The following is a 72,089-nucleotide window of genomic DNA, read 5'->3' as shown; positions in this document are numbered from 1 at the left end:
TGCTGTTGACATATCAGGATTCTTCAAAAGCTTATATTCTAAGTTCTGTCCTCGAAATATCATCTTCCATCATCTTCTTACTTTTCTTCAGCATCTTGGCCTCAATGTATTCTTCTTCTCCTCCAATTCTTGGGATTATTTTCTCAGCAGGTTTTCTCCTTCTGTATCTTCATCCTCATCTTTCCGAACCTCATTCTTCTCTTAGTTTCCAGACATCTCGGTTTTTCTTCCTTCTGGAGTTTTGGATTCATCTACATCTCTGATGCAACAATCACCCTCCTGGATGATCCCTGGAAGCTGAGGATAAACATAGCTCTACTTCCTTCTCATAAGGTGGGTGTCTTACCGCTGAATCCGTATGTGAGAAAGGTATACTGACTTCTGCGCTTAGTTTTTCTGTCGCCTTCTCTATACCGTTGTTTATCTTATCGCTGGAATCTTTTATCAGTTTTTGTTTGAGAATGAAGGGCAACTTTTGTTTCATTTGCCGGATAACCTAGCAATACTTTAGTTAAAGGGTTACCATTTCGTACTATATCAACCGGTGTAATGACTTTTATAGCCTTGATGTCGTTTTCCCCATTATAACAACCCTTTTATATTCCTTTATCGTGAATTATTTTATTTTAGACTATATAGCCTATGGCTTCCCCCCTTTAATTATTAATATAACCTAAACAACCCAAAAAAAAAAAAAAATATGAATATGAAAAAATTCAATTAAAATTTCTATTAAAAACCATTTCTAATTAAAATAAAAAATCAATTAAAAAATCAATTAAAAATTATGAATAATTAAAACCAATTTTTATTTCTATATCCTATCTTACCCATTTATCAATTAGTGGCTATCTTACCACAACCCATCAAATGCAAGTAAATGTAAATTAGTCAACTTCAAAGCAATCCCAAAAACAAAGCCTTCTAACCCTACTATTACTACACTTCCCATAAACCCCCTTGCTCTATAATCACCTAATTATCTTAAATTTACAGAATACTGTCAGTACCTGATTTCCAACCGAACTGTAATCCAGCCCAGTGATGCACAGAGACTCTAAAATGCAAATTTTATTCAAATCAGTATTTGCCAAGCCTATGTGAAATTGTCATAACATCACATATCCTGTTAGGGGAAGATTTTGTGAACTAGCCTGATATCTGATCCTCTGTCGCGTCACATGATGTCACGTCAGCACTTCCTGTATCTCCTCTCTCTCTCCTCTCGCTTATCGTTCCTCTCATATGACAGAAGAACAAAGACACAGAATAACATTTTAGTAGTTAATGCAATTACTGAGTATTTCCAACCATTCAATATTCGTTCGTTCTACATTTGCTCTAAGAATTAACTCAGGAATAATTATCGATCGCTCAAAAACATTTTATTTAATTTTAATCGTCTTCTAATTCAATTTATTATAATCTGTCAATATATCTCTCTCATTTATCAATTCAATAGGTCACAAAACAAGTTTCATCTTTAACCAACCGCCGCTTTACAACTAGAAGACTCGTGTCCAAATATCTCTTTGTCTGTGTGTTTCTCTGTCTTCCTGCAGCCCCCAACAGAAATATGACCCATTAGCAAAAACGTGTTGTAGTTTAGTACCGTCACACGCATGCGCATTACATTCAGAAATACAATTTCACCGTGGACGGGCGATTTTCTACTCTCTCCCCAAACCTAAACAGTTAACAGTCCTGCTGTACCTCCGTTTTCCCCTCATAGTCAAACAACATTTAACAGCGCTCACAAAACATATAACCTGAATTACACACACAGACAAGTTTAAGAGGCTTATCCCATCGCAATGGCCCTCTAAGGATATCCGTTAGCATGTAGCACGCAACACAATTAGCATTTTAGCATTTAGCATTTAGCCTTAGCCTTTGCGTACAATGTAGCCTGAAACACAACCCAGCATTTAGCATTAGCATTAGCATTTAGCCAACCTGTGGCTTACACCACGCAACAGACATCCTGCACTGCCCTTTTTATTTTGACATCTTTTCCTACCGTTTTGTGCTACCGTGGATTAATGACCATTTCACTGAGAAATTAGACCCAATCAAACCCCCCGTCGGACGAAAGTCGAGCCATAATCACAATCAGATAAACCCCATCAAACCGAGTTTCTTTAAAACCCACCGACTGCACATTCTATCGTGCCAGCGGATTTGTCGGCCCATCATTTTCTAAATGGCCCCCCCGGGGTCTTAAGCGGTACAGTGCCCTAATGAATGTGCATATCTGCCTTAATTGTACACCTTCAATACTTAATTCCTACCGTTTTATGCTCTAAAATTCCAATTATCTGCCGTTTACCAATGGAATAACATTTTAGAATATTATTTCAGCCTCCTAGTCGACAGCAATAACGCCACATGAGGCACATTTCTGGTACACCCCTCCAGTGTACACACGCAGTATCCAAACCAAGCTGTGAGGAACATTCACCCTTGTCTGGTCATGACTTCAGACCGAGTTAGCTTGAGTTAGCCTGGCGGCTACGAATGAGCAAAGGAGAGATGCAGACCAGCCCCACGTTGGGCGCCATTTGTCGTATCGGGTGAATGCTGGCAATTATTGCTGTCAATCAAGGAGTCCGCTTAGGCTGCACCGTGTTTAGAGGCTTTTATTAAAATCACGAGGTTACAGCATAAATTACAGACCCGCGGTGTCTGGAGGAGCACCGTCCAAAATAATCTGAATGCTCCTGACTCTTCTTCGTTTTTCCCCCAGTATATATAAACTCCCCAAGATGTGGGTGGCTCCCTCTACTGTCCAATCCCCTGTCTACAACACACTTCCTGTCTGTTGTATGTGGCGTTACACTAAAACATTCCCTCTTGATACTAAAATCAACATTCTTTCAGTTCCACTTAAAAACATTTAACAAAGGCATAATCCTAATACACGACACTAGCAAGAACTTGAACGACTGTTATACAGTTAGCATATCTCTTGCGTTCGCAAATTCACTCTGGCTATCTACTCCGATTTCAGAGTACTCACGTCTGAGTGTGCCAGAGCGCAGAACAACTGATGAATTTAAGAACGCGCAACATCTGCTGAGTATGACTGGTGTCAGTAAACGTAGGCAAAAAATGTAATAGTTTGTAAAGAACGCTCTAGATAACATGTAAACAGCCTAACCAACTCTGCTACGGCGAGTAAAATGGTCAGAGTTAAGACATCAAAACTATGAAATAACACATATGGAATCATGTAGTAACCCAAAAAGTGTTAAACAAATCAAAATATATTTTAAATTCTTTAAAGTAGCCACCCTTTATCTTTATGACCGCTTTGCACACTCTTGGCATTCTCTCAACCAGCTTCATGAGGAACGCATCTCCAACAGTCTTGAAGGAGTTCCCACATGTGCCAAGCACTTGTTGACTGCTTTTCCTTCACTCTGCGGTCCAACTCATCCCAAACCATCTCAATTGGGTTGAGGTCAGGTGATTGTCGATGCCAGGTCATCTGACGCAGCACTCCATCACTCTCCTTCTTGATCAAATAGCCCTTACACAGCCTGGAGGTGTGTTTTGGGTCATTGTCCTGTTGGAAAACAAATGATAGTCCCACAAAGCGCAAACCAGATGGGATGGCGTATCGCTGCAGAATGCTGTGGTAGCCATGCTGGTTAAGTGTGCCTTGAATTCTAAATAAATCCCTGACAGTGTCACCAGCAAAGCACCCACACACCATCACACCTCTTCCTCCATGCTTTACGGTGGGAACCACACATGCGGAGATCATCCGTTCACCTACTCTGCGTCTCACAAAGACACAGCGGTTGGAACCAAAAATCTCAAATTTGGACTCATCAGACCAAAGGACAGATTTCAACAGGTCTAATGTCCATTGCTCGTGTTTCTTGGCCCAAGCAAGTCTCTTATTCTTATTGGTGTCCTTTAGTAGTGGTATCTTTGCAAAATTCGAACATGAAGGCCTGATTCATGCATTCTCCTCTGAACAGTTGATGTTGAGATGTGTCTGGTACTTGAGCTCCGTGAAGCATTTATTTGGGCTGCAATCTGAGGTGAAGTTAACTCTAATGAACTTATCCTCTGCAGCAGAGGTAACTCTGGGTCTTCCTTTCCTGTGGCGGTCCTCATGAGAACCAGTTGATGGTTTTTGCGACTGCACTTGAAGGAACTTTCAAAAGTTCTTCACATTTTCCGGATTGACTGACGTTCATGTCTTAAAGTAATGATGGATTGTCGTTTCTCTTCGCTTATTTGAGCTGTTCTTTTACCAAATAGAGCTATCTTCTGTATACTACCCCTACCTTGTCACAACACAACTGATTGGCTCAAACGCATTAAGAAGGAAAGAAATTCCACAAATTAACTTTAGCCAGTTAGCTTGGGTGCTTGGTTGGGACAAACATGCATTGGCAGGCAAGCTGCAGAAGGACAAGGAGGCTACAATTACCCATCGTTTATCAGTGCAATTTTGACGGGCAACTAGCTGAAAAAGTTTGAGACGGTTTATCTAATGTTCCTTCATTAGATTTTAGCTCATCTTGCTCTGGCTAGCATTAGTTGTTGATCTTGTTGTTGTTGATGTGCATAACTGAGGGAGAGAGAGCCTACCTTTTCATGGTTGTTTGATCAGTAGGACTGTAAAGTTCCCAAATGTAAGAGGACTCCTGTGGTGTTTACATATTTGCAGAAATCCATTCAGGTGTATTTTGTGGCTTTTGGCGAATGCTTTCTAATGATCTAAAGTCGCGCTGTTGCAATATATTTTAATACGATTTCATGTTGCTAAAATGCTGTCAATTACACTTTAAATGCAACAATGTTTCACACACAAGTTATTTTCAAAGAGATGGCTAACAACAGCAAGGCGCTGAAATAAAAAACACAGTTCCACTCACCAGACGATGATCATTTGAAACTTAACTACTTGTTGAAAGTTATTCTTGACAAGGGATAAGCTAACAAATTAGCAACAACATCCTCTTTGATAACACCTACTGCAGCCGCTGAAACAACAAAACCTAGATAGCTAAACCGTGGGAAAACTATTGCTCACTATTGCGCAGTGACCTGTTGGGTTTCAAGAAGTTTCCATATGTCCCACTCATTAAGTCAAAATGTGATTGGTTGATTCTACTGTCACTCCAAAATGTTGCCCTAATACAGTTGAATTGCAGATGCCTTTATCTAGCTCTGATGGCCTAGCCAATGGCTGACTTAGCTAAGTAGCTGTATCTCCCCAGAGACCAGCAAAGAAAAATCCTGATTGGATCCTTTTTTCTGTTCAGTGTTAACCCTTTCTCCGGATATACTGTCCCCGTCCATACAGCAAGCTGGGTTCTCAGTACATTGCGCAGACAGGAATAAAGACCTCTCTGGGAAGAAGAAAGGCAGCGGTGTATGTTTCATGATTAACTACTCATGGTGTGATTGTGATAATGTACAGGAACTTAAGTTGTTTGTTCACCCGGCCTAGAATACCTCACAATCAAATTCCGACCGTATAACCTCCCAAGAGAATTCTCTTCGGTTATAGTCACAGCCGTGTATATTCCCCCTCAAGCCGATACCACGACGGCCCTCAAGGAACTATACTGGACTTTGTGCAAACTGGAAACCACATATCCTGAGGCCGCATTTATTGTAGCTGGGGATTACAATAAAATAACAAAGCAAATATGAGGAAAAATGCTACTGAATTTCTATCAACACATTGCCTGTAGTACTCATGCATCAAAAACTCTTGACCATTGTTACTCTCCCTTCTGGGAAGGCTACGCCCTCCCTTTGGCAAATCAGATCACGACTCCATCCTGCTCCTCTCTTCCTATAGGCAGAAACTCAAACAGGAATTACCTGTGCTAAGGTCTATTCAACGCCGGTCTGACCAATCGGAATCCATGCTTCAAGATTGTTTTGACTGGGATATGTTCCGGATTGCCTCTGAGAATAACATTGGCGTATACATGGACACAGTGACTGAGTTCATCAGGAAGTGTATAGGGGATGTTGTTCCCACTGTGACTATTAAAACATACCCAAACCAAAAACCGTGGATAGATGGCAGCATTCGTGCAAAAATGAAAGCGCAAACCACCGCATTTACAGTGGCTTGCGAAAGTATCCCCCCCCCCCCCCCCCCCCTTGGCATTTTTCGTTTTTTGTTGCCTTACAACCTGGAATTAAAATATATTTTTTTAGGGGTTTGTATCATTTGATTTACACAACATGTCTACCACTTTGAAGATGCAAAATAATTTTTTTTGTGAAACAAACAAGAAATAAGACAAAAAAAACAGAAAACTTGATTGTGCATAACTAACCAGCTCCTTCAAGATGGATGGGTTCCGCTGGTGTACAGCAGTCTTTATGTCATACCACAGACTCTCAATTGGATTGAGGTCTGGGCTTTGACTAGGCCATTCCAATACATTTCAATGTTTCCCCTTAAACCACTCAAGTGTTGCTTTAGCAGTATGCTTAGGGTCATTGTCCTGCTGGAAGGTGAACCTCCGTCCCAGTCTCAAAACTCTGGAAGACTGAAACAGGTTTCCCTCAAGAATTTCCCTGTATTTAGCACCATCCATCATTCCTTCAATGATGCTGCCACCACCATGCTTCACTGTGGGGATGGTGTTCTCGGGGTGATGAGAGGTGTTGGGTTTGCGTCAGACATAGCATTTTCCTTGATGGCCAAAATGCTAAATTTTAGTCTCATCTGACCAGAGTACCTTCTTCCATATGTTTGTGGAGTCGCCCACATGCCTTTTAGCGAACACCAAACGTGTTTGCTTATTTTTTTCTTTAAGCAATGGCTTTTTTCTGGCCACTCTTCCGTAAAGCCCAGCTCTGTGGAGTGTACGGCTTAAAGTGGTCCTATGGACAAATACTCCAATCTCCGCTGTGGAGCTTTGCAGCTCTTTCAGGGTTATCTTTGGTCTCTTTGTTGCCTCTCTGATTAATGCCCTCCTTGCCTGGTCCGTGAGTTTTGGTGGGCGGCCCTCTCTTGGCAGGTTTGTTGCGATGCCATATTCTTTCAATTTTTTAATAATGGATTTAATGGTGCTCCGTGGGATGTTCAAAGTTTCTGATATTTTTTTATAACCCAACCCTGAGATCATGTGACACTTAGATTATGTGACTACTGAAGGTAATTGGTTGCACCAAATCTTATTTAGGGGCTTCATAGCAAAGGGGGTGAATACATATGCACGCACCACTTTTCCGTTATTTATGTTTTAGAATTTTTGAAACAAGTTATTTTTGTTAATTTCACTTCACTAATATGGACTATTTTGTGCATGTCTATTACATGAAATCCAAATAAAAATCCATTTAAATTACAGGTTGTAATGCAACAAAATAGGAAAAACGCCAAGGGGGATGAATACTTTTGCAAGGCACTGTACATACACACATATAAATACATGCATATACACATACATACATACATACATATAAATACATATACATACATGTATATACATATCCTTTAAAAAATATATATTTTCCTTTATTACTTTCTAACCCTACCACCCCTCCCCTAATTGGAGTAAACTAGTGAACAGCAACGCTTAGGCCTCTACTTCCAGCTTATACTATATACATTTTATGGACACAGTCTATTTTACAATAGTTCTATTTTGTTTGTTTTTACTCCTGTCCTTCCTCTACCCTCAACCTCTCCCATCTATTTCTGATGTTCATCCGGTTTGATTTCTATTTGCCATATCTTTCAAACTGTGCTCTTCCACAAAAGTTCTTAACCTATAACCTATTAACGTTTTACGGACACAGTATGTTTTACATTAGTTATCTTGTTGTTATTAGTTGTTATTAGTACCAACCTTCCACAGGAACACCTGCTCTTTCCATGACATAGACTGACCAGGTGAGTCCAGGTGAAAGCTATGATCCCTTATTGATGTCAGTTCAGTCTACTTCAATCAGTGTGTAGGGGAGATGAAGGGGAGGAGACAGGTTAAAGAAGGATTTGTAAGCCTTGAGACAATTGAAACATGGATTGTGTGTGTACTATTCAGAGGGTGAATGGGAAAGACAAAATATTTAAGTGCCTTTGATTGGGTAATGGGATTAAGTGCCAGGTGCTCCGGTTTGAGAGTGTCAAGAACTGCAACGCTGCTGGGTTTTTCACGCTCAAACGTTTCCAGTGTGTATCAAGAATGGTCCACCACCCAAAAGACATCCAGCCAACTTGACACAATTGTGTCCATAACCCGACGAATTGAGTCTGCATGGCAAAAGGGGGTGCAACTCAATTTTAGGAAGGTGTTCCTAATGTTTTGTACACTCAGTGTAATTTCTAAATGTACAAATAAGCTAACTCGTTTGAAAATGTTAGACATATTAGTAAGTAGGCTATTATTACTAAATCATAATTTCTGGTGAACGAAAAATTCTCCATACCAGAGGTGGCCAACCTTGCTCCACTCCCTGATCTACTAGTTGAGCAGACTTCTATTCCAGCCCAGCAATAATACACATTATTATCAACTGGAACGAACTGCAAAAATCTCTGAAGCTGGAGACACTTATCTCCCTCACTAACTTTAAGCATCAGTTGTCAGAGCAGCTTACCGATCACTGCACCTGTAAACAGCCCATCTGTAATTAGCCAACCCAACTACCTCATCCCAATATTGTTATTTCCATTGTTATTTATTTTGCTCATTTGCACCCCAGTATCTCTATTTGCACATCATCTTCTGCACATCTATCACTCCAGTGTTAATACTAAATTGTAATTATTTTGCACTGTGGCCTATTTATTGCCTTACCTCCATAACTTACTACATTTGCACACACTGTATATAGATTTTCTATTGTGTTATTGACTGTACGTTTTGTTTTTGTTTATTCCATATGTAACTCTGTGTTGTTGTTGTTTTTCTTGCACTGCTTTGCTTTATCTTGGCCAGGTCGCAGTTGTAAATGAAAACTTGTTCTCAACTGGCTTACCTGGTTAAATAAAGGTGAAAAAAAAAAAAAAAAAAAGCATGTGGTTTGATAAGTTGAGTGCTGGGCTGGTGTGTTAGTGCTGGGCTGGAACAGAAGCCTGCACATCCAGCATACCTGCAGGAGCAGGATTGGCCTGCTCCAGTTGTAATACGTTTGTATCCTACATTGTGTGACTTTAAACTGTATTGTTGTATACAACATTTGCTAACATAAGTATACATACACCCCATGGTATACAAGGCTGTGCCAACAGTGTCTTGGAACATTCACTGGGACCTCTTCATCTGCAGCCAGGCTTTCACTGCTCTCCATACAGTATGTATGTGTATGTATGGGGGTTCTCCTAAGCTATATGTACTTTTTTAAAGAAGGTCTTACCAAGGATCATTTATCTATTTAATTTTGAATGTTAAGACCCCTTGAAGTATCCCCAAAATATATCAAATAATGATTTGCTGGAAAAATATTTTTGGCCTTATTGCTATTAGCCCATACAAACGCATTGAATAACAGATTGACTACATAGAAAAACAGATAGTCCCCATTTTTTGTTGTTTTACATTTAACCCGTTTTTTGGCACTAAACAGTGTCCACATATACTGTATCTTCCCTGTTGAGTGCTTTCCTTCACCATCTTGGATGAGGTTGTGGCCGTCATGGTACTGTAGGCCTACACTTGTTTTCAGCCAGGATAAGGATGTTATTCCAGTCTTTACTTTCCACGTCTTGAGTGACAGATGCCAGTAGCTTTGAAGTGAACTCTTGCATCGGTGCCCACTCACCAGCATTATCTCCCTCGCCTCCTAACCTGCATTGGCACATTTCTGCACAGTGTTGGTCCTGATGCTGTGGTTTCGGCATATGGTCATTCCTGCTGTCTTGCAAATGCATGGCAACATAGTTCATGCCCATTGGGTCTGCAATGTACAATTGGGTGGAGGTAAAAGGCATGGGCATTCTCTGGGCATTTTGTGAGGTACATGTACTGGTGATTTTCCACTGAACTATCCATTTAAGGTAGCCCAAAAATGCATGATTAGAGGTTGTAGTAATATAATATATGCCATTTAGCAGATGTTTTTATCCAAAGCGAATTACAGTCATGCATGCATACATTTTTTGTATGGATGGCCCCAGCGGGAATCAATCCCATGATCCTGGCATTGCAAGCGCCATGCTCTACCAAGTTTAAATATAGTGTCTTGCATCAGGCACCAATTGAGACGTGTGGGTCATTGATTAACCTGTTGAGCCCAGCCCAGAGCCCAAGGTAGCTGCTCACACTTTGTTACGCACACTGCCATAAAACTCTCGGAGAACAAGGTTTAAATCATCCTTGGTGATGCTTTCGAAGTCGACCGTTTTTAAGTGCAGTCGACTTCAAATGCAGTCGACATCATCATGTAAGTCTTGTTCACCTTGTTGTGACTCCTTTCCAAATTGTCCAGTTCATGTTAGCATTACAACTTTCCTTCCAAATGGAGTAAAACAACCTTAAAATGTGGGTAATATTGTGGGTTAGACAGACACTTGTAAATGCTCTTGAAGCATTTACAAGATATATTCTTCAAGAATCAATTGGTATGTATAATTTTTGTAATGATCATTGAACAGCAGTAACTGTTTAGATTGTTCATTGTTTTGACACCTAAGCTTTTGGAATGAGCCCGCACCTATGCATGGTCCTTGTGAGTGTGGTCAACCCCTGCTACACCACACAATAATCTACATTTAATATAAAACTCACTCTTCACTTGCTAAGCACATGGTTTTAGCCCGCGGAGAGCATCAATTTACAGTGGATGCCTTGTCAGACCCAGCAGCCACTTACTCTGGATATCTACAATGATGATTATTATCAGTATTTCTAACCTCCTCTTTTCTAGATTGTGGTAAATTACAAGAAAACATAGAGAAGCTTCAACATGGAGGGGGCTTAAAGCCCAGAGAAGACTGCCCTTCTCCTTAGGTTTTATTGCAAGGTCTCAAGTAAGCTAAGCAGTCTGCCCTGAACCAGCCAGCTAAAGCTATCTTTAGCCCATGCAAGCAAGTGAATGGAAGAGCCCAACTTATCTTCACTGCTGTCATCAAGGCTGACGGTATTTTTAGGGGACAGCAGCAGCTGCAAAAGCATTTAACGTTCTTCCACGAACAATGACACTCGGGGTGTCTCAGGGCTAAACGCCACAGAGATTGGGGGACCGCTCTGGAGTGTAGAAAGGGCGCTGAGGGGGAAATACTCAAATTCTCTTTACTTTTCTTGGCTGGGTCTGGCACAGGCCCGTCAAGATGTACTGACAGATCACTTGAAAACTGTGAAAACAAAGCTCCACGTTAGTTGATATTTGAGAGAAAGAACCCCAACCGGAATACAGTTGCTGTCGGGGAAGGAATCGACCAGTAAGTGACATTACTCAGCAGTTTGGAGGCGGGGAATATAGCCTCGGTGGCTTGAAGAAGAGTGCCAGTGCGGAATGTATGTTGACGGTCGCTCCTTGGGACCAAAGAGAGGTAGGTCATGTGAGGAATACGTAGTGCAGATTCACTGGGGGCAAGGGTCCTTTCAATTAAACCAGATGAGTATACACAAAAGTTAATCTCCTCTTAAACCCCCGGGGGGAATATTGAGACCACTTTCGATATATTGTCCTCAATAATTTCTGTGGAACATCTGGCTAACAGGGAAATAATTACTAGCACCTGCCATTGGAGGTGATGAAGTGGATATTACGAGTTCTAACTGATTAAAAGGTTTTTCAACATATTGACGTGCCACAGGTTCGGGATGAGAGAAAGGGTTGAAAGGGTGACAGAATAGTGATGGTTTTAGAGGTAAACCAGACTACTACACATTGCCATATTGGTTTCTAGTTATATGATTTCAGATTCAGTACATGTATCACCATTTACTACTCTTATTATATGTGCCTTTGACTGTGTGTGTATGTGTGTGTGCGTGTACTGTGGCCCATGCAGTAAACTGGTGGACGCATGACAAACATGGCTCGGAAGCATTCTAGATTTGGCTCACCTTCCTTGAGATCCTAACCATGCATCAGAGTGGACAGAAAGCAAACATACACATTGAGCTTAAAGTGAATAGTCATAGCCTGACTAATAGATGGCTCCAATGTCCATCAGGGCAAACCTTCAAATGCTTCTACCAAAAGAAGCCAAAAATATATACAATCGAGAGGACCAGGTTGTTCAATGTGCCATGACACTGTGACGATAATGTCTTTATGCTAGGGACTTGTTAATCCCTGCATTTTATTTATTTGGAAAATGACAGAGAAAACGAATTTTAACAACGACGGGTGTGATGAAGGCTTAGCATATATTGACTGTAAGGTCTCTCGGGGTGTGAACACTGTGAGTTAGATCTGTGTTAGTGTGAGCACACGGGTTCCATGGTGTGCTTTGTGATACCTGACACAGGCTCTCTCACAGGTCTTTATTTAGGGCATACTATATTAAGCACTTTCCCATTGAAATACAGCACCAGCTGTGCTGGCTACGTGTTGTGGTGGCTGCTGTTGCAATAGGACTAAAGTAAAGGCCGTTCACCCCTCAACGGATAACTTGTGCTTCTGTCTCACACCCCCCCGTAATTCAATTAGCACTAATAGTAATGACACCCAATCACCCAAAACACATCATGGATACTAAATGGTTGCAATGTTTTAATGACAAAAGTATTTTTACACACACATTTTAGTACTATAAGCTATTATGCAGTCTCCACGCAGTACAATGAGAAAATATACTCTGAACTAGTATAGTTATCCAGGTTCTTACGTTGTATTGTCCTTTTAGTAACATTTTATGCAAATAACAAAATATATAAAACCAATAGGTACAGTGCCTTCGGAAAGTATTCAGACCCCTTGACTTTTTCCACATTTTGTTACGTTACAGCCTTATTCTAAAATGGATTAAATAAATAAAAATAAATATCCTCAGCAATCTACACACAATAACCCATAAAGACAAAGTGTAAACAGTTACTTTTTTATTTTTGCAGATTTATAAAATATAAAAAACATAAATACCTTATTTACACAAGTATTCAGTTGCTATGAGACTCGAAATTGAGCTCAGGTGCATCCTGTTTCCACTGATCATCTTTGAGATGTTTCTACAACTTGATTGGAGTCCACCTGTGGTAAATTCAATTGATTGGACATGATTTGGAAAGGTACATACCTGTCTAAATAAGGTCCCACAGTTGACAGTGCATGTCAGAGTACTGTCAATTGTCCGTAGAGCTCCGAGACAGGATTGTATTGAAGTGGCATCCATCATTCTTAAATGGAAGATGTTTGGAACCACCAAGACTCTTCCTAGAGCTGGCTGCCTGGCCTCACTGAGCAATCGGGGGAGAAGGGACTTGGTCAGGGAGGTGACCAAGAACCTGATGGTCACTCTGACAGAGCTCTAGAGTTCCTCTGTGAAGATGGAAGAACCTTCCAGAAGGACAACCATCTCTGCAGCACTCCACCAATCAGGCCTTTATGGCAGAGTGGCCAGACGGAAGCCACTCCTCAGTAAAAGGCACTTGACAGCCCACTTGGAGTTTGCCAAAAGGGACCTAAAGACTCTCAGACCATGAGAAACAAGATTCTCTGGTCTGATGAAACCAAGATTGAACTCTTTGGCCTGAATGCCAAGCGTCACGTCTGGAGGAAACCTGGCACCATCCCTACGGTGAAGCATGGTGGTGGCAGCATCATGCTGTGGGGATGTTTTTCAGTGGCAGGGACTGGGAGACTAGTCAGGATCGAGGCAAAGATGAACGGAGCAAAGTACAGAGAGATCCTTGATGAAAACCTGCTCCAGAGCGCTCAGGACCTCAGACTGGGGCGAAGGTTCACCTTCCAACAGGACAACGACCCTAAGCACACAGCCAAGACAACGCAGGAGTGGCTTCAGGACAAGTCTCTGAATGTCTTTGAGTGGCCCAGCCAGAGCCCGGACTTGAACCTGATCAAACATCTCTGGAGAGACCTGAAAATAGCTGTGCAGCAACGCTCTCCATCCAAACTGACAGAGTTTGAGAGGATCTGCAGAGAAGAATGGGAGAAACTCCCCAAATACAGGTGTGCCAAGCTTGTGGCGTCATACCCAAGAAGACTCGATGCTGTAATCGCTGCCAAAGGTGCTTCAACAAAGTACTGAGTAAAGGATCTGAATACTTATGTAAATGTTATATTTCAGTTAGGGTTAGGGTTTCATCTAAAAACCTGTTTTTGCTTCGTCATTATGGGGTTTTGTGTGTAGATTGATGTGGGTGAAAAAAACTATTTAATCAATTTTAGAATAAGGATGTGACGTAACACAATGTGGTAAAAGTCAAGGGATCTGAATACTTTCCGAAGGCACTGTATGTATATTGCTTGATTACTTGTTATAACATTGAGCCATTATATTTTCATATTATTTCATTGTCTTACTATGAAATGTATAGTCATGTAGTTGTATAGTCACAATCATATATGAAGTAAGACATAAGTAGTTAATATGCTTATGACACATCTTACAATACATTTTAACTGCAGTATTATGGCAGATAGCTACAGTACTGCCATTCTGTCATATTTGTATATTGCTTAATTACTTGTTATAACCTTGAGCCATTATACTGTCTTATTATTTTATTGTCTTACTATGAAATGTATAGTCATGTAGTAGTATAGTCACAATCACATATGAAGTAAGACATAAGTAGTTCATATGCTTATGACACATCTTACAATGCATTTTAACTGCAGTATTATGGCAGATAGCTACTGTACTGCCATTCTGTCATATTTTGTCACCCACTGAAATGCCATAATACAGATAATTTATTCTACAACGCCTGTGAGCAGCTAAATGGTTACAAATGCATAATTATCAGTGGGCTAGGGTGGTCTAGTGGTCTAAGCCCCTGCCTCTGGAACACATAAATTATGCATGGATTCGAATCAGGCCCACTACTATTTCAGCAACTCTCTCCTCTAAATTTCTTCTCTATTCAATAAACAATATATGTGAGGAATGGGTCTGCCCCACTCCTTATGAAAGCATAATTATCTAAGAATAGCAGAGGCCGCTTAGGTCAATGTGTGAGAATAGTTCAACGTTCCTGATTTAGCCTTCATATTTGAATAAATTCCAAGGCTCGCTTAACATTTTTGAAAATGAAAATGACTTGGGCATATCCAGAGAATGAATCAAAAGACGTTTGAAGAGTCTATATTATTTTTATATGAAGCAATTCTTAGTTATTTATTTGTTCATTCCAGCTCCATTCCATCTTCAAAAGCAAATGATTAGATTGCAGCTCGACAAGTGTTAGCTCTGTTGACAAGCAGCATTTTTTGACAACTTCATCTGAAACCAACACACATAGCCGCATGACGTAGGGGTGCTGAGGGTGCTGCAGCACCCCCTGAAAAATCAGAATAAAAACAAATCTTAATAAATAAAAACATTCTCACAAAAGTGCACTGGTCCTTTACTAGTCCTGTATTAGCGGACTGATATAGCCGTCTGTAACGCGGGCAAAAAACATCTTCCTGCAGCTATGCCATCACATTGTCTGCCAGCTATTGCACAATGTATCTTTCTGTTTGTTTTCTTTTAGAACCTTGCACAGCACAGAAGTGGACAGCCCGACTCCAGTGAGGGAGCAACTGCATGCTGGTGGCCTGCCTAGGGTGAGGTGAGGCTGGCAAACTAGCAGAGATGGATGTGTTTGGCGGTGCACCGCGTTTCCTGGCCTACCCTCGCCCCGTAGTAGTGCAGAGTGGCACTGACGCCGTCCTGAAGTGTCAGATTGGCGGGGACCCCAGGCCAGCGGTCATCTGGGAGCGAAACAACGAACAGATCCACCCAGAGGATCGCTATCGTCTCTTCGAGGATGGAAATGTCTACAATCTCATCATTTCATCGGTGACCACAGAGGATAGCGGCCAGTATACATGCAAGGCCAAGAACAGCATCGGGGAAACGTATGCCGCGGCCACCCTGAAGGTGGAGGGCGAGGCCCAAGAGATGGAGCTCCGGGAGGAGAACAAGCCTCGTTTCCTGATCAAGCCCCTCTCCACCCGGGTGGGCCGCGGCGAAGACGCCGTCTTCTCCTGTAAGCTGTGGGGAAACCCGCGACCAGAGGTGGTCTGGGAAAAGGACGGGAGGAAACTCAACGAGATCTTTGAGAGTACACATTTCAATGTGGGCTACCAGGACGGGGGATGGTTCCAGCTTAAGATCTTCAAGACTCGTGCACCCGACGGCGGAGTGTACACATGCAAGGCCAGAAACGAGTTTGGAGAGGGGCTGGCTGGAGCCGTGTTGCTCGTCGATGCAGGCCCGGGTCACGAGGAAGAGGGAAACCGCAACGGTTACACCAACGGCCACTGGAAAGGCCATCAAGGCAAACAGAGGAGTGGTAGGCAAGTGACCACGCGGCTTAAAGATGACCGAGTGACCAACCAAGCCAAGCAAGTGAAAATGTTTGCCGTGACAGAGGGCAAGCACGCCAAATTCCGCTGCTTTGTGACTGGGAAGCCCAAACCGGAAATAATATGGAGGAAAGACGGCAGGCTGATCATGTCCGGAAGACGGTACCTGTTGTATGAAGACAGAGAGGGTTACTTCACACTTAAAGTGCTGTACTGTAAGCAACAGGACAACGGGGTTTATGTTTGCGCTGCATCCAACACTGCAGGACAAACCCTCAGTGCTGTACATCTCTCTGTGAAAGGTAAGTCAAACTGGTATTTGTCCATTGCTACAGAGTTGGCTGTTAACAGACTTCAGCAGAGAACTAGAATGACTTTCATGGAACAATATAACATGTATAAAACATAACGCCATCCAGGTGTGTACATCTCCCCTTGACTTAATACCATATATAAGCCTTTTAACAGGTAATCAGCATTGCTAAATGAATACGCTAACAAGCCAATTAGCTGCATATGACCAGTGTAATCAGTAGCCAAATCATTTGGCTCCTGCAAAGCAATTCAAACCCTGATTCACCAGAGGATTAAAGATACGTCTTAATTATCTGAAACTTGACCAGAGATATTTCAAAATACCTGACCTGGCCAAGCTCATCGACATGGAGTGGATTCCAACCGGTCCAATGTCTGCAAAGTCACTTAGGTTTTCAAAGATGGGGGGGGGGGGGGGTCCATGTGATCGAAGTCTCTAGAGGTGGGATCATGTTTCGCACATGGCGCAGAGAACAGCACTGGTAGCAACATTGTATTGGAGCTAGGGCAGGCTGGAAAGCAACATTGTGTTAGAGCTATGGCAGGCTAGAAAGAATATAACATGTCTTTATGTTTACACTATGCTATCCTGGTAATGCAGATGAGAGTAGAGGTTTAAATAGGTGAATTTGTTGAAAGTGTTTCCTCAATTATTGGATCATCAAGCTCTTTGTGGGTAGGATAAGTATATAGTCAGCTAAATACACAAAGAGCAGTTCAGATTCTTTCGTTTATAACTGGTACTGTCTGATGGTGTCAGTTACAAACAGTTTATTTCCTGTCCAACGCCCCAATGTGTTAATGGTCTTTCCATACCAACTAAATGAAGCCACTTCTCTCATATGATTCTGCTTAACTTGTTTGCTATATTGGTATTTACTATGAAATATATTTCAATTTCCAAATTATAACATTGTTTTAGACAAAGTGCAGTTATCAGCTATTTTTTGAATTTCACATGGGACAGTATTTACACGACCAGTAGTGAGTGTTATCTGAATTGAACAGGAGTTATTCCTAGTGTAAACTAGCACTGTATAAAGTAGCATCTCTAGCATGTTTTAAAACTGCAATTCAAAGATTTAAAGCAATAGAATAAATACAATAAATACAAATGAACATAATTTCCTATAGTCAAGACAGTTTTGGGGTAACGTCTAAAACACCAAATTATAGTGCAATAAAGTGACATCAAAAAATAACTAGCCTCGCTAGGTCAGTAGACTTTGTTCTGTGTCAGGGCTACCTCTTTAAAATGTTACACTACTGTATGAGCTTTGAGGCCAATTGTTCACAGACATCTCTGATAAAAGGAACATATGAGTTCCTTATATGAGTCATTTTGTCTTTTACCATGTCCTTTGAATGAGTCCTACGTAGGTGGCCATTAACCCCTTTAATGGTATCCCTCCGTCTCCTTAATGTCAGAGCCGCCTGTGCGGTTTAAGCAGCCCCTCATTGATCTGGAGGTGTGGGAACGGGACCTGGCTGTTCTGGAGTGTGAGGTTCCTGAGGACTCTGTTCCCATCACATGGTATTTGGAGGACAGGCGGCTACAGCCAGGGGCCAAATATGGGATGGAAGAGTGGGGAACAAAACGACGACTCACTATTCGTGACATCGGAGTCGACGATGATGGGATTTATCTTTGCGAGATGGCGGATGGGGGGAGGAGCATTGCTGAGGTGGCAGTTAAAGGTAAATACTGTACATCTACTGTGTTTATATGTACCACACACAGTATCTGGACTGATACACACAGAAAGCCATCGTTAGCATGACATGGTTGGGGTGAATTTAGGAAATTAATGTAAGATCAGGTTGAATTGAATGAACAAATATGGCACACCTACAGTTTGACATCACAACACAGTACAACGCGCCCATTTCTCAGCGCAGTTTTTTTTCTCACAGCTATTGATGTCCTTACAATTTACTCTGTCCCCTTGTAGGCACAATCATGCGTAAACTTCCACGTAAGGTGGATGTTTTGGAGGGGGAAAATGCTGCCTTCTGTGTTGAAGTGGAGGAGGAGGAAATGGACATACACTGGTATAAAGAGGGGACGGAGCTGCGTGAGACTCATCAGACAATCCTGAAGTCCTTTGGAAAAACTCACATTCTAGTTTTTGTCAACACAACGCCCCAGGATTCTGGCCTAGTGACCTTCTTTGTGGGAAGATCCAAGACTTCCTCTCAGCTGAGGGTAAAAGGTAAAATACTTGTAGCATCTGTAAGGTCTGAAGTTTGGGATTAGATTTTGTAGGTGGTGAATTTGTCAGACAAATGGGATAGAAATTGTGTTCCTAAAGTGGTCAAGCCTAATTCCACTGAATTTATACCCAAATTTCACCAATATTGATCTATATCCAAAAAAACATGGGCTAGCGTTTCATACATGACTTACTGTATATACAGTTGAAGTCGGAAGTTTACATACACCTTAGCCAAATACATTTAAACTCAGTTTTTCTCAATTCCTGACATTTAATCCTAGTAAAAATTCCTTGTTTTAGGTCAGTTAGGATCACCACTTTATTTTAAGAATGTGAAATGTCAGAATAATAGTAGAGAGAATGATTTATTTCAGCTTTTATTTGTTTCAACACATTTCCAGTGGGTCAGAAGATTACATACACTCAATTAGTATTTGGTAGCATTGCCTTTAAAATGTTTAACTTGAGTCAAACATTTCGGGTAGCCTTCCACAAGCTTCCCACAATAAGTTGGGTGAATTTGTGGCCCATTCCTCCTGACAGGTTTGTAGGCCTCCTTGCTCGCACACGCTTTTTCAGTTCTGCCCACAAATGTTCTATAGGATTGAGGTCAGGGCTTTGTGATGGCACTCCAATACCTTGACTTTGTTGTCCTTAAGCTATTTTGCCACAACTTTGGAAGTATGCTTGGGGTCATTGTCCATTTGGAAGACCCATTTGCGACCAAGCTTTAACTTCCTGACTGATGTCTTGAGATGTTGCTTCAATATATCCACATAATCTTCCTTCCTCATGATGCCATCTACAGTGGGGAAAATAAGTATTTAGTCAGCCACCAATTGTGCAAGTTCTCCCACTTAAAAAGATGAGAGAGGCCTGTAATTTTCATCATAGGTACACGTCAACTATGACAGACAAATTGAGGAAAAAAATCCAGAAAATCACATTGTAGGATTTTTTATGAATTTATTTGCAAATTATGGTGGAAAATAAGTATTTGGTCACTTACAAACAAGCAAGATTTCTGGCTCTCACAGACCTGTAACTTCTTCTTTAAGAGGCTCCTCTGTCCTCCACTCGTTACCTGTATTAATGGCACCTGTTTGAACTTGTTATCAGTATAAAAGACACCTGTCCACAACCTCAAACAGTCACACTCCAAACTCCACTATGGCCAAGACCAAAGAGCTGTCAAAGGACACCAGAAACAAAATTGTAGACCTGCACCAGGCTGGGAAGACTGAATCTGCAATAGGTAAGCAGCTTGGTTTGAAGAAATCAACTGTGGGAGCAATTATTAGGAAATGGACGACATACAAGACCACTGATAATCTCCCTCGATCTGGGGCTCCACGCAAGATCTCACTCCGTTGGGTCAAAATGATCACAAGAACGGTGAGCAAAAATCCCAGAACCACACGGGGGGATCTAGTGAATGACCTGCAGAGAGCTGGGACCAAAGTAACAAAGCCTACCATCAGTAACACACTACGCCGCCAGGGACTCAAATCCTGCAGTGCAAGACGTGTCCCCCTGCTTAAGCCAGTACATGTCCAGGCCCGTCTGAAGTTTGCTAGAGTGCATTTGGATGATCCAGAAGAGGATTGGGAGAATGTCATATGGTCAGATGAAACCAAAATAGAACTTTTTGGTAAAAACTCAACTCGTCGTGTTTGGAGGACAAAGAATGCTGAGTTGCATTCAAAGAACACCATACCTACTGTGAAGCATGGGGGTGGAAACATCATGCTTTGGGGCTGTTCTTCTGCAAAGGGACCAGGACGACTGATCCGTGTAAAGGAAAGAATGAATGGGGCCATGTATCGTGAGATTTTGAGTGAAAACCTCCTTTCATCAGCAAGGGCATTGAAGATGAAACGTGGCTGGGTCTTTCAGCATGACAATGATCCCAAACACACCGCCCGGGCAACGAAGGAGTGGCTTCGTAAGAAGCATTTCAAGGTCCTGGAGTGGCCTAGCCAGTCTCCAGATCTCAACCCCATAGAAAATCTTTGGAGGGAGTTGAAAGTCCGTATTGCCCAGCGACAGCCCCAAAACATCACTGCTCTAGAGGAGATCTGCATGGAGGAATGGGCCAAAATACCAGCAACAGTGTGTGAAAACATTGTGAAGACTTACAGAAAACGTTTGACCTGTGTCATTGCCAACAAAGGGTATATAACAAAGTATTGAGAAACTTTTGTTATTGACCAAATACTTATTTTCCACCATAATTTGCAAATAAATTCATTAAAAATCCTACAATGTTATTTTCTGGATTTTTTTTCCTCATTTTGTCTGTCATAGTTGACGTGTACCTATGATGAAAATTACAGGCCTCTCTCATCTTTTTAAGTGGGAGAACTTGCACAATTGGTGGCTGACTAAATACTTTTTTCCAGTGGACATTTCTCCAAAAGGAGAACATTTCTCCAAAAAGTACGATCTTTGTTCCCATGTGCAGTTGCAAACCGTAGTCTGGCTTTTTTATGGCGGTTTTGGAGCAGTGGCTTCTTCCTTGCTGAGCGGCCTTTCATATTATGTCGATATAGGACTCATTTTACAGTGGATATAGATACTTTTGTACCTGTTTCCTCCAGCATCTTCACAAGGTCCTTTGATGTTGTTCTGGGATTGATTTGCACTTTTCGCACCAAAGTACGTTCATCTCTAGGAGACAGAACGCGTCTCCTTCCTGAGCGGTATGACGGCTGCGTGGTCCCATGGTGTTTATACTTGCGTACTATTGTTTGTACAGATGAACGTGGTACCTTCAGGCGTTTGGAAATTGCTCCCAAGGATGAACCAGACTTGTGGAGGTCTAGCTTTTCTGAGTTCTTGGCTGATTTCTTTTGATTTTCCCATGATGTCAAGCAAAGAGGCACTGAGTTTGAAGTTAGGCCTTGAAATACATCCACAGGTACACCTCCAATTGACTCAAATGATGTCAATTAGCCTATCATAAGCTTTTAATGCCATGACATCATTTTCTGGAAATGTCCAAGTTGTTTAAAGGCACCGTCAACTTAGTGTATGTACATTTCTGACCCACTGGAATTGTGATACGTGAAATAATATGTCTGTAAACAATTGTTGGAAAAATTACTTTTGTCATGCACAAAGTAGATGTCCTAACCGACTTGCCAAAACTATAGTTTGTTAACAAGAAATTTGTGGAGTGGTTGAAAAACGGGTTTTAATGACTCCAACCTAAGTGCATGTAAACTTCCGACTTCAACTGTAGTACATTCTGCTTCCAGCGGCCAGGCATAGCCCACCCAGCTGTCCAGTGGGTGTGCAGATCAACACAGAGCGTGCCAACGCTGCCCTCCTCTCCTGGGTTCCGGCGCAGGACACCCGGAAGAACCCCCCATCAGGTTACGTGTTGGAGAGGCAAGAGGTGGGCACCGGCTCCCAGGAGTGGCTGCAGTGCTTGACAACCGACTCGGCCACCTCAGTGGAAATTCTTGGCGACAGCGTTCCCTGCGAGGCAGATTATCGCTTTCGCATATGCAGTGTCAACAAGTATGGCAGGAGCAACAATGTGGAATTCCCAAGGGCAGTTCACCTGGGTAAGCAGAAGCCCTTCCAACTGTAAATCTGCTACATATACCTTTCGATTGGCACATTAGAGTCAAGCTGGATTCAAGTACTAAGTGTAAAGTGGTTATCCCACTGGCTATAGGGTGAATGCACCAATTTGTAAGTCGCTCTGGATAAGAGCGTCTGCTAAATGACGTAAATGTGCCCTTGAGCAAGGCACTTAACCCTAATTGCTCCTGTAAGTCGCTCTGGATAAGAGCGTCTGCTAAATGACTAAAATGTAAAATGTAAAATGTAAGCCAAACTTGACTAGATGGCAAAACTTGATTTGTATTTCCATTGCTACTAGAATGTTTTTTTTTTTTGCATTGCTAGCTAGCTAATGTAACACTTTAGCTAGCTAGGTATGCTAATGTTGATGGTGTAACTAGATTGCCATTGCTAGACAACTAGCTAGAGCTAGTGTGATGTCTGTCAAAAGAATTCACTGTCGTAACTACTCTCATTCTGCTAGCTAGCCAAATGTTTAGCTAGCTAAACATTGGTTAGCATTATCATCTGCTAGCATAACATTAAGCTAGTATTGTACTAGCTAACTAGCATTCAATTGCCTTAACATGCTAGCCATTCAGCAACTAGCTAATGATCCAAACCTGATCCCTAAAAGCTAGCTAGCTACATTGACTTCAAATGACTGAACTGTGAGCTAGTTTGAATTCTGTGCTCAACAAACACCATTAGAACAAGTGGAGACAATCAGAAATCAAGCCAGCTTGAATGTGGCACAACTCTTAAATGCTAACTGAAACAAAATCATAGAGATACATAACATTATAACTCTTTTGAAACCTGCTTTGCATAAGGTGTTACCGAATTTGAGTTTGAAGGAGAATGCAGAGCGTAATTGAGGTGTAATATTGCTATGTTTTTCAGTCCCTGTGACCAGAATACAAGCCCCCCTACAGGATGCCTTGGTGCCAGAAGGCCAGGATGCCTGCTTCTCAATTGAGCTCACTGCCTCAGTTATTGGCTCATGGTTCTTGAATGGCACTCAGCTTCTGGAGGACGACCGTTACTCCATGCGGCGGTCTCGAACGCACCAATCACTACGCATACGAGGTGTACGAGATACAGACAACGGGGCTGAGATCACATTCATTGCCTATGGAATACGAGATTCAGCAGCACTCTATATTCAAGGTACATACTAATTACTTCCAAAAATTATAGGTGTATGAGAAAAATTTCCTTTCTTACTGTATTATAGTAAGGCAATTGAATTTTGGTCAAAGCACTATAATTGTAAAGAGAAAAATGCTCATGATTTTTCTGAAATTTGCAGCTCCTCTAGTGAAGTTCACACCACTGTCAGAGATGGATCGTAATAAATTTGTTGAACTTGGCAACCCCATTGTACTCTACTGCGAGTTGTCAGATCCCGCAGTCCCAGTACACTGGTACAAGAATGGGGTGGAGGTACACACAGTCGAGGGTCTTCACATTCAGTCAGAAGGCACAATGAGGAGAATTGTCATCCAATCGTCAGAGTTCTCCCATTCCGGAGTGTATTGCTGTGATGCCATTGATGATGTCATAAGGTTCAACGTGGAAGTTGAGGGTGAGTGGCAAGTGGTTTCTGTTAAACTCATTTTTTCTGGCAAGGTTACTAACACATTTTCTTGTGATCTTCTGACCTGATAGACATCTGTTCCACAAGTTTGTATTAAGTTTGATGATTGCACTTGAACATCACAAATCAAACATAATATGAAAGTAACACACAGACATAAAAAACCATCATAACATCTAAACACCCATAGCTCCACCTGTGAGGTTTTCAGCACTTCCAGAAGCTGAGAGGAACAAGTCCATTGAAGCAGGCTGCCCCATTGTACTACAATGTGAGCTCTCAGATCCAACTGCCCAGGTGTACTGGTACAAGGATGGAACAAAGCTCCTACCTCAAAGTGGAATAGAAATCCAGTCAGATGGCATCACAAGGACACTAGTTGTCCAGTTAGCAGAGATATTCCACTCTGGGTCGTACAGCTGCAAGACAAAGGGTGATACCATCAAGTTCAATGTGGACATCAAAGGTGAAAAAGTTTTATTTTGGGCTCTACGGAAAATTAACAAGCTCCCTCTTAGCAAAGCTACTAATGATGGTCTTGTACTGTATGTTTTCTGTCACTCTTTTTCTTGCTGCCTATTAACAATGCAGCTTTATGATCATCCCTTCTTTTATTACAATACAATGCTTAACCTGCTTGATCTTCGATTATAGGTTAAAAAAACTGCCATTTTAAACTGACAAAACCGAATTTGAAGTCATGAAATCATGATTTGTCTAATCAAACCAACAATATCATGATTTCTCTAATCAAACCAACAATGTAATTATGGATTACCATAATCTAAGACTTAAACATATCTTTAGCTCCGCCTGTGAGGTTCTCAGCACTTCCAGAAGCTGAGAGGAACAAGTCCATTGAAGCAGGCTGCCCCATTGTACTGAAATGTGAGCTCTCAGATCCAACTGCCCAGGTCTACTGGTACAAGGATGGAACACAGCTCTTTTCAAACCATGAACTAGACATCCAATCAGAAGGCAACATGAGGATGTTGGTTGTTCAATCAGCAGAACTGACTCACTCTAGCACTTACAGTTGTACCACAGTGGATGATACCATGGAGTTCCATGTGGATATCAAAGGTGATTTTGCCCTTTCTGCCTTTGCTTTACATCCTATAACAGTCGGTCGTGTCTTTTTAAAAATGCGACTAATAATCCCTGCCTTCTTTGTGTTCATGAACAAATAACTTTACAGAACAGTATACTGCATATAGCCTTGCTACCTGTGCTCGATTGATTTGCAATGCTGTGGCTAGCTATTTACACATACTTGATGATCACTTTACTCATTTTACTCTTTCAAATAATTTGAAGCCACATAAAAGTGTATATACTGTATGGCATACATTTAAATATTTATCTCTATAATATGGGTATTTCCTTAATCCTCATTGCTAGCTGTGCCAGTGACGTTCTCAGCTATCTTTGACGTTGAGAAGACCAAGTTGGTTGAAGCAGGCTGCCCTTTTGAACTGCAATGTGAGGTTACAGATCCCACTGCCCAGGTCTACTGGTGCAAGGATGGGGAAAAGCTCCTCCCACAGACTGGAATGGACATCCAATCTAATGGCACCATGAGGAGGCTCATTGTCCAATCAGCAGAGGTCTTTCACTCAGGGCTGTACAACTGTGAAACTTCTGACGACACTCTCCAGTTTACTGTGGATATCAAAGGTGATTTGTGGCTTTTTGGTTCAAATCTCATACAGAGTAACCCTAGACAGTTTTGTGGAGATTAGATGCAACTAACGTTGGTGGCTATTTGTGTTGTCTGTCTCTAAGTGGTGTTTGTGGGGACTTACTTCTTCTTCTTAAGTTAATTGAAACACTTGCTTTTCATCTCATTAAATAAGGAAATATTTGTTGTTTGTTTACTGTTTGAAGTAATAGGTTTGCCTCTTTGAAACTGGTTTGAGAAATGACAGATTAGTCACTTTGGGGAAGCTTTACTGTAAGCCCCCTCCCTCCCCCAAAATATTGTTATCTGCTGTAAATTCCACAATTTTAACATGGATAATCATCTTTAGCTCCACCAGTGAAGTTCTTACCTTCACCAGAGGTTGTGAAGAGCCAGTCGCTTGAAGCAACCTGCCCCATTGAACTACCCTGTGAGATTTCAGACCCCATTGCCCAGGTGTCACGGCAGAAGGACAAAGTAGAGCTCATCTCTGACACTGGACCTCATTTCAAAATGGAGGGCATCAGGAGGAACCTGGTTGTCGAACCGGCACACCCCTCCAACTCTGGGGCGTATTATTGTGCGACAGCGGAAGATGTTGCCCCATTAATTGTACAGAACCAAGGTGATTTCTGTCAAATGTTTGTTTTTCTGTTGTTTCAGTTGCGACTAACTCACTTTCTGTAGCTTTTGGATTAATTGTCTTCTTACATGTTCTGAGCTAATACTTAAAAAGCTAGATGCTTTATTGTTGATATTGCCTCTTTACATTAGCCATTTTATAACCACTCAAAATAATTCACACTGAATTATCCCCTCAATGATTACCTATAGCTCCACCCATGACATACTTGGTTGCTCCTGAAGTTGAGAAGAACAAGTCCATAGAAGCGGGCCTCTCAATTGTACAACAATTTGAGATTTCAGACCCCATTGCCCAGGTCTGCTGGCACAAAGATGGAACACAGATCTACCCACATAGTGGACTTGACAGACAATCAAAGGGCAGCATAAGGACTTTGTTCATCCAACCAGATGACATGTCCTGTGGTGGGAGGTTTGACTGCCAAACAACTGGCAATACCACACAATTTAATGTGGACATCAAAGGTGGTGCTCCACATACACCCTTTTCTACTCCATATCAAAATCTGACAGAAGCATTTACATGGTTGAAGCTATCATCCAGCTTACTGTTTTCTCTGTGGCTTTGTTCAAACAGCAGAGCTGTCTCACCCTGGCAGTGAGAATGGTGAGATATCTGATGAGTCTTCCCAATACACTATGGATATTAAAGGTGATATAATGCTATTTCAAAATTAGCACACTCCATTTTAACCCAGCATATACATGCCACTAATAATAGTGGTGTATTAGCTAGTGTATTCCATCCTTCAAAGCATATAAAGACAGTAGTTTAAATGTTTTTTTTTTTGTGATCCTATCACCCCTCAATCTCATCTGATTCCCTGCTATTTTGGCTTTTAATCAAACATCTGAATGGTCTGTGAGCGGCTGAATTTCTTCATACTAATTCCTGTTAATTGTTAAGTATGTCATATCGTCATTCTTCATTCTTAACAGAGTCAAACAACAATGACGCTTCTAACAAGCAGCTTTGCCGTTCTTGAAGCCCATCTTATGTCTTGCTCATCATCCAATCTTCATGTTCCCTTCGCTGCCCAGAATCTGTCCCTGTTGCAATGAGCTCTTATCACAAAATGTGAAAATGTATGTATGAGTGGCTAAACAGAAATGAGTGATGTCGTGAACCGAGTTCTTACCTGACAGTGTTAGGAAATGTACTGTTAGGTCTTATTTACCTTGTCTTTAGACCAGCTCTTAATCTGGTCGCCTCTCTTAATTGTTAACCTTTGCCATCGGTTTTCTCTTAACTCTTCCATGCTAACACACAATGATGTGTAGTACCTTTAGAAAATGATTTTTAGATAAGAGAAGGCACACAGAACATCAATTGAAAACCTTTCTCTGTGTGCACCACAATGCATATAGCTGCACCTGTGAGGGTCTCAGCTGACCAAGAGATTGAGAAGAACAGGTCCATTGAAGAGGTCTGCCCCGTTGAGGTTCACTGTGAGCCCTTAGACTCTACTTCCCAGATCCTCCACTACAAGGACGGCCAACATCTTCAAACATATGACATATATTCAATGGAGATGCGAAGTCTCCAATCTGTGGAGCACTATTCCATAGAGACACCAACTGTCCAATCAGCAGAACACTATTCAATGGAGACAGCAACTCTCCAGTCACCAGAGCTCTATGGCTCCAAGGAGACAGCAACCTTCCAATCAGCAGAGCAGACACCAACTATCCAATCAGCAGACCTCTATGTCTCTATGTCTACACAAACTCTCCAATCAGCAGAGCTCTATGGCTCCATACAGACACCAACTGTTCAATCAGCAGAGCTGTATGGCTCCATGCAGACACCAACTGTCCAATCAGCAGAGCTCTATGGCACCATGCATACACCAACTCACCAATCAGCAGAGGTCTGTGGCTCCATGCAGACACTAACTCTCCAGTCTGCAGAGCTCTATGGTTCTATGCAGACACCAACTCACCAATCAATAGAGGTCTGTAGTTCCATGCAAACACCAACTTTCCATTCACCAGAGGTGTGTGGCTCAATACAGACACCAACTCTCCAATCAGCAGAGCTCTGTTCCTCAATGAAGACACCAACTCTCCAATCAGCAGAGCGCTATACCTCCATGAAGACACCAACTCTCCAATCAGCAGAGCTCTATCAATTAGGAGAATGTGACAGTCACTTGGATAACGATGACATTGCATTTAAGGTGGATGTTGAAGGTGATTAAATATCGTTAGCTTTATCAAACGAAAAAACTGACGGGCACAATGTTGACATCGTGTAAAAATCAACTGATTGCTATAAGTAATATTTTACATTTGACAATTGCTCATACTAAAATAATACAGAAAATTAGTAATTGTGATAATTTGAGCTTGGGTGGTTTATAACGATTTGTCTTATTATGTATATATATATATATATATATACATTCAAAGTCACATTAACTTGTATGCATAGGTCTCTCAGTCTAACCAAAAATATCCTCCCCTTAAATTGTATATATCAAGTCTAATAAAACAGTTATGTAATACTTATATGGCAAACGTTACAGAATTAGTGATATTTGCTTATTAATTTGAGATTCTTGAGAGGTATTGGCATGACTAATCTCTATAGTGATATTTGCTCTTACGATACTGGAGCCATTTTATTGTAGCAAATATTTCTTAATGGTGATGCTATTCTCTCTTAATACTACTTCACACACCCCCAGCACCTCCTGTGAGGATCACAACACCTTGTGAAGCTGAGAGGAACAAGTCCGTTGCAGCAGGCAGTCCCATTGCGCTGCATTGTGAGATATCAGACCCCAATGCACATGTTTTCTGGTACAAGGACGGAACACTGCTATATGAAGAGAATGGACTACAAATGCAATCGAAAGGTTCCATAAGGACATTGGCTGTGGAATCTGCAAGGCTGTCTGATGCAGGGAGCTACAGCTGTAAGACAACAGATGATGCAATGCAGTTTCATGTGGATGTGAAAGGTGATAATTTTATCAGTTTTTTTGGACTGCTTAATCATTTACTAATGAAAGGATACAGTAATTTGACCTTTAGAGATGCGTTAGGTCCAAAGCTAATGGCTAGGCTTTAGTTTATCCCTGTGGTGTGCAAGAGACCTGGAATCGGTCACTACAGTGACATATGAAATCATCTTCCTCAATTGACTTCACGAAGGCCTTGACATATAAAGTAAATGGACAGAGGTAAACGTATGTAGAGAAGCACCATTTCAGACCTCAAATTGTAACCATGATAGCACCAAAGTGTTAAAGGCATAGTTTTCCGTTTTTACCCCAATATGTCCTTTGTCGACTTCAGAGCAATCCACCAACGGTATGTTATAGTGCTCATGTTAGAATATTGCTACTATTGGTATCCAATTTATTTGCATTGGTTCAAAAAAACATCCTAAAATAGCTCTTACTTTATTCCAATTTATATCAGGATTATCACTCCAGAAGAAATAAAGTTATTGGAACAGAACTGTTTCAAACCAAGATGTTATACTTACATTCCATACCTTCTGTACTTCAAAGCATTTTCTGTAGAGCCTGTAAGGAAGCATAGCATAGAAACGTATGATAATCGTTGGAACCATTTCTATTCCAAAATCTTTCATTCCAAGTCAAATATGGGTCTCGTGGTATAAATTAGATTGAAGTATGTGTGATCTATTTTAAGATTTTTTTTTAGAAGTACAAACCGGTGAAAGCCAATTCAATGCTAGCATTAGCACAACATAGCAATATTCTAAGATAAATTGCATGTACAAATGGTACATTTACATTATCCATGTCAATGGATCAATCAATCAATCAATCAATCAAATTGTATTTTTAGCAGATGTCACAAAGTGCTATACAGAAACCCAGCCTAAAACCCCAAACAGCATCCCATAGGTTTATAAAACCTGTACCCGTAGGCTGCCACAAATGTTTTTAAATAAAATAAGAGATACATACAGCAGGACAACATTTTCCCACCTTGCCGGCTCAGGGATTCAAACAACCAACCTTTCGGTTACTGGCCTAACAATCTTAACCACTAGGCTACCTGCCATTTTTAATTGATTGAGAAATTCAAGGAGCTGTGATTGTTAAGTAAGATAATAGATGCAAAGCATTGAATATTTATATATTCATGCACTTCTAAATTAATTGTGTAACTTTGCCCCAGTAGCGTTTAACTGCAGGGCATTCCCACATCATATGGTTGAATGTCCCTACCTGCTTTAGGGGACACAGTGAACAGTTGGGAGTTGGGGCCAATCTCATCGTGAAATGCTTCCTTGGTGTTAAATACAGTCTGTGAACAAATTTTAAATGTATAAATTGATGATTCAGATTATGGGATGCCAAGGTCATATTTTTCCATATTCTGTTCCAGTTAAAGGATTGTTTAGATTCAATTAGATCTGTAGACCATACTTTTTTAATGGCTAGCTCAGAACATGAGCTTTCCAAAAGTTGTATAGAGATCAGTCCTTTCGGGAGCCCAGGTAATTTATTTATAAATCCCATCATTGGATGGTTTGGTAGTTGGGTTTCCCAAGGGACTCCATAGCCAGCATAGCTGACCTAAGTTGTAAATATAGAAAAAAATATTTGCCATTTTGATTCCCAATTACATCGTTTTTCAATTTTGCGGCAAATATAAATTGTGTGGACAATAATAGGACTAAAGCATAGTTTACATTTTTTAAAGGTTGTATCAGTGAAGAACACCTCTTCCAAGGTAATAGGAGACACCATATATCTCTCTATACTCAGCCAGGGAGCGGAAGAATCATGTCTAAACAAATTTAGGATGGGACTAAATGCAATTTAAGTTTGGTAGGGATAGTCCTCCTACGTCTTTCCTTCTTTGCAAGTTTGTTAATTTGATCCGGGATCGCTTACCTTGCCATATACATGTTTTAACCGCACTATGGATTTGATCCCAATAACCAGAAGGGGGAGACAAGGGAAACATTGAACTACAGAAATGTTGCTGTGGCAATATATTCATTTTGACAATAGATATTAGTCCGTCTACTGAGGATTAATTGAATTGATTTGAGCATTCTGTTAAAGTTTCTGCCAATGGTTTTATTAAAGGAAGGAAATATATTTTTTCTGAAATATTTAAAATGGGAAAACAATTGGGATTCCATAAGTAGAGATGGAGTCCTCCATCGGGGTCTTGAGAGGCAGTAGGGCAGATTTGGTTAGATGTATTTTAAAACTTGAGATAGAACTGAATTTATTGTCTTCAGAGCTTTTGGGAGGCATTGAGATACATTGTCTAGATAAAGTAAGATATTGTTGGCATATAATGAGATGACGTTATCCGTAGAATTGAGAGATGTTGGTGTAATTTCTTTCAATTGTCGAATTGCCTTGGCCAGGGGCTCCATAGACAATAAAAATAGCAGAGGTGAGATGGGATCACCTTGCCTACGACTTTTAGTTATTCTGAACGGAACAGAGCATTTATTGCCTGTTATTACTAGGGCTGAGGGATTGGCATATAGTATTTTTAACATATGAATGAAATTGGAGCCAAGTCCCATATGTTCCAAAACCAACCAAAGATATGACCATTCTAGTTTATCATAATCTTTTTTTGCGTTGAGAGATAGAACTGCCCAAGGAGCTTTCATTTCTGATGAAGCATGTAAGATATGTAATAGACGACGGAGGTTATCTGAGGATAATAGTTTTTTAACAAACCTGTTTCGGTCCAGATGTACCAATTTGGATAAGTACGTTTTGAGACGGGATGAAAGAATTTTAGAAAATAGTTTATTATCTGTGTTTGTCAAAGATAGAGGGTGATAGTGAGAGCACTGGGTGGCGTCCTTACTTTTTTTTTTTATAAAAAATTTGTGCTGTATTTACATACCTTCCAAATGAACCTTTGTGAACAGCTGTGTTAATCATTTAAAGTAACAGTGGACCTAATTGGTTCCAAAATGTTAAATAGACTTCAGGAGGAATACCGTCACAACCAGGTCATTTGCCTGTATTCAGGTTACCCAATGCCATTTTGAGTTCATGGAGAGAGATGTGGGCTTCCAGCAAGCCGGCTTCCTAAATTGAGAGAAGAGGAGTTCTTATATATATTTTTTAAATTACTCAATCTGGCTTGGCGTTGATTTACACTCAGAGGTGTACAATTCTTTATAGAAGCGGGAGAGTCTTTGGTTGATTCATTTTGGTTCTACATTTACATTTTACCTTTTAGTCATTTAGCAGACGCTCTTCTCCAGAGTGACTTACAGTTAGTGCCTTCATCTTAAGATAGCTAGGTGGGACCACCACATATCACAGGCATAGTAAGTACACTTTTCCTCAATAAAGTAGCTATCAGCAAATTCAGAGCTAGAAGGGGGTGGGATGGGGGAGTGATGTGCAAGTGTTGGTTCAGGATAAAACATTTTTTTTGTTTTTTTTGTTCTCATAGTAATTCACCTGATTCAGATTCAATACTTGCAATATCCGCTAATTGGAATTACTGGTTGAGTCTAACTCGATGGATGGCAAATTCTGCTCTCTGTGTTACCAATAGATTTAGTTCTGTCTTGACTTTGAAAAGAGTAGTCGCTACCTGGTCTGAAAGAAGTGTTTGTTGAGAACACTCTAACGTCATTAACAATCTCTCCAATTCAGATATCTTCTTTAATTGTGATTTATTCAGCCCAGATGTGAATGCAGTTGCATTGTTTTTAATAAAACCTTTAATGGTGTCCCATAAAATCGGAGGATCATTGACTGAATTTTTGTTAATCATTATGAATTAATTCAATTCAGTTTCAAATTGTTCACAGAAAGTAGGAATTTGTAGTAAGGAAACATTAAAGTGCCATCTCTTTTAGAAGATTCTGAAATGTGTATCAAGCAGTAATAAGCATGTTAATCAGATTAAAGAAAAAATAGTAGATAATAGTACGAAATCAATTTGGGAGAATGTTTTGTGCCTGTTTGAATAGAAAGTGTACTATTTTGCTTTAGGGTTATGAGCTCGCCAGGCATCAATGAAGTTGTAATCAGAGAGTATAGGTTAGATTTGTCCAGCATGTCCAGAATGGCATTCATGTCTGTCCCAATAACCAGTTGTAATTCAGTTAATTCTAACAATATGCGGCTCAGAGATTTAAAAAACGTAGGATCATGTGAATTTGGAGCAAACACATTAATAAAGGCAATTTTCTTCCATTATGGATATATTTAAGGAAAGTGATTCTGCCTTCTTAGTCTTTGCCTTGACCCAAGATGGTAATTTTGAGTTTCTTATGTATCATTATGATTACACCATTAGTTTTGTTTGGAGCTGATGAAAAAGCAGCCAGGTTGTACCAATGGTTCTCTATTCTATGCGTGTCCTTTTGGAGCAGGTATTTTTCTTGGAACATTGCTATATCAATATGGTTTCTTGCTCGGATATCAAGACAGCTGAAACATTTAATAGGTGAGTTTAGGCCTTTCACATTCCAAGAGAGAATAGCTAGTGTTGCCATTGTTTTTCCCAAAAAACATGTGGTATCAATGATGTATTTATTATCTTTAGTGTTAATAAGTCCTTGGATTTAAAACAAAAAGCAGGACCCACAGGGAAACCCACCCATTGGTCGTTCCCCACCCAGAACCCCCCCCCCACCCCCACCCCACCATTCCCTTCCCTAGCCCCCCCAAATAACTTCTCTTGAGGTTACTTCTCTCCCTTTCAACATAGACAATATTCAGTAGATTATGTTTCAGATGATTTCAGGTGATAAGCCTACATTACCTGTTCAATAACCCAAATGTTCTCCATATTAAACCCTGTAGCTCCACCTCTGAAGTTTTCAGCAATTTCTGAAGCTGACAAGAAAAAGTACATCAAACCAGGCTACCCCATTGAACTGCAATGTGAACTCTCAGATCCAACCGCCGAGGTGTACTGGTACAAGGATGGAACAAAGCTCCTAACCCAAAGTGGAGTAGACATCCAATCAGATGGAACTATGAGAACTCTAGTTATCCAATCAGCAGAGCTGTCTCACTCTGGAGTGTACCGTTGTGAGACAATGGAGGATGGCCTCCAATTCACTGTGGAAGTAAAAGGTGATGTTAAAACTATCTATAATTTAAAAATCAACCAATCATGTTCTGCAGTGGTAACTAACTGATGGCTGGTGGTGTTTGGTGTTGCTTGGCAGAGTATCTAACAGAAAAGATGTCACTTGTCTGTTTCTCTTGTTTCTTGAGCTTATACAGTAGATACTAAGACCTGAGATCTGCACATATAACTCACAAGTAATAATTAATGTGAAAGTTAAGTGCACAGATCTCTAGTCTGTATACTCCCCTAACTGGCCAAAGCCAAACTTAATCATGTTACAGGTAGCCTTGATGATGGGGTACTTATTCCAGCCACACAATTAGTGGATAGTCTTCTTTGAAGGCTAAGCAATCACATAAAAACACAACCATTGCTTAGAAGAAATTGTGCTCTCATTTTGAAGACAAGTTCAAGCAATATGGTGCAGAAATAAATAAGTTAGTGAAGACCCGATGGACAACATTTGAGGAGAATTTGTTTATACCTATTTGGCTATTGAGATTAGTGTACTGGTTCGTATCTTACAATTGGGTGTAAAGGGGATATTGCACATGCCAAACCATTCCATAAGAGCCTTTGATATGCATGTGAATTATGCCCTGGTGCCTACTTAATACATGTTGACTCATCTTTTGTTTAACAAATTACTTTTATCCTCCTTCATTCTTATGAAGACACCTCTTTGTCATTTGTTGCCTCACTTGCCTGTCTCTTGTCCTTCATGTTATTCTGTCTGTAAACCTTTAGCGGCTTTGAGATTGCACAATCCTTGACTCTTGCACTCTCTGCTCTTCTGTTCTTGTTTGTTCCTGCTTTGTGTCTTGTCTTTGTTAACTGTGTCTGGCATCTCTTTTTCATGATTTTCTGTCATTTGAGCCATCTTAATCAGTTTGGTGTGTTTGCAGTTTCTTCCCCCATAAGATAGCCCTTTCATAATGAAATATTGCATATCTTAAAAATCTTTGAATAATGAATTTTTTTTAACGACAATTAAACATTGTGAAAGAGAAATTTATTTATGATCCCCTTTATGATCATTGACACCTATAGCTCCACCTGTGAGGTTCTCAGCACTTCCAGAAGCTGAAAGGAACAAGTTCATTGAAGATGGCTTCCCCATTATACTGCAATGTGAGCTCTCAGATCCAACTGCCCAGGTGTACTGGTACAAGGATGGAACAAAGCTCCTATCTCAAAGTGGAATAGAAATCCAGTCCGATGGCATCAAAAGGACACTACTCATCCAATCAGCTGAAATATCACATGGTGGAACATATGAGTGCTCAACAGCAGACGATACCATCACATTTAAAGTGGAGATCAAAGGTGATTTGCAGCTATGTTATAGCTACACAACAGATAGTAGGAGCTCATGCTTATTTCCTCACTGGTTTAGCCACTGTTCATTTATTGTAATATTTTCCTTAACTCTTACAGTTCCTAATGTGTGATTATATTTGATGGTCTGGGAGGACATTAACTACTACTTTCCTTCCACAACTATTAAAACTTTAGCACCGCTAGATCAATATGTGTTTTTTAATCAATGAAGTAGCCTAACGTCACGTGCACACAGGTTGCATCATTACCTTGCCGTACAGTACATTTTACGTAGTCTTCACAATCCATGCACAGCATCATAACAAAAAGAATCACGCTACACATTAGCAACTTCTTCGGTGGTTTATCTACTTCCGTGTCTGAAACCGCATGGCAAAGCAGGTTGGTAAAATCCAACGCATGCGACAAACTACACGCAGAGCTATGCACCGCAACCTAGTCCGGCATATGAGTCGGAGCGGTTGCGGATTGTCTCCCATTGAAATAAATGGACTTCCGCCAGAATGCATAGTTTGATGCAACCGGTGTGCACAAGACTTAATACAATTTTCTTGCAACACAACTTCATAGCCCTACCATTTTCTCCCCACACACATTCATACCCTTTAGATCCATCACAGAAGATCATGCCACTTTCACCAATGGAGAGGAACAAGTCTGTAGAAATTGGCACTCCCATTGTACTGCAATGTGAGCTCTCAGATCCTCTAGCCCAGGTCTGCTGGTCTAAAGATGAAATGAAACTATTTCCCAAAACTGGCCTCGATATCCAAAGCGAAGCCAATGTGAAGAGACTAGTAATTCACTCTGCTGAGCTCTCTGACTCTGGGCTCTACTGCTGTAGTCTTGCGGACGATGCCATGACATTCAAGGTGGATGTTCAAGGTGATTTTCCTCTCTATGCCTCCTTTATTAACAGTATTTTAGGGGTGTAGCACATGTTCTATATGACTTACAAAGAACCAATAGTAATATCCATTTCATTCCGTTTTTTAAAACCATTCAACCCTTTTGTATTGTAACTAATAGTTGTGATACAATATATATCTTTGTAGTAATGGGTGTATCCCTGAAAAACTGGGATCTACAGTAGGTTTTAAAGGTACCCATAGCTGTTTTAATATTCCAACATAGAACAAGAATCAGCACTTTGAAACAGGTGCATTTCGTGTTTCGTTAAAAATTATTTCTAAATGCTTTGAAAACTCCATAGCTCTTCCCGTGAGGTTTTCAGCACTTCCAGAAGTTGCGAGGAACAAGTTCATTGAAGCAGGATGCCCCATTGTTCTACAATGTGAGCTCTCAGATCCAACTGCCCAGGTGTACTGGTACAAGGATGGAACAAAGCTCCTCCCAGAGAATGGAGTCGACATCCAATCAGAGGGCGCTTTGAGGGCTGTGATCCTCCAATCAGCGGCGCTCAGTCACTCTGGGGTGTACAGCTGTGAGGCTGTAGATGACTGCATAGCATTCAAGGTGGATGTTGCAGGTGATCTAAGAATTTTGAGTTTGGTCAAAATCACTAACTAATATGTCGATTAATGCTTCGTAATGCGTGCAAGCTGTCGGTTTGTATTGAACATCAGTCATTAGTAGGCCTAAGCCTCCTTTGGAAGAGTTAGTTATGTGATATACACAGCAGAAAAGTGGATGCTTGATAGTATTTATAGTAGCAGATTTGATTAAGAGAAATGCTGATTTTGATTGCATGGAATTAAATTAATTAATTTACTTCAAAGGATCTGTAAGATTTACCACTAAATACTCTCGGAAAAGCAACACCTTTTCAGGTACAAATTGGACAGCTATGCTCAAAGTAGTGCAACTAATAGCTTCAGCATTCAAGTGTCTAACCTCCTGTGATGAGTGAAGTACCCCTATCTCCTTCAAATAATCTCATGATATTTACAAAATAGATATTTGTTAAAGCAATAACCTAAACTCTGGTGACTCTAGACACAACAATTATTTAATTGTGCCCTCTTTTTAGTTTCTAGACAACCCTTAACAAGTAGCCAGGTCCGTAGCCACATAATATCATACATCTTCAGATGTACTTCATCAAATTGCTTTTGTATGTACATGTTAATGTTAGCATGATACCTCCATTGAATATATTTCTTTAAATGAATTAAAGCACCTATAGCTCCACCAGTGAGGTTCTCAGCTGCCCCAGAGGTTGAGAGGAACACGTCCATTGAAGCAGGCTGTCCTATTGTACTGCAATGTGAGCTCTCAGACCCCAGTGCAAAGATCTGCTGGTACAAGGATGGAATAAAGCTCCTCCCACAATATGGAATACACATCCAATCAGAGGGCACCATGAGGACCCTGATTATCCAATCAGCCACATTTTCAAGCTCTGGGGTGTACAGTTGTAAAACAGCAGATGATATCAGCGAATTCTATGTGGATGTGAAAGGTGACATGTAAAGTTTTTCCGTTAATGTCAAGTTCGACATGTGACTAATAACTTCATGTTGCAGATTGAAATTTCCTTTTCAGACCACGCAATCTTTGGACATTGGACATGTTCATTGAGTTTTGCTTTTAAGAGCTACTTATGCATTTCCCCTTAAAAACACATAACGTAGTAGCCATTTGTGTTCTTAAACTGAGCTATGGTCATCAAAATAGTTTTTTTTCCTTTTGTCATCTCTTGTTGCCATTCATGAGATATTTTGATACTTTTCATTAAAGGCTAAACACCTGAAGAGGTCATCGGAGGAGAAAAAAAGCATGTACTCTGACCTGTCATTGTCCCCATGACCTAATTGCACTACATCCTTGCACAGCTTGTATTAACAGTTTATCTTTGCTTCAACAGTGGATGCAGACTTCTCTAGAACTATCCAGGCAATCCTCATCAATGCTTGAAGTCAATGCATCATCATCAGTGCTTGACGTCAATGCATGTTTAACCTGCACAAAGCAGGCCTTACATATAATAAGACTTTTCTTGTTATTTCACTCCACTGAACCATTTTTATTTTTTTCTGCAGCACCTCCGGTGACATTTGTTGATATCCCTGAGGAAGACCTCTTCAAAAGTGTTGTGGAACAAGATCGTCTTATTATGTCCTGTGAGGTGTCCAGGGTTGACGCTATTGTCCAGTGGTACAAAGATGGGGTTGAAACGCAGTCTAGTGACAACGTTGCCATACAAGCAGATTGCACTGTTAGGATGCTGACCATCCAGTCAGCTCAGCTGTCAGACTCTGGGACATACACATGTCGTGCCGGAGACAGCGCTTTAATGTTCAAGGTTAACATACGAGGTAATGACTTAGCAAGGACTTTGAATGAAGTACAAAATCAAATCAAGCCTACTGAACATCATTTTTGTGAATGATTCATAATCTAGTGGCATACCGCATTCATAAGCTATGTGATGAACCGTAAAACAAGCATTTGGCAATTGTGAATTGCACTTTGAAGACTATGCTATGAGATGTGATGTTTGCTGTGATGTTCTCACTCACATAACTCTGTGTCATCTACAGAGCCACCAGTGATGATTGTATACCCTAAAGAAGATGTCCACCTTGATCGGCATGTGCCAGAGGAGATCATTCTTAGCTGTGAACTCTCACGTCTAAATGGTGTCGTAAACTGGTTCAAGGATGGGCAAAAGTTGCAAGAAAGTGAAAATATTAAGCTTAAGATTGAGGGCCCTTACAGGCGACTGAAGATTCTCTGTAGTGGAATCGAAGACTCTGGCGAATATGTCTGTGACACGGCTGATGATTCAATATTCTTTCATCTCAGCATAACAGGTAAGGGGAGCAATCAAGAGCACAACATCTTGTTTTCATGAAGGTTCACAATGCTTGCTGTAATAACTGGCTTTCTCTGTCACATGAGATCACTACTTACTCAAACAATAAGTGTTTTGGTCATACTGCATGTCTTGATGTATTGTCGGTGCTGTCTTTTTCTAGAGCCTCCAGTACAAATTGTATCTCCAAGCCAGTCGCAAATGGAGCTCTGCCAGCAAACATCTGAGAGGATGGTGTTGAGCTGTGAGATCTCAAGGCCCAATGCTGTGGTGCGCTGGTATAGGGATGGGCTTGAGGTGGAGGAAAATGACAACCTAATCTTAGAGGTGGATGGGGTCTACAGGAGACTCATTATACCTGAGACCACAGTCAAAGATTCAGCCGAATATGTGTGCGATACGGCTGATGACAACATGACGTTCTTTGTCAACATCGCAGGTACAGATGTCTACTATCATAAACTTTTTTCAATGGCACTTGATATCCAAAGTAGAAACAAACAGATTATTTACAGTACCAGTCAAAAGTTTGGACACACCTTTTCATTCCAGGGTTTTTCTTTATTTGTAACATTTTCTACATTGTAAAATAATAGTGAAGACATCAACATTATGAAATAACACAAATGGAATCATGTAGTAACCAAAAAAGTGTTAAACAAATCAAAATATATTTTATATTTGAGATTCTTCAAATAGTTCCCACATATTCTGAGCTATTGTTGGCTGCTTTTCCTTCACTCTGCGGTCCGGCTCATCCCAAACCATCTCAATTGGGTTGAGGTAGGACGATTGTGGAGACCAGGTCATCTGATGCAGCACTCCATCACTCTCCTTCTTGGTAAAATAGCCCTTACACAGCCTGGCCGTGTGTTGGGTCATTGTCCTGTTGAAAAACAAATGATAGTCCCGCTAAGCCCAAACAAGATGGGATGGCATATCGCTGCAGAATGCTGTGGTAGCCATGATGGTTAAGTGTGCCTTGAATTCTAAATAAATCACAGACAGTGTCACCAGCAAAGCACCCCCACACCATAACACCTCCTCCTCCATGCTTTATGGTGGGAACTACACATCCGGAGATCATCCGTTCATCCACACTGCATCTCACAAAGACACGGCGGTTGGAACCAAAAATCTCCAATTTGGACTCCAGACCAAAGGACAAATTTCCACCCGTCTAATGTCCATTGCTCATGTTTCTTGGGCCAAGCAAGTCTCTTCTTCTTATTGGTGTCCTTTAGTAATGGTTTGTTTGCAGCAATTCGACCATAAAGGCCTGATTCACACAGTCTGCTCTGAACAGTTGATGTTGAGATGTGTCTGTTAATTGAACTCTGTGAAGCATTTATTTGTGCTGCAATTTCTGAGGCTGGTAACTCTGATGATCCTCTGCAGCAGAGATAACTCTGGGTCTTCCATTCCTGTGGCGGTCCTCATGAGAGTCAGTTTCATCATAGCGCTTGATGGGTTTTGCGACTGCACTTGAAGAAACTTTCAAAGTTCTTGAAATGTTCTGTATTGACTGACCTTCATGTCTTAAAGTAATGATGGACTGTCGTTTCTCTTTGCTTATTTGAGCTGTTCTTGCCATAATATGGACTCGGTCTTTTACCAAATAGGGCTATCTTCTGTATACCCCGCTACCTTGTCACAACACAGCTGATTAGCTCAAACGCATTAAGAAGGAAAGAAATTCCACAAATTAACTTTTAAGAAGGCACACCTGTTAATTGAAATGCATTCCAGGTGACTACCTCATGAAGCTGGTTAAGAGAATGCCAAGAGTGTGCAAAGCTGTCATCAAGGCAAAGGGTGGCTATTTGAAGAATCTCAAATATAAAATATATTTTGATTTGTTTAACACTTTTTTGGTTACTACATGATTCTATATGTGTTATTTCATAGTTTTAATGTCTTCACTATTATTCTACAACATACAAAATAGTACAAATAAAATGAAAACCTTGAATGAGTAGGTGTGTCAAAACTTTTGACTGGTACTGTATGAGTGTTGAATGATTATTGGTGCCTTAGTGATCTGTTGCTGGTGCACAGTGCATAATATGTCACAAGAAGAAACCACTTTACTGATGAAGAGATGCTTCATTTTTAAGTGATTATTTTTATGCACAGATCCCCCTGTCCGTTTTGTACGCCCAAGAAAGATGGCAATTGGGGTTGAGAGGTTTGTTGGAGATTCTTTGGTTCTTGACTGTGAGGTGTCCAGATCAAATGCCGCGGTAAGCTGGAAGAAGAATGGGGAGGAAATGGAAGAGAGCAGCAATGTCACCGTTATTGAGGATGGCGTCATGCGGCAATTAACCTTCCACTCCATGACATTGGAGGACGCTGGGAAATATGTCTGTGATGCCAAGGATGATGTGATGGACTTCCAGGTCAAGATCAAAGGTAGATATATAAATTGAATTTCATATTCATGTTAGTCCATACAGCTGCCTGTTACTGTACCTTTCACTTGCTTTGTCACTGTTCATGTTACTCCTATACAGCTGCCCATTAGAGTACCTTGCTCTTTATGTTTCTCCATACAGATGCACATTAAAGTACCTTGCACTTGCTTTCTCGCTGTTTTCATTCTCAGAGACACCTGTAAAGATCCTGGGAAAAAACGATGTGAATACTCAAAAGGAGTTCTTCGCATCAGATGACATTGTCTTAGGGTGTGAGCTTTCGAGAGCCAACTGCATGGTCGTCTGGTACAAAGACAATAAGAAAATCGATGACAATGAGCGCTACTGCAGTGAGGAGCAGGGTGTTTTCCGTTCACTAGTGGTTCTAAATGCTGAGATCGACGACTCTGGAGAGTACACCTGTGATGCCGGGGATGATAAGATGGTGTTCTGTATCACTGTGAAAGGTACACGTTCTTGTTTAGTAGGTTCATGCTATCTTGTTTATGTAACGTCACATTATAAATAATTTCTGAAGCGTCTATATAGTCCTTACGAAAGGTTTATGAAGGCTTCATGAAGCATTGAATGTTGGTGTTAGTTTAAAGAGACATTTAAAAAATGTCAACTTCATATTCATCATCTCCAGCACCACCCCAACGTCAACATATGTGAAAACAGCACATTTCTATGTTTTGTAGTGTTACATTGTAAAGTGGTTATCCCACTGGCTATAAGGTGAATGCACCAATTTGTAAGTCGCTCTGGATAAGAGCGTCTGCTAAATGACGTAAATGTAAATGTAAATGTACATTCTAAATAATCACAGTAAAAAACTTACGGACGACCAGTAAAGCTCAAACCAAGTTTATTCACCCAATGGGTCAGACAGCTGAACAGTCACAAGTATATACACCCCAATTTGGGTGAAGTCTCCTCCTTCCCTCTAATCATTACATCTTTATTGCTAGGCAGGAAGTTAAGTGATGCGGGTAATAAACTATTCCTTCTCCCTTAATGTGACCTGACCTGACCTCAGCCCCCATTCCTCAATGATCCACAGCTATCCACCCTTATCAGTGACCGAAACCCTGTGATTGCCTTATCCTTACTCAGGAACATTCTAAGCCCCAAGCTCATATCCAACCTTAATTGACCCCACCATATACATTCCTCCTACAGATAACCATTAACCTCTGGTGTAGAAACCAGACTGTGGCCCCTTCTCATTTCCATAGGATACTGATGATGAACAATATGTCAAGTTTAGTAGTGAAAACCCATCAGAAGTGAAAAAGAAAGAGGAAAACAAGTGTTTCCGCCAACATCTGGTGTGCATTGTGATTTTTACTAACTATGAGAAGGCAAGGGTTACTTTACTAACCTTCACCTGCTCATGGTGGATTAAAAGAGTAACGTCCCCGATCAGTTTATTTGAATTGTTTTATCAAAGCAATTTGCTTATAAATCAGTCCCTGCCTATTGACTTCCCGACAGTTTTGTCTGACAGCCCAGGTTATTTTTGTATTATTATTGTAGAACAGCTTTAATATTGAAGGTAGATTGTAGCTTCGATCAACGTAATTGTCTGCATCATTTACAATCCCCCATATATATTTGTTGTAAATATGTATGTACAGTGGGGAGAACAAGTATTTGATACACTGCCGATTTTGCAGGTTTTCCTACTTACTAAGCATGTAGAGGTCTGTTATTTTTTTATCATAGGTACACTTCAACTGTGAGAGACGGAATCTAAAACAAAAATCCAGAAAATAACATTGTATGATTTTAAAGCAATTAATTTGCATTTTATTGCATGACATAAGTATTTGATACATCAGAAAAGCAGAACTTAATATTTGGTACAGAAACCTTTGTTTGCAATTACAGAGATCATACGTTTCCTGTAGGTCTTGACCAGGTTTGCAAACACTGCAGCAGGGATTTTGGCCCACTCCTCCATACAGACCTTCTCCAGATCCTTCAGGTTTCGGGGCTGTCGCTGGGCAATACGGACTTCCAGCTCCCTCCAAAAATGTTCTATTGGGTTCAGGTCTGGAGACTGGCTAGGCCACTCCAGGACCTTGAGATGCTTCTTACGGAGCCACTCCTTAGTTGCCCTGGCTGTGTGTTTCGGGTCGTTGTCATGCTGGAAGACCCAGCCACGACCCATCTTCAATGCTTACTGAGGGAAGGAGGTTGTTGGCCAAAATCTCGCGATACATGGCCCCATCCATCCTCCCCTCAATACGGTGCAGTCATCCTGTCCCCTTTGCAGAAAAGCATCCCCAAAGAATGATGTTTCCACCTCCATGCTTCACGGTTGGGATGGTGTTCTTGGGGTTGTACTCATCCTTCTTCTTCCTCCAAACACAGCGAGTGGAGTTTAGACCAAAAAGCTATATTTTTGTCTCATCAGACCACATGACCTTCTCCCATTCCTCCTCTGGATCATCCAGATGGTCATTGGCAAACTTCAGACGGGCCTGGACATGCGCTGGCTTGAGCAGGGGGACCTTGCGTGCGCTGCAGGATTTTAATCCATGATGGCGTAGTGTGTTATTAATGGTTTTGACCAGGTCCTGCCGTGTAGTTCTGGGCTGATCCCTGACCTTCCTCATGATCATTGATGCCCCACGAGGTGAGATCTTGCATGGAGCCCCAGACCGAGGGTGATTGACCGTCATCTTGAACTTCTTCCATTTTCTAATAATTGCGCCAACAGTTGTTGCCTTCTCACCAAGCTGCTTGCCTATTGTCCTGTAGCCCATCCCAGCCTTGTGCAGGTCTACAATTTTATCCCTGATGTCCTTACACAGCTCTCTGGTCTTGGCCATTGTGGAGAGGTTGGAGTCTGTTTGATTGAGTGTGTGGACAGGTGTCATTTTTACAGGTAACGAGTTCAAACAGGTGCAGTTAATACAGGTAATGGAGAACAGGAGGGCTTCTTAAAGAAAAATTAACAGGCCTGTGAGAGCCGGAATTCTTACTGGTTGGTAGGTGATCAAATACTTATGTCATGCAATAAAATGCAAATTAATTATTTAAAAATCATACAATGTGATTTTCTGGATTTTTGTTTTAGATTCCGTCTCTCACAGTTGAAGGGTACCTATGATAAAAAGTACAGACCTCTACATGCTTTGTAAGTAGGTAAACCTGAAAAATCGGCAGTGTATCAAATACTTGTTCTCCCCACTGTATATACATATATACAGGACATTTGGAAAATATTCAGACCCTTCCCTTTTTTCACATTTTGTTATGTTACAGCCTTATTCAAAATTGATTAAATTAATTTGTTTCCTCATCAATCTAGAAACAATACCCCATAATGACAAAGCGAAAACAGGTTTTTAGACATTTTTGTAAATATATAAAAAATAGAAATACCTTCTTTACATAAGTATTACTCTTGCTATGAGACTCGAACTTGAGCTCAGGTGCATCCTGTTTCCATTGATCATCCTTGAGATGTTTCTACAACTTGATTGGAGTTCACCTGTGGTAAATTCAATTGATTGGACATTAATTGGAAAGGCTTCACACCTGTCTACATAAGGTCCTACAGTTGACAGTGCATGTCAGAGCAAAAACCAAGCCATAAGGTAAATGGAATTGTCCATAGAGCTCCGAGACAGGATTGTGTCGAGGCACAGATCTGGGGAACGGTACCAAAAAATGTCTGCAGCATTGAAGGTCCCCAAGAACACAGTGGCCTCCATCATTCTTAAATGGAAGAAGTTTGGAACCACAAAGACTCTTCCTAGAGCTGGCCGCCCGGCCAAACTGAGCAATTGTAGGAGAAGGGCCTTGGTCAGGGATGTGACCAAGAACCCGATGGTCACTCTGACAGAGCTCCAGAGTTCCTGTGTGGAGCTAGGAGAACCTACCAGAATGACAACCATCTCTGCAGCACTCCACCAATCAGGCCTTTGTGGTAGAGTGGCCAGACGGAAGCAACTCCTCAGTAAAAGGCACATGACAGCCAACTTGGAGTTTGCCAAAAGGCACCTAAAGGACTCTCAGACCATGAGAAACAAGATTCCATGGTCTGATGAAACCAAGATGGAACTCTTTGGCCTGAATGCCAAGCGTCACGTCTGGAGGAAACCTGGCATCATCCCTACGGTGAAGCATGTTGGTGGCAGCATCATGCTGTGGGTATGTTTTTCAGCGGCAGGGACTGGGAGACTAGTCAGGATCGAGGGAAAGATGAACGGAGCAAAGTACAGAGAGATCAGGCAGGTAGTTTAGTGGTTAAGAGCGTTGTGCCAATAACCGAAAGGTCGCTGGTTCTAATCCCCGAGCCGACTAGGTGAAAAATCTGTCGATGTGCCCTTGAGCAAGGCACTTAACCCTAATTGCTCCTGTAAGTCGCTCTGGATAAGAGCGTCTGCTAAAATGACTAAAATATAAATAAATGAAAACCTGCTTCAGGACCTCAGACTGGGGTGAAGGTTCACCTTCCAACAGGACAACAACCCTAAGCACACAGCCAAGACAATGCAGGGGTAGCTTCGGGACAAGTCTCTGAATGTCCTTGAGTAGCCCAGATTTGAACCTAATCGAAAATCTCTCCCCAACTATTTTGCAATCTATATGGCACAGCTGTCAATTTTTTGTCCTTTAATGAAACTTGTGTACTTTTTTATTTATCACAATTTTCTTTGACCAATTTTGGTCTTTAATGCAGGGCCGACAGACAAGTTTCTTACGTTTTCCCCCGTCAACTTGTCTCTTCCATTTTTGCGGTAATGCTGCAATTAGTTGGTTGTAATTTTGGGTAGAGCAGACATTTCCATACATTAGTGTTAGCTGCATGTGTGACATAACTCCAACAGTCTTATTTATGATATCATTTACAAAGATGATACCTTTTATTTATTTTTTATTACAAAAATAATGTTTTTTAAAAAATCAATTAGTATATTTGAGTTTAACCATAATATTTGTTGTATTGTTTGTTCTGTCTTTTCCGGTGGATGAAACAAAAATTGCAACCAACTTTCTATGGCTTGTTTTAAAAATAGACATGTTTTGGAGATTATTTCTTTTTCAAATTTCTTACTAATCTGTTTGAGAACCAGTTCAGATTTAAGTATAACTTTTGTATGACTGAAGCCTTTAGTGAGAGGTCTAATGCTTTAATATTTAATCATGTCTGCCATCCGAATTCATATCCAATATATAAATAGGCACGTTTAATTTTGTCTGTCTTGCCGTTACAAATAAAATGGAATATATTTTGCTCATATAATTTAAAAAACAAAACAATTGTTTAAAAAACAAGTTGATTGCAAGGTGATTTTTCACAAATAGACAGGTATTTTCCTTTCCATGATAGCAAGATCTTATACAGTGCCTTGCAAAAGTATTCATCCCCTTGGCATTTTTCCTATTTTGTTGCATTACAACCTGTAATTTAAATTGATTTTTATTTGGATTTCATGTAATTGACATACACAAAATAGTCAAAATTGGTGAAGTGAAATTAAAAAATTAACGTGTTTCAAAAAATTCTACAAAATAAATAACGGAAAAGTGGTGCATGCATATGTTTTCATCCCCTTTGCTATGAAGCCCGTAAATAAGATCTGGTGCAACCAATTACCTTCAGAAGTCACATAATTAGTTAAATAAAGTCCACCTGTGTGCAATCTAAGTGTCACATGATCTGTCACTGTCACGATCGTCGTAATGACTGGACCAAGGCGCAGCGTGAAATGCGTACATCTTTTATTGAGTACTTACACACAGCAACAAAACAACAAAACGAAACGTGAAGTCCTTGGTCATGAACACAAACCTACACGGAACAAGATCCCACAAATGACAAGTGTACAAAAGGCTGCCTAAGTATGGTTCCCAATCAGAGACAACAAGCAACAGCTGATTCACGTTGCCTCTGATTGGAAACCACCCCGGCCAACATAGAAAACACATGAACTAGAAACTGAACATAGAACACAAAACATAGACCCTACACACCCTGGCTCAACATATAAGAGTCCCCAGAGCCAGGGCGTGACAGTACCCCCCACCCAAAGGAGCGGACTGCGACCGCGCCAACTAAACCCTACTGGGGAGGGGCCGTCACGCCCTGGCTCTGGGGACTCTTATATGTTGAGCCAGGGTGTGTAGGGTCTATGTTTTGTGTTCTATGTTCAGTTTCTAGTTCATGTGTTTTCTATGTTGGCCGGGGTGGTTTCCAATCAGAGGCAACGTGAATCAGCTGTTGCTTGTTGTCTCTGATTGGGAACCATACTTAGGCAGCCTTTTGTACACTTGTCATTTGTGGGATCTTGTTCCGTGTAGGTTTGTGTTCATGACCAAGGACTTCACGTTTCGTTTTGTTGTTTTGTTGCTGTGTGTAAGTACTCAATAAAAGATGTACGCATTTCACGGTGGGCATTCCGCCTCGGAGGCGGATCCAGCTCCGGGCGTGACCACCACCCTCTAACTACCCCCCCATAGCGCCCCTGGTCTGGTCTGGCCCCGCTGGCTGGACATGACTGGACATCGGTGGAGCGGATTGCTTAGGCTCCGGTGTGGAGCAGCTGACCGGTACCTGACCAGGCACCGGTGAAACAGGTACGGGCTGTGCCGGACTGACGACGCGCACCACAGGCTTGGTGCGGGGAGCAGGAATGGTCCGGACCGGGCTGACGACGCGCACCACTGGCTTGGTGCGGGGAGCAGGACGGGCCGGACCGGGCTGACGACGTGCACCACTGGCTTGGTGCGGGGAGCAGGAACGGGCCGGACCGGGCTGACGACGCGCACCACAGGCTTGGTGCGGGGAGCAGGAACAGGCCGGACCGGGCTGGCGACGCGCACCACTGGCTTGGTGCGGGGAGCAGGAAATGGCCGGACCGGGCTGGCGACGCGCATCACTGACTTGGTGCGGGGAGCAGGAACAGGCCGGACCGGGCTGGCGACGCGCACCACAGGCTTGGTGTGAGGGACACGAACAGGCCGGACCGGGCTGGCGACGCGCACCACAGGCTTGGTGCGAGGGACACGAACAGGCCGGACCGGGCTGGCGACGCACACCACAGGCTTGGTGCGAGGAGCAGGACAGGCCGGGCCGGGCTGGCGACGCGCACCACAGGCTTGGTGCGAGGGGCAGGAACAGGCCGGGCCGGGCTGGCGACGCGCACCACAGGCTTGGTGCGAGGGGCAGGAACAGGCCGGGCTGGGCTGGCGACGCGCACCACTGGCTTGGTGCGAGGGGCAGGAACAGGCCGGGCCGGGCTGGCGACGCGCACCACAGGTTTGGTGCGAGGGGCAGGAACAGGCCGGGCCGGGCTGGCGACGCGCACCACAGGCTTGGTGCGAGGGGCAGGAACAGGCCGGGCCGTACTGGGAACACGCACCACTAACTTAGTGCGGGGAGCAGGAACGGGTTGGGCCGTACTGGGAACACGCACCACTAACTTAGTGCGGGGAGCAGGAACGGGTTGGGCCGTACTGGGAATACGCACCACTAACTTAGTGCGGGGAGCAGGAACGGGTTGGGCCGTACTGGGAACACGCACCACTAACTTAGTGCGGGGAGCAGGAACGGGTCGGGCCGGACTGGGAACACGCACCACTAACTTAGTGCGGGGATCAGGAACGGGCCGGACCGGACTCGTGACACACACCACTTGTTTGGTGCGAGGAGCGGGACTGGGTTTCCTCGTAAACCTCCGCTCCCTCTGCTGCCTACTCAGTTCCTCTCGCCGTGCCTCTACTCTCTCCTTCTCCCTTATCGCCTCCAGTAGCTCCTCCCTCTGACCAACTAACTCCTGCTCCCTCATGACCAAAAGCCCCCGTAACCTGGTGGCCTCCTCTCCTATTCTGCAGATACGCCCTGTAGCTGCCTCCAGCAGCCCCGTCGTCCATGCCGTGTGCCCCCCCAAAAAAATGTATTTGGGGTGCCTCTCGCCTGTCCGACGACACTGTTGGCGCCGTACCTTCTCTCTCGCCAGGGCTTTAACCTTTGCCCATGCCCCTTTGCCCGCGAACATGTCCTCCCAGGACCACCATTGGCCCACCTGGGCCATCGCCAACTTCTCCAGCTCCTTACCCGGCGTTTGCTCCGAAACACGCTGCTTGGTCCTGTTTTGGTGGGATCTTCTGTCACGGTCGTCATAATGATTGGACCAAGGCGCAGCGTGAAATGCGTACATCTTTTATTGAGTACTTACACACAGCAACAAAACAACAAAACGAAACGTGAAGTCCTCGGTCATAAACACAAACCTACACGGAACAAGATCCCACAAATGACAAGTGCACAAAAGGCTGCCTAAGTATGGTTCCCAATCAGAGACAACAAGCAACAGCTGATTCACGTTGCCTCTGATTGGGAACCACCCCGGCCAACATAGAAAACACATGAACTAGAAACTGAACATAAAACACAAAACATAGACCCTACACACCCTGGCTCAACATATAAGAGTCCCCAGAGCCAGGGCGTGACAGTCACATGATCTCAGTATATATACACCTGTTCTGAAAGGCCCCAGAGTCTGCAACACCACTAAGCAACGGGCACCACCAAGCAAGCGACACCATGAAGACCAAGGAGCTCTCCAAACAGGTCAGGGATAAAGTTGTGGAGAAGTACAGATCAGGGTTGGGTTATAAAAAAATATCAGAAACTTAGAACATCCCACGGAGCACCATTAAATCCATTATTAAAAAAATAGAAAGAATATGGCACCACAACAAACCTGCCAAGAGAGGGCCGCCCACCAAAACACACGGACCAGGCAAGGAGGGCATTAATCAGAGGCAACAAAGAGACCAAAGATAACCCTGAAGGAGCTGCAAAGCTCCACAGCAGGGATTGGAGTATCTGTCCATAGGACCATTTTAAGCCGTACACTCCACAGAGTTGGGCTTTACGGAAGAGTGGCCAGAAAAAAAGCCATTGTTTAAAGAAAAACATAAACAAACACGTTTACTGTTCCCCAAAAGCCATGTGGGAGACTCCCCAAACATATGGAAGAAGGTACTCTGGTCAGATGAGACTAAAATTGAGCTTTTTGGCCATCAAGGAAAATGTCTGGCGCAAACCCAACACCTCTCATCACCCCGAGAACACCATCCCCACAGTGAAGCATGGTGGAGGCAGCATCATGCTATGAGTATGTTTTTCATCTGCAGGGACTGGGAAACTGGTCAGAATTGAAGGAATGATGGATGGCACTAAATATAGGGAAATTCTTGAGGAAAACCTGTTTCAGTCTTCCAGAGATTTGAGACCTGGACGGAGGTTCACCTTATTTCTTGTTTGTTTCACAATAAAAAATATTTTGCATCTTCAAAGTGGTAGGCATGTTTTGTAAATCAAATGATACAAACCCCCCAAAAAATCAATTTTAATTCCAGGTTGAAAGGCAACAAAATAGGAAAAATGCCAAGGGGGGTGAATACTTTCGCAAGCCACTGTATATTATCACAGAACTTTCTGTTAAAATGTATTGTAGTGAGATAATTTTTTTATTTTGGGATATATGACCTACCGCCTCGATTCAGTCTTATGTTGCAAAATTTGAAATGGTGTTTTTTAAATTGCATAAAAGTACAGACTCAGAGCTAGAAAACGTTATATCATACACTGCAGTTGAGGAACAATGGGAAATAAATTCTGCTTTGAAAGTTGATAAACTTGTAACCCCACTTTTGAGAACACCCATTCAGCATTGTTCACACCCTCTTAAGCATTAGCCCCACCCATCTCTTTCAGGATTCACATGTGAGGCCATGTGGTAAACACATGCTATATCAAAAGTTTATTTGTCACATGCACAGGATACAGAAGGTGTAAACGATACAGTGAAGTGGTTACTTGCACAGTAGCAATATCAAAAACAGAAAGTGTCCAGTTACAAATATTTTAGAAATATGTTATTATTATTAGATGGCGCTTACCCGACACACTTGTCTAAATTGATGGGTCATGTGAAGGAAATGCTATAACCACATCTAGCTAAGTGGATGGGTCACTATTGTCTAGACATGTACACATTTTCATGAAATACAACAGATGGCCGTAATCACTCCTAGGCACAACTGGCAAATTTGATGGGTCATGTCATAATCCGGCCGAAGTAGAGTATTTTGTTTAGACCTGTAGCTAGCTAGGTAGCTAGCTAGATAAACAATTAACCGGCATAATCACAACTCATACTACTACCAATACAAACGTTGTCATAGCTGTAGTAAGAATCTGTAGGTAGCTAAAGTTAACAAACTAGGTCAATGTTAGCTAGTACTGTTAGTCCTTCTATTTCCTTTGTTAATATGAACTCTTGACCTAAATTGCTTTTGTTTTAAAGATGAGTATTGAATTGCATGTTCTCTAAAGGCACATTTAAAAGTGTCCTATACAATAAGGGGATCTGCTGTACCTATGTTACTTCTGTCGTAGTTCAAAAAAAGTTATCCAATAGGCTTTGATTAAATTTCCAATATCCTCTCCCACGTCGAAATTATGTAAAATGTATGTATATGCCAATTATTTGATGGTTCGACCGCATTCTGTCCCCTATCCACACTTTTTAAACTTTTGGTGCCATCGAGAATTACATTGGAAAGTAGTCAAGCCGAATAGCTTAATTGAGCCTCCGCCATGTACAGTTGAAGTCGGAAGTTTACATACACCTTAGCCAAATACATTTAAACTCAGTTTTTCACAATTCCTGACATTTAATCCTAGTAAAATGATTGTCTTAGGTCAGTTAGGATCACCACTTTATTTTAAGAATGTGAAATGTTTGAATAATTGTAGAGAGAATTATTTATTTCCGCTTTTATTTCTTTCATCACATTCCCAGTGGGTCAGAAGTTTACATACAATCAATTAGTATTTGGTAGCATTGCCTTTAAATTGTTTAACTTGGGTCAAACGTTTCGGGTAGCCTTCCAAAAGCTTCCCACAATAAGTTGGGTGAATATTGGCCCATTCCTCCTGACAGAGCTGGTGTAACTGTCATGTTTGTAGGCCTCCTTGCTCGCACATGCTTTTTCAGTTCTGCCCACAAATGTTCTATAGGATTGAGGTCAGGGCTTTGTGATGGCCTCTCCAATACCTTGACTTTGTTGTCCTTAAGCCATTTTGCAACAACTTTGGAAGTATGCATGGGGTCATTGTCCATTTGGAAGATCATTTACGACCAAGCTTTAACTTCCTGACTGATGTCTTGAGATGTTGCTTCAATATATCCACATAATTTTCCTTCCTTATGATGCCATCTATTTTGTGAAGTGCACCAGTCCCTCCTGCAGCAAAGCATCCCCACAGCATGATGCTACCACCCCTGTGCTTCACCGTTGGGATGGTGTTCTTCGGCTTGCAAGCAACCCCCTTTTTCCTCCAAACATAACGATGGTCATTATGGCCAAACAGTTCTATTTTTTTTTTCATCAGACCAGAGGACATTTCTCCAAAAAGTACGACAATTGTCCACATATGCAGTTGCAAACCATAGTCTGGCTTTTTAATGGCGGTTTTGGAGCAGTGGCTTGTTCCTTGCTGAGCAGCCTTTCAGGATATGTCGATATAGGACTCGTTTTTACTGTGGATATAGAAACTTTTGTACCTGTTTCCTCCAGCATCTTCACAAGGTCCTTTGCTGTTGTTCTGGGATTGATTTGCACTTTTCGCACCAAAGTACGTTCATCTCTAGGAGACAGAACACATCTCCTTCCTGAGCGGTATGACGGCTGCGTGGTTCCATGGTGTTTATACTTGTGTACTATTGTTTGTACAGATGAATGTGGTACCTTCAGGCGTTTGAAAATTGCTCACAAGGATGAACCAGACTTGTGGAGGTCTACAATTTTTTTTCTGAGGTCTTGGCTGATTTCTTTTGATTTTCCCATGATGTCAAGCAAAGAGGCACTGAGTTTGAAGGTGCAGTGGCTTGGGAAAGTATTCACCCCCTTTGGCATTTTTCCTATCTTGTTGCCTTACAAACTGGAATTAAAATTGATTTTTGGGGGGTTTGTATCATTTGATTTACACAGCATGCCTACCACTTTGAAGATGCACAATATTTTATTGTGAAACATACAAGAAATAAGACAAAAAATAAGAAAACTTGAGCGTGCATAACTATTCACCCACCCAAAGTCAATACTTTGTAGAGCCACCTTTTGCAGTAATTACAGCTGCAAGTCTCTTGGGGTATGTCTCTATAAGCTTGGCACATATAGCCACTGGGATTTTTGCCCATTCTTCAAGGCAAAACTGCTCCAGCCCCTTCAAGTTGGATGGGTTCCGCTGGTGTACAGCAATCTTTAAGTCATACCACAGACTCTCAATTGGATTGAGGTCTGGGCTTTGACTAGGCCATTCCAAGACATTTAAATGTTTCCCCTTAAACCACTCAAGTGTTGCTTTAGCAGTATGCTTAGGGTCATTGTCCTGCTGGAAGGTGAACCTCCGTCCCAGTCTCAAATCTCTGGAAGACTAAAACAGGTTTCCCTCAAGAATTTCCCTGTATTTAGCGCCATCCATCATTCCTTCAATTCTGACCAGTTTCCCAGTCCCCACCGATGAAAAACATCCCCACAGCATGATGCTGCCACCAACATGCTTCACTGTGGGGATGGTGTTCTCGGGGTGTTGAGAGGTGTTGAGAGGTGAAATGTTAGTCTAATCTGACCAGAGTACCTTCTTCCATATGTTTGGGGAGTCTCCCACATTCCTTTTGGCGAACACCAAACGTGTTTGCTTATGGCTTTTTTCTGGCTCTCTGTAAAGCCCAGCTCTGTGGAGTGTACGGCTTAAAGTGGTCCTATGGACAGATACTCCAATCTCCGCTATGGAGCTTTGCAGCTCCTTCAGGGTTATCTTTGGTCTCTTTGTTGCCTCTTTGATAAATGCCCTCCTTGCCTGGTCCATGAGTTTTGGTGGGCGGCCCTCTCTTGGCAGGTTTGTTGTGGTGCCATATTCTTTCCATTTTTTAAATAATGGATTTAATGGTGCTCCGAGGGATGTTCAAAGTTTCTGATCTTTTTTTATAACCCAACCCTGATCTGTACTTCTCCACAACTTTGTCCATGACCTGTTTGGAGAGCTCCTTGGTCTTCATGGTGCCGCTTGCTTGGTGGTACCCCTTGCTTAGTGGTGTTGCAGACTCTGGGGCCTATCAAAACGGGTGTAAATATATATATATACTGAGATCATGTGGCACTTAGATTGCACACAGGTGGACTTTATTTAAGTAATTATGTGACTTCTGAAGGTAATTGGTTGCACCAGATCTTATTTAGGGGCTTCTTAGCAAAGGGGGTGAATACATATGCACGCCCCACTTTTCCGTTATTTATTTTTTAGAATTTTTTGAAACAAGTAATTTTTTTCATTTCACTTCACCAATTTGGACTATTTTGTGTATGTCCATTACATGAAATCCAAATAAAAATCAATTTAAATTACAGGTTGAAATGCAACAAAATAGGAAAAACGCCAAGGGGGCTGAATACTTTTGCAAGGCACTGTAGGCCTTGAAATACATCCACAGTTACACCTCCAATTGACTCAAATGTTGTCAATTAGCCTATTAGAAGCTTCTAAAGCCATGACATCATTTTCTGGAATTTTCTAAGCTGTTTAAAGGCACAGTCAACTTAGTGTATGTAAACTTCTGACCCACTGGAATTGTGATACAGTGAATTATAAGTGAAATAATCTGTCTGTAAACAATTGTTGGAAAAATTACTTGTGTCATGCACAAAGTAGATATCCTAACCGACTTGCCAAAACTATAGTTTGTTAACAAGACATTTGTGTAGTAGTTGAAAAATGAGTTTTAATGACTCCTACCTAAATGTATGTAAACTTCTGACTTCAACTGAATATCTCATTAGCTCAGGATATTTAAGCCTCCATATATCCACTAGTTCCAATATATCCATGATATTCATGATTTCCTTAAGTGCATGAGGGTGATTGTTTGTAGTGTGATTTCCTTTACGGTCCATTGAGGTATTTAAAATTGTATTATAATCTCCCACCATAATAATAGAGTCTTGTATTGCTTGTAGGCTTGATACATTATTATATATATTTTCAAAGAAGCGTGGATCATCATTATTTGGACCGTATAGATTAATGAGCCAAATCTGTTTATGGTCCAATCATAAAAAATAAAAGAAATCCATCTACCTTGTGGATTTGTTTGAACAATTTGCACATTCAGATCAAAATTATTGTTAATTAATATCATCATCCTTTTTGAGTTTCTTTGCCCATGGGAGAAGTATACCCCCCCCGTAATAATGTAGGCAGTTCATGCTAAGTATTGTTACCTATAGCCAGGATTGTCATTACAAAAAGTACATTTTTGGCAGGCAATGATTATTTTGGCAAACAATTATTGTGATTCATCCTGTATTGTCCTTAACATTATTACTCCATGGCAACATATGTGGGATACATACAGTGGGGAGAACAAGTATTTGATACACTGCCGATTTTGCAGGTTTTCCTACTTACAAAGCATGTAGAGGTCTGTAATTTTTATCATAGGTACACTTCAACTGTGAGAGATGGAATCTAAAACAAAAATCCAGAAAATCACATTGTATGATTTTTAAGTAATTAATTTGCATTTTATTGCATGACATAAGTATTTGATACATCAGAAAAGCAGAACTTAATATTTGGTGCAGAAACCTTTGTTTGCAATTATAGAGATCATATGTTTCCTGTAGGTCTTGACCAGGTTTGCACACACTGCAGCAGGGATTTTGGCCCACTCACTCCTACAGACCTTCTCCAGATCCTTCAGGTTTTGGGGCTGTCGCTGGGCAATACGGACTTTCAGCTCCCTCCAAAGATTTTCTATTGGGTTCAGGTCTGGAGACTGGCTAGGCCACTCCAGGACCTTGAGATGCTTCTCACGGAGCCACTCCTTAGTTGCCCTGGCTGTGTGTTTCGGGTCGTTGTCATGCTGGAAGACCCAGCCACGACCCATCTTCAATGCTCTTACTGAGGGAAGGAGGTTGTTGGCCAAGATCTCGCGATACATGGCCCCATCCTCAATACGGTGCAGTCGTCCTGTCCCCTTTGCAGAAAAACATCCCCAAAGAATGATGTTTCCACCTCCATGCTTCACGGTTGGGATGGTGTTCTTGGGGTTGTACTCATCCTTCTTCTTCCTCCAAACACGGCGAGTGGAGTTTAGACCAAAAAGCTCTATTTTGTCTCATCAGACCACATGACCTTCTCCCATTCCTCCTCTGGATCATCCAGATGGTCATTGACAAACTTCAGACGGGCCTGGACATGCGCTGGCTTGAGCAGGGGGACCTTGCGTGCGCTGCAGGATTTTAATCCATGACGGCGTAGTGTGTTACTAATGGTTTTCTTTGTGACTGTGGACCCAGCTCTCTTCAGGTCAATGACCAGGTCCTGCCGTGTAGTTCTGGGCTGATCCCTCACCTTTCTCATGATCATTGATGCCCCACGAGGTGAGATCTTGCATGGAGCCCCAGACCGAGGGTGATTGACCGTCATCTTGAACTTCTTCCATTTTCTAATAATTGCGCCAACAGTTGTTTCCTTCTCACCAAGCTGCTTGCCAATTGTCCTGTAGCCCATCCCAGCCTTGTGCAGGTCTACAATTGTATCCCTGATGTCCTTACACAGCTCTCTGGTCTTGGCCATTGTGGAGAGGTTGGAGTCTGTTTGATTGTGTGTGTGGACAGGTGTCTTTTATACAGGTAACGAGTTCAAACAGGTGCAGTTAATACAGGTAATGAGTGGAGAACAGGAGGGCTTCTTAAAGAAAAACTAACAGGCCTGTGAGAGCCGGAATTCTTACTGGTTGGTAGGTGATCAAATACTTATGTCATGCAATAAAATGCAAATTAATTACTTAAAAATCATACAATGTGATTTTCTGGATTTTAGATTCCGTCTCTCACAGTTGAAGTGTACCTATGATAAATATTACAGACCTCTACATGCTTTGTAAGTAGGAAAACCTGCAAAATCGGCAGTGTATCAAATACTTGTTCTCCCCACTGTACATATACACACACGCACACACGCACGCACGCACACACACACACACACACACACACACACACACACACACACACACACACACACACACACACACACATACACACACACACACACACACACACACACACACACACACACACACTTATACACACTCCCCACCCTTCCCCCACAAACAACCACAAGCTCAGATGTTCAACAGTTGGATATGCAGCACACCGCTGGAAAGCTAACAAACGTCGGCATCGATAGAAACTAGTCCCATTCTATGACCCCCAATTTTTTTTAATCGAATTTAATCACAAATAATTTGGAGACGTGAAACAAACCTGCTTTGTGTTAATCACAGATGGACAACATTGTAGGGGAGGTAGACAAGAATGAAAAATTATACTACCTTTCTCTACCTCTAATTATATTATTTAACATTTTTTGTCATTTAGCAGACGCTCTTATCCAGAGCGACTTACAGGAGCAATTAGGATTAAGTGCCTTGCTCAAGGGAACATCGACAGATTTTTCAGCTAGTTGGCTCGGGGATTAGAACCAGCGACCTTTCGGTTACTGGCACAACGCTCTTAACCACTAAGCTACCTGCTGCCATATATTATATATTGTTTCAGAAATAAGGCAGCTGAAAACATATAGGATGCCATTTCTAAAGTTGATTGTGAATATACAACATACACTACCGTTCAAAAGTTTGGGGTCACTTAGAAATGTCCTTGTTTTCGAAAGAAAATCATTTTTTAAATTAAATTAAAGCCATATCTCAGACTGGCCAATAAAAATAAAAGATTAAGATGGGCAGTCTGAGATATGGCTTTTTCTTTGCAACTCTGCCTAGAAGTTCAGCATCCTGGAGTCACCTCTTCACTGTTGACGTTGAGATTGGTGTTTTGCGGGTACTATTTAATGAAGCTGCCAGTTGAGGACCTGTGAGGCGTCTGTTTCTCAAACTAGACACTCTAATGTATTGTCCTCTTGCTCAGTTTGCACCGAGGCCTCCCACTCCTCTTTCTATTCTGGTTAGAGCCAGTTTGCACTGTTCTGTGAAGGGAGTAGTACACAGCGTTGTACGAGATCTTCATTTTCTTGGTAATTTCTCGCATGGAATAGCCTTCATTTCTCAAAACAAGAATAGTCTGACGAGTTTCAGAAGAAAGTTATTTGTTTCTGGCCATTTTGAGCCTGTAATCGAACCCACAATTGCTGATCCTCCAGATACTCAGCTAGTCTCAAGAAGGTCAGTTTTATTGTTTCTTTAATCAGCACAACAGTTTTCAGCTGTGCTAACATAATTGCAAAATTGTTTTCTAATGATCAATTAGCCTTTTTAAATGATAAACTTGGATTAGCAAACACAACGTGCCATTGGAACACAGGACTGATGGTTGCTGATAATGGGCCTCTGTACGCCCATGTAGATATTCCATAAAAAAATCAGCTGTTTCCAGCTACAATAGCCATTTACAACATTAACAATGTCTACACTGTATTTCTGATCAATTTGATGTTATTTTCATGGACAAAAAAATTGCTTTTGTTTCGAAAACAAGGACATTTCTAAGTGACCTCAAACCTTTGAACGGTAGTGTATATACAGAAATATGTGGACACCCCTTCAAATTAATGGATTCGGCTATTTCAGCCACACCCGTTGCTGACAGGTTTATAAAATCGAGCACACAGCCATGCAATTTCCATAAACAAATATCGGCAATAGAATGGCCTTACTGAAGAGCTCAGTGACTTTCAACGTGGCTTCGTCATAGGATGCCACCTTTCCAACAATTCGCTAGAGGTGCCCGGGTCAACTGTAAGTACTGTTATTGTGAAGTGGAAATGTCTAGGAGCAACAACAGCTTAGCTGCGAAGTGGTAGGCCACACAAGCTCACGGAACGGGACCACCGAGTGCTGAAGCACGTAGTGTGTAAAAATCGTCTGTTCTTGGTTGCAACACTCACTACAGAGTTCCGAACTGCCTCTGGAAGCAACGTCAGCACAAGAACTGTTCATCAGGAGCGTCAAGAAATGGGTTTCCATGGCCGAGCAGCTGCACACAAGCCTAAGATCACCATGCGCAATGCCAAGCGTCGGCTGGAGTGATGTAAAGATCGCCGCCATTGGACTCTGGAGCAGTGGAAACACGTTCTCTGGAGTGATGAATCACGCTTCACCATCTGGCAGTCCGATGGACGAATCTGGGTTTGGCAGATGACAGGATTACGCTACCTGCCCCAATGCGTAGTGCCAACTGTAATGTTTGCTGGAGGAGCAATAATGTTCTGGGGCTGTTTTTCATGGTTTGGGCTAAGCCCCTTAGTTCCAGGGAAAGGAAATCTTAACGCTACAGCATACAATGACTTTCTAGATGATTCTGTGCTTCCAACTTTGTGGCAACAGTTTGGGGAAGGCCCTTTCCTGTTTCAGCATGACAATGTCCCATTGCACAAAGCGAGGTCCATACAGAAATGGTTAGGTGAGATCGGTGTGGAAGAACTTCACTGGCCTGCACAGAGCCCTGACCTCAACCCCATCGAACACCTTTTGGATTAATTGGTACGCCAACTGCGTGCCAGGCCTAATAGCCCAACATCAATGCCGACCTCACTAATGGTCTTGTGGCTGAATGGAAACAAATCCCTGCAGCAATGTTCCAACATCTAGTGGACATTTTTCCCAGAAGAGTGGAAGCTGTTATAGCAGCAAAGGGGGGACCAACTCCATATTAATGTCCATGATTTTTGAATGAGATGTTCGAAGAGCAGGTGTCCACATACTTTTGGTCATGTAGAGTATTTAGATGATTTAGAAAGTATTTAAGGCCCTATTCAGCCTTCCTTCATGAATAGGCTGTTCATATCCTCTGAAATCATCATATTTTCATACTTTATCATATTTTTACTATTTGCTAGAAAAGTAGTGAAAAGTGAATACATCTCATAAATAAATTCACCTAAAATGTGAAAATCAGATCAGAGCTAGGTATTGTTCATGGCCCTCTCTAGGAAATGATCTTATCCGGGCATAGCCAAACAGGTTTGAACCTTTATTCTGAACAGGTTAAAATCACATGATGCGGACCAAGTATTTACGACATCATCCGGAAACACTTTTGACATCATCTGGTCTGTTTTTTTATATTACAAAACATAGAAAGCAGTCATTTTCATGTGTTGATGTTGGGGTGGTGCTAGGGATTCTGAATATGAAGTAGAAAAATTGGGAAATTTCTATTTAATTAAAGTGGGAATAAAATAAGGCTGTTGTTTTTCTCCTTAGAACCCCCTGTGACCATTATAGGCAACTCGGGTAACCCAGAACATCATAGCCTGGTAGCAGGCGACAAACTCATCTTGGAGTGCGAGATATCTTGTCCGAATGCCACTGTCCAGTGGCTCTGGAACGGAAAGTTACTGAGTTCAGACTCCCGCACTCACATAGACAGTGATGGTGCCATCAGGAAACTTGTTTTGTCAGGGCTTCAGCCCTCGGACTCTGGAGAGTACATATTGGATGCCATCGATGACAAAATGGTAACCATAGTTGAGGTCCAAGGTAAAATTGTTTACATTTCAATGCATGTAATATATTACAAAAAGGTACCTATGTTATTGACATGACATAAACATAAAAGTCACAAGAGGCCATGTTCAAATTATGTTTTACTCCTCAGAGCCCCCAGTCAAGTTTGTGAACAAACAAGCAAGAACCACCATCTCTGGCTACGAAAATGAAAGTGTGACACTGTGTGCCATGGTGAGCCGGGAGCAAGCCTATGTGCGATGGTGTAAAGATGGTGGACTATTGAATGGGGATAATATTTACATCTCCAGTGAGGGTAACATGCACACCCTCACCATCAACCCCCTGAAACTATCAGATAGTGGAGGGTTTGTCTGTGACGTCAACACGGATGAAATTTCTTTCATTGTCCAGGTTAAAGGTAAGAGCAGGATTATTTTGGACAAACTGCTTAAGAATAAGGTTTAACATAGTTAAACACAGTATTGATTAAGTAAACTTGTTTTCCTAGAAATGAAAGTGAAATTCTCTAGACCCCTGGAGAATATCGTAGCCCTGAAGAACAGTACCCTCACCCTGAGGTGTGAGGTCAACAAACCTAAAGGAGATGTTCAGTGGCTCAAAGATGGCCAGGACATTAAGCCCAGCCGTCGACATACGATAAGGGCACAGGGTCGGGAGCGAAGCTTCACCATCCTCCAGCTAACGCTAGACGATGCTGGGGAATATGCCTGTGAATCCACAGACGACAGGACTTTTGCCACTGTCGGTGTAGAAAGTAAGGATATGGGCAGTTATGTTTATGCTAACATTTGAAATAACAAAATTAACATTATCGGGTGGTAATCTTATCAATCAAACTTTTTTTTCAATGTCAGTGTAAGTCTAATGCCGTGCTCACGTGCTAGCGTAAATATCAGAAGCTCCTAGTTCCCAGTCGGAAATTTCACTTGAATGACCCTCGAAGTCGGAATTACAAGTGGGAAACTCTGACAAAATGCTGTTACCCAACGTTTCACCACTGACCTTTTTTTACCTATTCAACCAAAAGATGACAATAAATAAATTTTTGACAATTACAACCTTATCAACATGGATACTGTAGCTAGTCTGAACACATTGTAAATGTTAAGCAAGCTAGCTAACTTTATTATAAGCAATGTTAGCAAGCTTATCAAGCTAGCTAAAATGTTATTGGTTGAAGAATTATTGCGACTCCAAAAGCACTTGAACACAATCATGTCAGACTTACCAATTCCCAATTTCCTATTTCCCACGAGCACGTGAAACCAGCATGACTCACGTTATGTAAAAGGTCCAGTACAGTTAAAAAGCGTGATTTTCCTGTGTTTTATATATATACAGTGCCTTCGGAAAGTATTCAGACCCCTTGATTTTTTCCACATTTGGTTATGCCTTATTCTAAAATTGATTAAATAAATAGAAATCCTCAGCAATCTACACACAATATCCCATAATGACAAAGCAAAAACAGGTTTTTAGAAAAAATCTCACATTTCTTAAAATAAAAAAAACTGAAATACCTTATTTACATAAGCATGCAGACCCTTTGCTATGAGACTCGAAATTGAGCTCAGGTGCATCCTGTTTCCATTGATCATCCTTGAGATGTTTCTACTACTTGATAGGAGTCCACCTCTGGTAAATTCAATTGATTGGACATGAAAAAGGCACACACTTGTCTATATAAGATCCCACAGTTGACAGTGCATGTCAGAGCAAAAACCAAGCCATGAGGTCGAAGGAATTTTCCGTAGAGCTCCGAGACATGATTGTGTCGAGGCACAGATCTGGGGAAGGGTACCAAAAAATGTCTGCAGCATTTTAGGTCCCCAAGAACACAGTGGCCTCCATCATTCTTAAATGGAAGAAGTTTGGAACCACCAAGACTCTTCATAGAGCTGGCCGCCCAGCCAAACTGAGCAATCGGGGGAGAAGGACCTTGCTCAGGGAGGTGACCAAGAACCTGATGGTCACTCTGACAGAGCTCCAAATTTCCTCTGTAGAGATAGGAGAATCTTCCAGAAGTTCAACCATCTCTGCTGCACTCCACCAATCAGTCATTTATGGTAGAGTGGCCAGACGGAAGCCACTCTTCAGTAAAAGGCAAATGATAGGCCGTTTTGAGTTGACTCTCAGACTATGAGAAACAAGATTCTCTGGTCTGATGAAACCAAGATTGAACTCTTTGGCCTGAATGCCAATCATCATGTCTGGATGAAACCTGGCACCATCCCTATGGTGAAGCATGGCAGTGGAAGCATCATGCTGTGCGGGTGTTTTTTAGCGGCAGGGACTGGGAGACTAGTCAGGATCGAGGCAAAGATTAAAAGAGCAAAGTACAGAGAGATCCTTGATGAAACCCTGCTCCAGAGCGCTCAGGACCTCAGACTGTGGTGAAGGTCCGGACTTGAACCCGATCGAACATCTCTGGAGAGACCTGAAAATAGCTGTGAAGCAACGCTCCCCATCCAACCTGACAGAGCTGGAGAGGAATGGGAGAAACACCCCAAATACAGGTGTGCCAAGCTTGTAGCGTCATACCAAAGAAGACTTGAGGTTGTAATTGCTGCCAAACCTGTTTTTGCTTTGTCATTATGGGCTATTGTGTGTAGATTGATGAGAAAAAACAATGTAATCAATTTTAGAATAAGGCTGTAACCTAACAAAATGTGGAAAAAGTCAAGGGGTCTGAATACTTTCCAAAGGCCCTGTACATATACAGTACCAGTCAAAAGTTTGGACACAACGACTCATTCAAGGGTTTTCTTTATGTTTACTATTTTCTACATTGTAGTAACCAAAAAAGTATTAAACAAATCAAAATATATTTTACATGTTAGATTTTTCAAAATAGGCACCCTTTGCCTTGATGACAGCTTTGCACACTCTTGGCATTCTCTCAACCAGCTTCATGAGGTAGTCACCTGGAATGCATTTCAATTAACACGTGTGCCTTGTTAAAAGTTAATTTGTGGAATTTATTTCCTTCTTAATGTGTTTGAGCCAATCAGTTGTGTTGTGACAAGGTAGGGGTGGTATACAGAAGATAGTCCTATTTGGTAAAAGACCAAGTCCATATTCCATATATTATGGCAAGAACAGCTCAAATAAGCAAAGAGAAATGACAGTCCATCATTACTTTAAGACGTGAAGGTCAGTCAATCCGGAAAATGTCAAGAACTTTGAAAGTTTCTTCAAGTGCAGTCACAAAAACCATCAAGCGCTATGATGAAACTGGCTCTCATGAGGACCGCCACAGGAAAGGAAGACCCAGAGTTACCTCTGCTGCAGAGGATAAGTTCATTAGAGTTAACTGCACCTCAGATTGCAGCCCAAATAAATGGTTCACAGAGTTCAAGTAACAGACACATCGGAACATCAACTGTTCAGAGGAGACTGCGTGAATCAGGCCTTCATGGTCAAATTGCTGCAAAGAAACCACTACTAAAGGACACCAATAATAATAAGTGACTTGCTTGGCCCAAGAAACACGAGCAATGGACATTAGACCGGTGGAAATCTGTCCTTTGGTCTGATGAGTCCAAATTTAGATATTTGGTTTCAACCGCTGTGTCTTTGTGAGACGCAGAGTAGGTGAACGGATTATCTCCGCATGTGTGGTTCCCACCGTGAAGCATGGACGAAGAGGTGTGATGGTTTTGGGGTGCTTTGCTGGTGACACTGTCAGTGATTTATTTAGAATTCAAGGCACACTTAACCAGCATGGCTACCACAGCATTCTGCAGTGATACGCCATCCTATCTGGTTTGCACTTAGTGGGACTATCATTTGTTTTTCAACAGGACAATGACCCAAAACACACCTCCAGGCTGTGTAAGGGCTATTTGACCAATAAGGAGAATCATGGTGCTGCACAATCACCTGACCTCAACCCAATTGAGATGGTTTGGGATGAGTTGTACCGCAGAGTGAAGATAAAGCAGCCAACAAGTGCTCAGCATATGTGGGAACTCCTTCAAGACTGTTGGAAAAGGATTCCAGGTGAAGCTGGTTGAGAGAATGCCAAGAGTGTGCAAAGCTGTCATCAAGGAAAAGGGTGGCTACCTTGAAGAATGTAAAATCTAAAATATATTTTGATTTGTTTAACACTTTTTTGGTTACTACAATATTCCATATGTGTTATTTCATAGTTTTGATGTCTTCACTATTATTCTACAATGTATCATTGACCTCTCAATGCATGATTCACACAAAAGTTGTGTAAGTTAAGCGCATGGATCTCAAGTTAGGATTTGGACCAATGATACCAATGTCTCAATAATATTCATTGCAAATCAACCCTGTGTGTTATTATTCTAACAAATGTTCATGTTCTATCCCTTAGTGCCTCCACCTATTGTTGAGTTTATCACAGAGCTACACAATATCACTCTACTGGAGGGGGAAAATGCTACATTTAAGTGTGTCGTTTCACCAGAGGACACACAGCTAGTGTGGAGCCTGAACGGCCGGCCTATAGCTCCAAATGAGAGGTTTGTCATTTCAAGTAATGGACTGTGCCACATGCTGTGCATTTACAACTGCCAGGTCTCAGACTGCGCCACAGTGACTGCCGAGGCAAAAGGGCTGGTGTCTGAGGCAAACCTCCAGGTTCAAGGTGAGATACCATTGGTAAACATTGTGCTAGTTTGGTACTCAATATATTCTGGTCCAGTTTTAAATGTGCTATATGCAACAATTCCGCCTACAAACAGACCTAAATGGCAACAATATATTTGTAGTAGTAAAGAAAAGAAAAAATCCCATGGGTTAAAAATCTAATTTTAGAATGGCATTTGAAGCTAGCACAGTTGTTTGTTTTTCCGGGAATGTCCACATTCAAACAGCAGCATCTTCCTGATTGTCGTTCTTGGAGGTTGAAAACAATGGATGTGTTATTTAAATTATGATGAGATAAGAAAGTATTGCTAAGCTATTTCAGGTTTTTCTAAGCTAAACAGGATATAAATATCATACAACAAACAGAGCACCTTAAATTGATAAGTAGCCCCATGACTGTGCTCTTATGATTGTATAGTTACAGTGTGACAAGATGTTATTTTCCCTGATTAATTAGGAAATATTTACCCCCAAACCTTTTATTAATTGTATTCATTTCCCTTGATTTTCATAGTTGCGCTGTTGACACCCTTGAACAACAGTGTATGTCAATGTAGCACTTACAATATAGCTGCCTATTATATAATATAGTAGTAGTAGTAGTAGAGACATTTAATTGTAATCTTCATTTCACATTTGCAATCACTTTATACAACTGTTGATTCCTTGAAGTTTAGGAGATCATTTTGAAGTAAGCTTTGGCTAAAATGACTTTCATATTCATGCCCTCCCCTTTAAATGTCTTCATAACTATTGGGGGAATGAGTGCAACAGTGTACTCTTCGAAAGCCTCTTTAATGCCACAACATATTTTCGATAAATAATGACCTCTTCAGACAAGCTCAAATTGTTGAAGGGGCGCCTTTGACGGCTTGCGCTTAGCAGCTTCTCCATTTAGAATTCCTGGGGTAACTGACAGAGACAAATGGTGCCCGAGACATGCTACATCACTTTTACGAGGATATCATAGCCTCTCTTTAGTAGAACTTGTGCTACATTGTTGTTTGTTTATCATAGCATTTTATTGGTATTTTTATATAGTTATAATGTAGCTTACAAAGCTTTATTTTTTCACTTTGTGTATGTCACTCTGGATATGTAGTTGAATGTCAATTAGAGTTCAAATCGAATACTTGTGTGATCCCTGTTGCTTTACACACTCACATTAATATGTGTTCAGAACAACAGGTGTTGTTCACCAAAAACATGGTGCCCGTTGTGGCTGAGCAATTCGGGGAGGCTACCCTGGAGGTGGAGGTGAGCCTGGACTCTGGAGAGGTGCAATGGATGAGGCAGGGTGTAGTCATCCACCCGGGGCCAAAGTTCACCCTGAAGCAAAAGAGCCGGCGACGGAGCCTCACCATTCACAAGCTCGCCCTTTCTGACCGGGGCACCTACAGTTGCGAAACTCTCCACGACCGCACGCAAGCCCAGCTCATCGTGGAACGTGAGTGCTCAAGTGTTGTCACTATGTGCTGTTGTTGTTTGTTTACCTCCGTTGCCGGCAACAACGCTTTCACACGCTGTCCCTGTTGTTGCCGTTGTTGCTTTTGGAGCAAACTCAATAACTGAGTAAGAGTAATTTGAGTGGTGATGGCTGCAAACAGGTGACCTACAGACAGACCGCTAGCCCAACCTCTGGTTCTCAGGGAGCAGATTTCTGTATTGACACAGGATCACTGGAGCCATGATGATTTCATTAAGCGTGTCAAAGGGGAATCAGATTGGAGGCTAGAAGGAAGTACTAGTGAGGAACTATTTAAGCCCCTTTTGCTTGGCTGTGAAGATATAGATGTTATCAGACAAGCGCTAGGATTACATTCACACAAGCACAGCTCTCTGAGAGCATTCCCTTCGCTTACTATTGCAGAGTCGAGCTGTGATTAATGGCTGCTTTAACCACAAAGGGTCTAATAGTTAAGATGTACTGTAGCTCTGTGTACTTAACTACTTTTCTTCTGACTTGTTTTGTGGGTGAGTTAGTGCTGTGAGGTGCGGGTGAGTTAGTGCTGTGAGGTGCGGGTGAGTTAGAGCTTGTGCTTTCAGCAACAGCGTGGGTGAGAAGGGGAAAGTCTGGACTTTGGCTGCTGTTGGCACCTCTTATGTATTTGGATCTCCTCTCATTGCATCTAAATTTATGCACTGGCCTTCAAAATCGAGTTTGTTGTCATCAAGTCTAAAAAATAAATGCCTCTTCTCCATGGGGAATGCCTGTCTGTGTTAGAATAAGTAAAAATGTTGGCGGATTCAAAACAGGCTTTGGTGTAAGGTACTGTGTTGGAATGATAAAAATACTTGCCTATTTTCTGCCAACTGGCTACATGTTTTATTGGTCTGTCTGTATCACACATACTGTAACATGACTTCTGTTATAGGGACATTCTATATGAAAATGGAAGAAACATGAAAAAAATGTGCTAAGAAATAGCCTTTGGAAGAAGGATTTGGTATTTGTAGTATTTGCAGTGGGATCTCAAGGACCTTTGGAATTATCATATTACATGGAACGCCTCTAGAGATGAAACAACAGATGATTTAATAAAACAATTCTATAAGGGAAGTTAAAACCATATATTTAACTCATTTTATATCTCGACGTCCCCTTTTTGCCTAGTTCCCTCTAGGTTTCTTCCTTGTAGAGTTATTCCTAGCCAATGTGCCACTGCTTCTGCTTCTGCTTGCTCTTTGAGGTCTAGGCCGGGCTACAGTAAAAGCACTTTGTGACAACTGCTGATATAAAAATGGCATCATACACATGATTTCTTTGTTTGTCCCTGTCATCATGCAACATGTAAATCTGTTGATTTAATTATAGATCAGGGATAGGCAACCCTGTTCCTGGAGTGCCGCAGATACTGTGTGGTGAGTGATTTTGATGGAGTCAGGCGCAGGAGGGTAAATCACAGAATAAACCGAAAATACAGCGGTACGCAGCAATGCGTCAAACACTCCAGTGCGGAAATCAGGCGCACTGGGAAACAACAAGGCACACGGGTGAAATATCCCGGCGATACAAAATACAAGGAGCTCCTCCGAGCTCATCTAACCTCCACAATAAACAATCACACACAAAGACAAGGGGGCAGAGGGAACACTTATACAGGTACTGATGAGGGGATATGAACCAGGTGTGTGTAATAAACAAGACAAAACAAATGGAATGATGAGATGAGGAGCGGCAGTGGCTAGAAGGCCGGTGATGACGAACACCGAATCCTGCCCGAACAAGGAGAGGAGGCAGCTTCGGAGGAAGTCGTGACATACAGCAGGATTTTATTCCAACTAGCACCACATCTGACCAACTGAGCTAATTGATCAGTTCAGTGAGTGCCTGAGGCACTCCAGGACCAGGGTTGCCTACCCCTGTTATAGATGATTTACATTATTTATATGATTAACTTACTAATTAAGTGATTATTGTTGTTGTTATTATTGCCTTTAGCTACAATTCCATTTTCTCCCCACAGCCAGAAAAATCACAATTCGGAGAGGACTCACTGACATCCAAACCATTCAGCGTGAAACTGCATCCTTCGAGGTGGAGCTGTCTCACAGCAACGTAGAAGCCACTTGGCTAAAGGATGGGAACCAGCTAAAGCCAAACAACCACTGGCGCATGAGTGCCAAAGGGTGTGTCCACAGCCTCACTATCTCCAACCTCACCTTGGACGACACAGGCACCTTTGTGTTATCTGCGGAAAATGTGAAAACATCTGCCAGGCTCGTTGTTAAAGGTAGGGCACGGACACAGATGGTCAGAAAGCAACAGTACACTAGTTTTCTGTCAGAGTGGGCAGCCTGGCCACATTGTATACACAAACAGCAGCGTCTTTCTGATTCAATATTGGTTCTCAAAATAACAATATTTTATGTCATTATACTTTTTCTACATCAAATACAATTATTTATATAGTGGTTTTTCAAGCCAAAAGCAGGGAGTGTGAGGGAGTGTAGGAAATACAGAATGAGAATATATATTTGACACCTCAGCTTTTGATGCCGAGGTGTCATATACAATTAATGGAAAGCCTGGTTTCTCGTGTTATCTACTCCACTAGGGTCTGTCAGCCAGGGGCTGTACGGCTTAATGACAAGTTTGTTTTTGTCAATGTTTAAAATGTCAGAATAACCGACTGCATGATAATGAAATGGAGTGACTGCTCTGCTACCGTTCTTACTCCGTCTCACGTTACAAATACAAAATAGCCACATACTGTACATCGCAAGTAGGCTACTTGGTCTTTTCAGTCACTCCCTAACATAACCTCACACTGTAAAGTAATCTCTCCCCTATACAGAGTCACTCAATACGTCTCACCCTTTGAGCCAGGGTTCTGAAATCGAGGATGACAATTGGATGAAAATGTCATCCCAGTAAATAGTTCAGTTGCCATACCAAACATCTCTTAACACTAAAATACAGGCTATTGTACCGATGCCGTCGTGGTGCAGTGCGTGTGTAAGTATATTGCTCCCAGATTTGTGTCAGGCATTCAGTTTGGCTTGTGAAGTGTCAACAGAGGACATTGTAGTTGAGATTTTAAGTCAAATGATTCATACCAGTAAAACAGCACTGAATGAATCAGCTTGGATCTCAAACAAAAAAGTTACAATTTAAAAGTTTGAGGAAATACTTTCAGTATGAGAGTAACAAAATCAAAGTGATATTAAAGTAACTGTCCAGTGAAAATCTCCCTATTAAAAGTTAATATTCTGTTAACTCATACCAGTGTTGTATACACTCCTTTCTTGAAACATGAATACCTTAACAGCCTTATCTATTATAGACATGTTTGCACAGTGGCGAACCTATAGGCCTTCAGTGTGTGACAGGTTCGTGATTCTGAAAGGACTGCAACCATAATTCCAGCACACTCATGTAGAAGAGTGCCCTTTTTGTAAAACACAAAGGGCCACCTCTACGAAAAATAATTGAGTTGCACCCCCTTTTGACCCTCAGAACAACCTCAATTCGTCAGTGCATGGACTCTGCAAGGTGTCGAAAGCGTTCCACAGGGATGCTGTCCCATGTTGACTCCAATGCTTCCCACAGTTGTGCCAAGTTGGCTGGATGTCCTTTGGGTGGTGGATCATTCTTGATACACACGGGAAACTGTTGATCGTGAAAAACCCAGCAGCGTTGCAGTTCTTGACACACTCAAACTGGTGCGCCTGGCACCTACTACCATACCCCGTTCAAAGGCACTTAAATCTTTTGTCTTGCCCATTCACCCTCTGAATGGCACACATACACAATCCATGTCTCAATTGTCTTAAGGCTTAAACATCCTGCCCTTCATCTACACTGATTGAAGTGGATTTAACAGGTGACATCAATAAGGGATCATCGCTTTCACCTGGATTCACCTGGTCAGCATATGTCATGGAAAGAGCAAGTGTTCCTAATGTACATCCGACACTGCAAAAATAAAGTAAACAGGATAGATCTCACTGGATTACAGTAGCGGCCATTTCCATGTAAAAGGACCCATGAGCACCAACATCTGAAGTTTATAGAGCATATCACATTTGGTGTCAAATGAAAGCTAAGAGTCTATACTATTGGGAAATGAAGGCATACAGTATATATGTTTTTCAACCATTTTCCATCCTAAAAATAAGGAATAAGCAAAGGCTTTGATTTTTGGCCACACAGATGGAAAAGGGGTCTTAAAAAACATCTACTAGAAAAAGTCTTAAAAGGCATTACAAATACATCAAAACAATAATGTTGAAGGCCCCTGCCAACTAATATCAACATTTATATTTAGTTTTGCAGGAATTATTTGCCTTCTGTAAGTTTTAGAAATATTTCCTAGTGTCTT

The sequence above is a fragment of the Coregonus lavaretus genome, assembly GCF_964263955.1.
Source record: "Coregonus lavaretus genome assembly, chromosome: 5".
NCBI lineage: Eukaryota > Metazoa > Chordata > Actinopteri > Salmoniformes > Salmonidae > Coregonus > Coregonus lavaretus.
Note: the sequence above shows the minus strand (reverse complement) of the source record.